This window comes from Urocampus carinirostris, chromosome 12 (genome assembly GCF_059441175.1).
Source record: "Urocampus carinirostris isolate Australia breed hairy pipefish chromosome 12, RoL_Ucar_1.0, whole genome shotgun sequence".
Classification (NCBI taxonomy): Eukaryota; Metazoa; Chordata; class Actinopteri; order Syngnathiformes; family Syngnathidae; genus Urocampus; species Urocampus carinirostris.
This window is the reverse complement of record NC_142360.1, coordinates 31,929,872-32,001,960: the sequence shown is the minus strand read 5'-3', so window position 1 is coordinate 32,001,960 and position 72,089 is coordinate 31,929,872. Positions and strand designations below refer to the sequence as shown.

Genomic DNA, 72,089 nt, shown 5'->3' with positions numbered 1-72,089 from the left:
TAGTACAGACTTTAAATCTTTTTCAAGTTGTTCTTCTTTGTCAAGTTAGACAAAAACATTGAGTCATGGTGTTGATCACAATTTTGATTTGATCCATCTATTCATTTTCTGAACCAGTTATTCTCACTAGGGTCTCTTGGGTGCTGGACCCCATCCCAGCTATCTTCGGGCAGTGGGCAGGGGACACTCTGAATTGGTTACCAGCCAGTCGCAGGGCACACAGACACAGGCATTTCACTCGCTCATTCACACCTTGAGACAATTTGGACCGGCATTTTTATTTCATTGCTAGAATGCCTTTGAATCTTAATTATTTTAATTATTTCTTCGGGGTGTTTTAATAATGGACTAAAAATCCTCAATAAATTTGAAAGAATAGTGTGATTTTGTTGTGGGTAGATCATTTTGACTTGCTTATTTTGTATGTATTTTTTGTATCTCTTAAATTTTTTCTACAACATTAATGCTACATAAGAAACTATTACTAAATCATGCTTGGCTTTTTAATGCTGCCTGGATAATCTTAACTTGCATATTGCTGAAAAATTGTGAGCACCTGTATATTAGTCAATCAAATCATTTTTCCTATAACAGTTAAACGGCACAATGAGCCATTATTAAATTATGCATGGCTGGAATAAAGGTTTTTTCATTTCCACGCTCCACCGTTAAAAATGATAAATACAATAAACTTCTTTTGTGTCAAGAATTAATGGGTTTTTCGCTAGGGCCAAATTGTTGTTATTTTCGCTTTGGGCATCTTTGGATGCGACCGTTCCCTTTTCCTGTATAATCACAGAGCCATTGCTCATCAGTAATTTTCTTCAAAGCAGAACTTTCCCGAAAAAGTACCACTGCGGTATTATAAAAGTCATAGAAGAACGATATGTACAATGTACTTCCAAATTCGTTCTGGATTTAATTATTTTGCTGCACACTGATATTTAATCAGTGGCGGTATTTGAAGTTGCATGTACAATATTATAGTTAAAAAAGTACTGACAAACCAAAGGAAATACGCGTGTCATTCATTTAACCCACAGACTGATGTCAAAACATCAAGAGGAACTCCCGTTAATGGTCTTCCTAACTAAAAAGATTCAATGCATACAGGAAGAAATTGCTAAAGACATTATTAATACCACACGTATTAAAGGGCTGAAATCTACAGATGCACGACATGGTGGCTGTCCAGGGAAATTGTCCAGTTTTATTGAACTGTCACTTGATGATCACAAACAGGTGGTGAATGCGGCCAAACCGACAACTTGCCAGTTCGACCCGCTCCCAGGTTCACTTATTAAAAGTCTTTTTGGCATCCTTGGACCTTCAGTTCTAAATATTATAAACATATCACTCTCCTCAGGTGTAGTTCCAGCAGCTTTTAAGTCCGCCGTTATCAAACCCACACTGAAACGACCCAACCTTGATCCAGAAATCTTATGTAATTATAGACCTGTGTCAAACCTACCTTTCCTTTCTAAAGTAGTTGAAAAAGTAGTGGCACAGGAGCTGAATGATTTCATATCCGAGAATAACCTTTTTGAATCTATGCAATCAGGATTCAGGGCTAACCACTCTACTGAGACAGCTGTGATCAAGGTAACAAATGATCTCCTACTGGCAATGGATTCTGGCGCTTCATCACTTTTGCTGCTGCTGGATCTTAGTGCTGCTTTTGACACAGTGCAGCACAATTTTCTACTAGAACGGTTGGAAAAATGGATTGGTCTCTCAGGAACCGTCCTCTCGTGGTTCAGATCCTACCTCTCAGATAGGACGCACTGTGTTAAATATGGCGAAATGACATCTGAGCCCTTTAATGTTACCTGTGGTGTTCCGCAGGGTTCAGTGCTTGGCCCCCTTCTTTTCAGCATTTACATGCTTCCATTAGGTGATATTATTCGCAAGTACAATATCAGCTTCCACTGCTACGCAGACGACACTCAACTATATCTTCCGTTGGAGGAATCTCCCACACTAAACTGTGGAAATTTGGAGGCCTGCCTCATTGAGATAAAAGAGTGGATGACACTCAATTTCTTGCGTCTTAACTCTGAAAAGACCGAAATGTTAGTCATTGGTCTATCTAAATGCCGTGACTTATTCTCAAAAACTGCTGTGAACATTGACAAATGTCACATCACACAGAGTGACTCAGTTAAAAATTTAGGTGTCATATTTGACCCTGATCTATTCTTTGAAACGCATGTAAAGAAAATTACTAGAACCGCTCTCGTCCATCTTCGTAATGTTGCTAAAATTCGTTCTATACTGTCTCAGTCGGATGCTGAAATTATAATTCATGCGTTTGTTACCTCCCGTCTCGATTACTGTAATGCACTACTCTCTGGTCTCCCGAAGTCTAGAATCAAGTTTCTTCAGCTGGTACAAAATGCCGCAGCGAGGCTTTTAACTAGGACAAAAAAGTCCGATCACATCACACCAATTTTGGCTAACCTGCATTGGCTGCCAGTTAGCCTTAGATGTGATTTCAAGGTTCTTTTAGTATTATACAAAATCATACATGGACTTGCTCCCTCTTATCTTTCAGATCTGATTTCCCCCTATGTCCCGGTCCGAAGCCTACGTTCTGAGAGTGCCGGTCTGCTGGTGATCCCAAGAGCAAAGAAATGTTCTGCTGGTTCGAGAGCATTCTCCATCCGGGCACCGGTGCTGTGGAATGCTCTTCCCCCTGAGATCCGATCTGCAACCTCAGTGGAAATGTTTAAATCCAAGCTTAAAACTCACTTCTACTCTATAGCATATGAATAACCTACTCTTTTCGTCGGCTCCAGAGCAGGGGAAAAATAGTCTGTGTGATATAGTGTAATGATCTGTGAAGCCCTTTGAGACTCTTCGTGATTTAGGGCTATACAAATAAAAATGACTTGACTTGACTTGATTTTCTGGATCTATTGTCTCCGGAGTCAGGTTTTACGTCATTTAGTGGTTCATGTTATTTAGCAGACTCTCGTGCTGTTTCTTTGAGGAGTTGGGTACGTCAAGATCAAAGAATCTTGTCCTACCTTGTGGGCAACTATAGGCCAGTGAAGCCATTAAAAAATAAAGGACTGAATTGAACACTGATATCTTGACCTAGGCTGATCACACTCAAGTAGCTCGGTTCTCCACCCTTCTTCTGTTCTGTCCTACTGAATTAACTCTCCTGATTTGCAGCAATTTTCTGGTTCTCTTGATGGCATGATTTTAAACGCTATACCTGGAAAAGACGCAATTGATTTTGATATATCAATCTGACTGATGACATTGCAATAGCCGTCCACCTGGCAAAATAACTCCGTCTCTGTAGCTTCTGTTTAATCAGACTCTGTCTCAGTCCGTTTTTAAGTATCAAGAATCTCCCGGTGAACCCCGGGGCCCAGAGTCTGCAAAACTCGCAGATGGTGATCACATGCATGGCGGGGTGCCGTGCCCGGAGCCACGATCTGAAATCAAACAGCACATGACGAGTCCACAACCAGTTAATGGCACACACATGAACCCACACACAAAAGCGAGACATAAGCTTTCTCAATAAACATTGTTTGTTTGTGGTCAAGCGCTCGGAAGGCAACAAGAAGGGGATTGTTACGGAGCTGAATGGAATGGGTAGAGATGGGTAAAAAAGAAAAACGGTTGTGTATGAGTACGAATTTAGTGGGGGGACCCTGAAAATAACATTCAGTTTATTCACTTGGTGTATGATTGGGAGTTGCTAGCAGCAATAGTTTGCGAAGTGTAGCACATTTCTTTCCCCTTTGGCCCACTAAGTCCACAGTTTCAAAGCTTGGACTGATCATACCATGGACCAGTTTCCCATTTGGCATCAGCCCGCCTCAGAGGAGCTTGCGGCGTTGGCGATAATTGGCTTTTGCTATGGGTTGTAGAGCTTTAGGTGGTATAGTACCAGCCTAAATGCTTTTAATTTTATGAACCATCATCTTCTCAATTACTGGGACAGACATTTTTGGTTCTTTGGACTGGATATCCTTCATAAATCCTTAGCAACTTCATAATTAATTCCATTGCATCAGATTTCTCCTTATTTGTAGCTAGAGCAGGTGACAGTTTTAGGTTACTGTCTGGAATGGAGAAGTGCCTGTTGAAAGAGTTCTGCCCAATACAGAACTATTAAGATATCTAGACGCCGGTTGGTCCTAGGCTGACGCGCTAGATGTTATCTGAAGTGACTTGAGGCTATTTATTGTCGATTTAAAGTGATCTGAAGTAATGACGGTTGGAACAGTCTGCAAGTTAAATAAAACTAACATATTTATGCGACTTGATTTCCATTAAGGGGCAGCACGGCGGCGCAGTGGTTAGCGCGTATGCAGGCACAGTTCTAAGGTCTTGGGAACCTCCTGTGTGGGTTCAAATCCAGCTACCGGACATCCTGTGTGGAATTTGTATGTTCTCCCTGTGCTTGCGTGGGTTTCCTCCGGGCACTCCGGTTTCCTCCCACATTCCAAAGACATGCATTTCAGGTGGACTGGCCGGTCCAAATTGTCCCCAGGCGTGAATGGGCGAGCGAGTTGTCTGTCCCTGTGTGCCCTGCGATTGGCTGGCAACCAGTTCAGGGTGTCCCCTACCCACTGCCCGATGATTGCTGGGATGGGCTCCAGCACCCCCGCGACCCTACTGAGGATAAGCGGTGCAGCTAATGTGATGCGATGAGATGAGATTTCCATTAAACGCAGTTTAAAACAGAAACATGGGCCAAAAGAGACATCAACAAACCAGTTTAGAATAGCGTAGCATAGCATAGAGGTCTAAACCTTATGTCCTATCGGGTCAGATACCTGTCCGACAACACAAACGGTCCCTTCTTTATACACATACAAATAAATGTTTGCCACCCCATGGAATAAACAAAAATAACAGTCAATGACAATAATACATTTTGGCTCCCACAGTGCTATAAAGCACGTTTCAATATCACATTTGCATGAAAATGGTAATGCAGAAACACCTAATACCGGTTCTGCATGAACCCGAATACATTTCAAATCTTCTCCAATTTATTTCCTGGAGACGTCTGAAGATTTTGTGCCAATATTGAAGGCTTTACTGTACCAATCCAATTTGACGTGAAACCAATATTTCACAGGTTGTTTGTCCAAGTGGTATTTATCCAAAACAGTTCTCGGAAATCAATTAGAAACATTTATTTCAGGAGGATATGGTTGTTTTTTTTAGAAGCCCTCTTACAAAATCCCCCCTATTTCTTTTTTGGGCTTTTTAACTATGAATTCATGGAACGAGTCAACAAGTATTTTCAATCTGAAGAATAAAAGGAGTGAGTCAAGTGTTGTTATGAGCACTCCCTCAGCCCGGAGCAACCTCATATGATTCCAAGTGCAAAGTCTGCGTAGTCATGAGTTTGCATGTTTTTCCTGGCCTGCAGGCAGCTTCCTGGCAACAACATCCAACTTTACGATTCGAATCATCACAATTGAGGCAAGTAACCTTAAGCATCAAAAGTCTTCAAATACGTGAGAATCGGTGCAAAACCAAATAGTCAGAGTGTACGCAAACAAATCCTTTATTTCTTATTAAGAAAATCTAGGTTAGAATTGACTAAACTTTGTTTTCATCAAGGCCCGAAATGAATCACAGTGGTCTGATTGTTTGGTATCTTCTAATATTGCTCCCACAAAGTATACATTTTTGGTACCTATATTGTAATAAGACCAAAAACAAGTGCTGAAGGAAAATGTTTTCATAGTCTATATGTTCACTACCATGTCAAAAGGTTAGAGATGACCAAACTTAGTTTATTGTCATGATCATCATTGTTTTGTATATTCCATTTCCAGTCCAACTCAATATATATTATTGGTACCGATATTGTATTTTCTCCAAAAAGATGTGAAATGTTTAATTATTTTCCAAAGTCTACATGTTCACTATAATTTTCAAGGTTAGAGTTGACCAAATTTGGTTTATTGTCAAAGACCAAATTTGATCTCGGAGTTGATTTTTGGTATCTTCCATTCCCACCCCGACTTACTATACATTTTGATACCAATATTGTAATAACACCAAAAACAAGTGCTAAACAAGAAATGTTCCAAAGTCCATACCTTCACTCCTATTTTTTAGTTTGGAGTTGACCAAATGTATTGAAAAGATCTAAAATGGGTCACAGTGGTTTTACTTTTTTTGTATTTCCCATTCCAACCCTAACTAAATATATATCATTTTTGGTACAAATATTGTAATAACATCTAAAACGATTGTTTGAAAAAGAACAATTCAAAATTTGACACATTCCCTCCCAGTCAAGGTCCAAAATGGACCAAGATGTTCTTACTTTTTGTATTTTCCATTCCAATTTTACCCATTTTCCATCCTAGCTCCATCTAAGTATAATTATTGGTACGGGTAATGTCATAACACCAAAAGAAAGAGCTGAACAAGACATTTTCCAAAATTGATAAGTTTACTACGATTTCCTAATTAGAAAAACTCCCAAAATGTATCACAATGCTCTTATGTTGTCCTGCATTTTCCATATCCCTCCAAACTAAATATAACAAGTGGATGTATTAATAATGTAATAACACCAAAAACAAGTGCTTAAGTAGACATTTTCAAAAATCTATACGTCTATACTATCACTCTTTTGTTTAGAGTTGACCAAAACTTCCAAACATCAATGCTCTCTTTTGTAGTTACCATTCATTTCGCAACTAAATGTTCATAAATGGGTGCTAAGGGAGAAATCTTTCAAAGTCTACACATTTATTGCCACTTTCCAGGTTAGAGGTGAACAAACTTGCTTTATTGTCAAGGCCCAAAATTCATCACAGTGCTCATATCGTTTTTTATCTTCCATTCTAGAACCATTTAAGTATACAAGATTGGCACCAAAATGTCAAAAACAAGAGATGAACAAGATATTTTTCAAAATCTATATGTTCACTTCCACTTTTCTAGATTAGAGTTGACAGTGCTCTTATTTTTTCGTATTTTGCTTTTCCAACGCAACTAAATGCCCAATATTTGGTACATATATTGTAGTAACACCTAAAAAAAAGTTCTGAAAGAGAATCTTTCTAAAATCTACATGTTCGATCCGACTCTCTGGGTTGCAGTTGACCAAACTTGGTTCAGTGTCAAGGCCAAAAAAGGATCAAAATGCTATTATTTATGTATTTGTCTATTTATTATTTTCTATTCCCACTCTAACTTAATATACATTTTTGACCCCAATATTTTGATAACACCAAAATAAAGTTGTTAAATATTTTCCATATTTCACTTATTCACTCCCAATCTCTTGATTAGATTTGATTAAACTTTGTTGAATGTCACGGCCCAAAATAGATGATGGTGCTCTTATTTTTTATTTTTCATTCCCACTTCTGTTTCATATACGTTTTTGGTATTGATATTGTGGAAACCCGAAAAACAAGTGCTGCTATCAATGATAATAAAGACTATTCTGATTCCAAAGAAGGATACGTTTTCCAAAGTCTTAACATTCACACCCACTCTCCAGGTTAGAGTTAACTGAAATTTGTTTTATTGTAAATACATCACTGTCACAGTGTTCTCATTTGCCCGCGTCCCTGCGTCCCAGATGCGTTATTTTTGCTGGGGACGCATCGTGTCAAATCGACGTGCATCCCCGGGACGCAACTTCTTTGACATGAAATTGTCATTATCATTTTTTATCAAATATTTACCGCACTCCAAACTTTTCGTGAGGCAGATCCGCCATTGTTGTTTTGGTCTCGCGGTTCGAGTTTTCGTCTGCACGCCGATCTCCAGTTCGAGTTGTGTAGTGAAAGTCTGTTTCTTTTTAGAGAACTGGCTTTTTTGGCTCAACTCATTAAAGAGAGCCGGCTCTCAAACGGCTCACTTGCTTTGATGCATTATATTATGAATGATTATGTTGTATAAAGAAGTTAAGATAAAAAGTAAGTATAAAAGGAGAAAATGAAAAAAGACAGGTTTGTGGTGATCCCTATTAATCAGTATATTAACAACAATAATTTAATGCAGAAAATGAATTAATAATTTGAATAAGAAAATGTATTATTCTACTTAAATATATTTGCATGTATTTTTTCCTTCAACAGTGAACGTCCAAGCGACTTTATTTTTGAACATTTTTTATAATAAACCTCATTTATGTCAAGCAACTCCGTGTCTCACAACAAAATGTTCATTAACAATATATATGATATAAGGAAACACATGTACAATATAACTACATAAAACATTTTTTTTGTATTTTGTAAGGGAAAATACCACAGTTTGTAAGGACATGGAGCACGCATAGATCTCTGTTGGGACCCATAGATTTTGGAGCATGCGAGTCCCAGGACCCATCACTTTTCAGAGGTAAAATGAACACTGCTGTCATCGTGATTTCATTGTCACTTTATTGTGAAAGTCATTTAGATGTAGGGTCACATCACAAGATCATCAGGACTTCTCCGGGGCACAGTCCAAGGGAGCAGGAGGAGAGGAAGACTGAAAAACGAACTGAGCCGACATTAAGGAATGGACTGGTGCCAACTTCGCCACGGCCCAAAAACAGGCCAGTAATCGTCAACAGAAGAGAAAGCTGTCCAGAGTTGCGTCCTCATTAGTGCCCCAATGACCCATGCGGTTAAGGGATCCGTAAACCGTGAAAAGGATCACAGTGCTCTTTTTTTGGGGTATTTTTCTTTTGATATACATTTTTGGTACGAATATTGTGATAACACCAAAAACAAGAAAACTCTCCAAAGTCTAAAACATGACTAAAATGAACTGCTATAAACATGTATGCCTCTTGCTAGGTATGGAAATCTAAGAAAAGCATGGCGAACTAGAGCACACAGAACCATCTTGGTCTGGATCCGACGTCCGAGACCTCAGAAGAGGCAACAAAGCGTCCGGTTTCAAGCGAGTAGTGATGTTACATATGAAACACTCCCAAGGAGACAGCAAATTCAATTGTCCCTCACTCACTCGGCCCAATCAAAACCCAAATCGGATTCCGCCTCACTCTGGCTGGGTAAAACATCACACAATTAAATTCTCCTCAATCGCTTTCACAACCGCCCGCCGCTTCTGTCTATAATGTCAAAAGGTCTTTATTTGTCATACTAAAGTCAATTGTCGGTTTTTGTTTGCTGCAAAATGTGGGGAACCATTTTTAAAAGCAACAAGCAATATTTGTAAGACGTCATAGGTTGATATAGACAATAACATTTTTGTAAACTACCCTAGAATTATTGTCAGTGTTCAATAGGACAGTTACAATCGAGCTCCACAAATACTGCCTAGTAAATATGACAAGAGCAAACAACCTAGGAAACAGTTGATCTTAGAGCTAAACTTTCAGCTTAAAAGATTAACTTTTTTCCTCCATTTTTACGAGATGGCAAATAAGAAAGCTTTATTTAGGCAATGGCAAAATGTCTCCCTTTTTTTTTAACTCAACTCAAACTTTATAAAACCGTTGAAAAGAGCTACAGCTGAAAACTAAAGCGATGTACAGAAATAAAACATATCTATTAAAAACCTTGACTGGATCATAAAATAATAAAAACACTTAAAAATATAAAAATAATAAAACAGCAAGAAAGTCTCATGTTGGGTCGAAAGCCAAAGAATCAAAATGGGTTTTAAGACTTGTTTTGAAAATGGAAAGTGAAAGAAAAATATCTGATGTGCAAGGGCAAACTGTTCCAAAGGTTGGGAGCAGCAACAGAAAAGGCTCTATCTCCTCTGAGCTTCCTTTTAGACATTGGTACATCCAGGAGCATGGCAGGGAAGCAGTTCACTGAGGTAAGGGGGGCAAGGCCATTAAAAGATTTAGAAACAAATAAAATAATTCTAAAATGCATGGGCAACCAGTAAAAGAAAGCCTGGGCCGTTGTAATATGTTCCTCCTTACATGTGCCAGTTAAAAGTCAAGCAGCAGCACGTTGAACCTGCTGTAGGCATAAGAGGGAAGACCTGCTGATTCCATTTCTCACGCTTGGGAAAGGGTTTCACTTTTGCTAACTGCCTTAGATGGAATAAGTTTGACTTCACTAATGCACTTATTAATTGATCTAGTTTAAAGTCAGTGACAATCCTAAAATCCAAGTTAAGAGCAGTTTGTTTACATGTAGTGCCAAGGGGCTCACGTCAATAAGTGGAGGTAGACCAGAGCCACTGGGACCAAAGACAATCACCTCAGTTTTCATGTCATTAGAGTTTAAAAAGTCGGGGGCCATCCATGCTTTAATGTCATTAAGACAGGGAAGTAGGTGTTTAATCAAAGGTGCATCGTTCTCTTTTAAAGGCACATATATCTTACTCTCATTAGCTTAACAGTGAGAAGAGATGCCATGCTTTCTTAGAATGGAGCCTAGTGGGAGTAAATACAATCAGAAGAGGAGTGGTCCTAGAATTGAGTCCTGTGAAAGCCCAAAAGACAGGGAAGCAGGGGAAGATTCAAAACCAGCAGGGGTTATGCCCATAGCCCTGCCCGTGAGATAAGACCGAAACCAACATAAAGCGCTACAACAAATGCCTTTAAGAGGCTGCAGTCTGGACAATAAAAATTGTGGTCCACCGTATCAAAAGCAGCATTATGGTCCAGGGGGTCGAGGATAACAAAATCTCCTGAATCTGAGCCAGGAGGGTATTGTTAAAAACCTTTAGGAGTCCTGACCCCGTGCTATGCAGGGACTTAAAATCTGACTGTTGTGGAGCTACTGAGTCCATTGTATTATGGTAGGAGGAGTGAAACCAGGATGTGAGCTCCTCCGTAACCGGAGAGGTTGAATCGGAGGGAGCATAGAGCTAGTCGAAGCTGCAGAAAATTTCCTGGCATTTAAAGGGTTAAAAATCTGATGGTGCCGATCAGGAACGCTGGATTCAAGTCTAGCACGGGAAAATCCACCATAGAATAAAACGGGCAAATGTTTTGAGAGCACATTATCACTGATTTCTAGGTTGCAGTCAGACAAACTATGAACGAGAACCAGGTCCAATGTGTGCCCATGTTTGTGCGGGAGAGCCGACACATACTGCACCGAGTTAAAACAGTGAATGAGGCTTAAAAAGTCTTGTATCAGAGCAAAGGAATAAACTTCCTGCAGATAAAGGCCTGGACGCTCTTGACCACCTGTGGGTCTTTAAGTCACAGGACTATCTATCTATCTATCCATCTATCCATCTATCCATCTATCCATCCATCCATCCATCCATCCATCCATCCATCCATCCATCCATCCATCCATCCATCCATCCATCCATCCATCCATCCATCCATCCATCCATCTATCTATCTATCTATCTATCTATCTATCTATCTATCTATCTATCTATCTATCTATCTATCTATCTATCTATCTATCTATCTATCTATCTATCTATCTATCTATCTATCTTCTTGACTTTCTGGAAGCGAACCTGGAAGTTCATCATCACCAGGTCGGCATCGCTTCCCGCGTCGGCTCCTGGATATGTGCGCGTGCTTGCGGTTTTGATTCCACTCTTGAAATGTTGTGGAATCATTATGAAGTCAACCCAACTGTGGTGAATTGCATACAAGTGGTGCCAACACCAAGTTATTGTTGCTAGCTAGTTCAAGAAACTGTTGTCCTCTATCATTGTTTTGTAGGTTAGAGCTTGTTCCAAATCTTTTATTCCAGTCTCAATAATGACCATTAACACCAATCAAGGCATTCCAGTTTCCTTGCAGGATGATATCTTTCTTTGGTGCTTTGTCTCTGGTGTCTTGAAACTAGGCCTAAAAAGTCCTGAGCTTCTTTGTCACTTGGTTGTAAGGTTAGTGCATAGGCCTGGATTTCTGTGATGTTGAAAGGCGAGGCACTGAGGCAAATGGTGATGAGACTGCTTGAGATTGGGCAACATCCTAATACAGAGGCCTTGATAGTTTAGTGCACCAAGAATACATGTGCTTGTTAGCTTCTCCACTATAGAAAAAAACTTCATCCATCATCAGGTGTCATCTCTGCTGTTTTCCATCTGGTCTCAATGCAAATTAAGAAAATAAAATCTCTTTTTTTTCCCGCCCAACCACTGGAAAGCCAAATACACAGACACAAACAATGGTTGAAAAAAACAAAAAACAAAAAAAAAGTAAATGATAAACTTTCAAAAAAAATCATAAAAAGTATGGAAAATCTTTCATAAAAGTAGCTTACTTTTTTAAAAATTGATTTTTATTTAACATTGCATCATTCCAAATAAAATTGGCACTAAACAGTCAAACACTACAAAAGTTAACAAGGGAACAGAAAGTGCTGCAGAAATACACACAAAAAAAAAGGAAAATAAATTAATTAGGGGTTCATTAGGGGTTCATTAGGGGTTCCGTGTCTCCACAAGGACACTCCGACATTTAACACAGACAAACCTGAAATCAAACATGCGACATCTTGGTCCTAAGATGGGCGCTCTACCTCACGAGATACTGTTGGCCCATTGTATTTATATTTTAAAACGTTGTTTTGTTATTCCAATTATTTACTTTATCGAAGAAAACCTCCCACTACTCAAAGCCAAAACCCCAAATCCTGACTAAATTGGACAGCGTTTTTCCTTCGGGATAGACCTTCGTGCACTCAATGGCTGCCAAAAAAAATAAATCCATTTGATGCACACAAGAGCCTGCCTTACGTTCGCGAAACCAGGACAATCCCGAGAAAGCGATGAGCGACAGAGTAACCCAATCATTTTTCCAAATAAACTCGTCTTTTCAGCACCGCTGATAATGCAACTCTTTGTTTTGCCGGCCTGGCTGAGAAAGCCCACCATATTTTCTCAATTTCTTGCTTTTTGAGGTTAGGAGGTTGTTTGCCTAGAGTTAAATTTTTTTGTCTCCTGGAGGTGCTTACGCAAAGTTTGCCTTACGGATAAACAAACGAGTTTAAAACCAACTTTCCCTCCCAAACTGTGAAGCGAGATGTTCTGTGAAATTACCCAGGGCCAAATGATCGAATTTTATTGAGGAAAATAATTTGTTGCAGGTTTATGGTTCCTGGGCGTTGACACATTTCTGTGACAACATATTCCAACAATTCATATTTCAAAACAGACTCTCCCCTACCAACGACCATTCGACTTACGTACAACGATAGATAGGAAGGAAATCGTGGGATGTCGGACATAGCTGTAAATTAGATTTTGTATTGTGTGTACAGGACATTGCTGTTGTCCTTCTTTCCGCCGCTAAGCGTGTGGCACTGTGAGAGGTCACCCAGCATCCACCCGGAAGTGTCACAAGCCAGAAACGGAGACAGGACCCAATAGCGTTCGTTTTTACTCAGTTTTATTGAGAAAGAGAGCAGTGCTTGCTTCCACGATCCGATGATCGTCGGACACGGGTAGCTGATGGCAGGAACGCTGAAGTGGCACTTCCGTGTCAAGCGAGGATAGTTGTAGGCAGCGGGAAAACTGGTCGTTAGCCGGGCCGGGAGAGCAAGGGCGGTAACGAGTCCAGAAAAGGGGTCGGCAACAGGTATCAGGCAGGAAACAGGGCAAAACAGGTCGATGGCCGGGACGGAAGAAAAGGGAAGAAACGGGTCCAGAAACAGGTCGGCAACAGGTATCAGGCAGGAAAAAAAAAGGGCAGGAGAATGTCGGAAGGTACAGAGCTTGCCTAGCTGAAAGCATAGGTTCAGAGAACGGTCTGACGCAGGGAGACGGGGGGTTTAAAAAGTGTCAGGGAGCCTATCAGCGACCAGGGCTGTTAGCGCCAACGGGGCAGCCGCAGGTGCCCCGAATCAGTAATCATGTCAGGAAGTGAAAAAATCAGCTTGCTCTTCCTAATTCGTGTGTAAACATCTCTCCTTCACCTGCTCGTAATCCCACCGCTGCCACCAATGCAGCGTGTTATTTTGTGTGGGTAATGTATTGCTCCTCCTTCATAAAAAAAATACTCAAAAAAGTTCTGTCCATAAAAGTTAGAAACAGAATCGGTGACAAAGGGCAGCCCTGGCGGAGTCCAACCCTCAACGGGAACAAATCCGACTTACTGCCGGCAATGCAGACCAGACTCTGGCACCAGGCGTACAGGGACCGCACAGCCCGGATAATACTGTGCGGTACTACATACTCCCGAAACACGCCCCACAGGGCCTCCCGAGGAACACGGTCGAATGCCTTCTCCAAGTCCACAAAACACAAGTAGACCGGAGAGGCAAACTCCCATGCACCCTCAAGGACCCTGCAGAGGCTATAGAGCTGGTCCAGTGTTCCACAGCCAGGACGAAAAGCGGCAAAGTATCACATTATGTTTTGTGAACCGTGTCCATACGGTAATATAGCTGTTCAATATTGCTTTGATCCTTATGAGGGAAACTTTTTGCTCATGATTTGGTGTTTTTCACTTTTCACATGTATATCTTTTTTCCACAGACCTTTGTTTTCAGTTTCAAACATTTTATTCACTTTTGGTTCTTTTTAATACATGTTTGGATCCTTTTTTCAGTTTCAAATCTGTTTTACACGTTTGATATTTTTGGCCCTCTTGTTATGAGGGGGCGTGGGTGTGAAATAATGACTGACAGCTTGATCAAAATGCTGGAAAAAGTACTCCAGCTGCAGTGTCTTCAATATCTACCTTTATATGAGGCAAAAATCTGATTGAAAACAGAATATTTGATTCCTATAGCAATCCAAATAAACAGTTTACATGCCTGCACACAAATTTTCATGATTTTACAAATACAGTGGAACCTCGGTTTTCGAAAGCCTCCCAGTTCCAACAAATCAGAGTCCGACAAAAAATTTCTAGCTTCGCTGTTCGGTCAAAAAATCGGAGTTTGAACGCCAGGGTGGATGTTTCACATCATATTTTTACTCCTTTTAATTTTCTCAGGTGCAATTGCACCTCCAATACACTAGGGGACGTCCGAGATTAAACAAATGTGAAGCAAATGGGCCGAGTTACAGTATTTCACCACACCGATGAAGCTGCAGCCACCAGTCATCATGACTTTAACGACACTGTCATGAACCACTTCCGAAAAGTGCTAAAAAGAAGGCAGAAGCAAGTGTCATTGGATAGATATTTTAAGAGAAAAGAACATCCTGTAGCCAGTCATTCGTAGCAAAGAGATTTGAACTTGTGAGCACCCCTCAGAAAGAAGAGCTCCCTGAAGTTTTTATGGAAGGGGACTGTCCTTCCAAACAATAATTTTCCTTCCTCCTCCATCCCTCTCACCGTCCATCTGCGCCTTCTGCTGACCACCACAAAGGTAAAAAATCCTATTCATAATTATTTTCTTCATCCTTTTTTTATTTTTACACGTTCATGTTAGCGTAATTTTTCATACGGAAGATTATGCTGACGCAAACGTACGATTAGCCTGGGTTACATTTATGTTATTTTTGTCTTAAAGGTAAACAAAGGTAAACATTCAGGGTGTTGGAACGGATTAAAACGATTTACATTATTTGTAATGGGAAAAATGATTTCTGTGTACAAACAAATCGCTTTTCGAACAGGGTTCTTGAACGGATTATAATAATAATAATAATAATAATTTCCTTTGTATTGTCATTCTTTGTAACAATGTACACAGAACGAAATGTCGATACACCTGACCCGTTGTAGCGAGCCGATGATTATGGTCGAGAACCGAGGTTCCACTGTATTCTGGTTACAAGGGCAAAGCTGGAGCGATTGTTTCCAAATTATTTTATTAAGATTAAACAAAGGACAATTTGGTTTGTCTCTCACCACAATCAATGAATTACTGTGCTGGTTTTTGCTCCTAGAATTATATAGAGGGTAGGAAGGAATTACAAACACCGGGCTGCAAGAATATTGTCAGACATTAAACCGGTCCGTGGTAGAGAAAAGGTTAAGGACCACTGTACAACAATATTCAACATGGCCTTCCAGGATAGACATGTCATACAAGCTTAAAAATAAAAAATAAGATACATCGGAACCTCGTTTTTCAAACGCCTCTCAGTTCGAACAAATCGGAGTCCGACCAAAAATTTAGAGAAATTCTTGCTTCGCTGTTCGGTCAAAAAATCGGAGTTGGAACGCCGGTAATGCGTGAGTGCGTACGCTAGGGTGCGATGCTGAGCGGCGCACGGGTGTAGATCGCTCTTTTCGTGACCAACTGTTATCGCGTGCGGACGTGCTTCGTTTTGCTTTCACTTTTAATTTAGGTGTACCGAGTGTTTTAGCCCCTAATTATGCCTCAGAAGAAAGTCAGTGCAAGCAGCAAAGTTGCTACAGGTGAAAAAAGAAAAGTAGTGCATACAACTATTGCATTTAAGAAAGGAATAATAGGAAAATATGAAGACGGTGTGCGAGTGTCTGATCTTGCTAGGGAATACCCCACCGTCGTCCTGCGCCTTCTGCTGACCATCACAAAGGTAAGAAATCCTACTAAATCATTCTTTTCTTTATCCTTTTTTATTTTTTTTATTATTACACGTTCGCGTGAGCGTAATCTTTCGTACGGAAGATTACGATAACGCGATTACGATTAGCCTGTGTTAGCTTTGTTTACGTTAAACATTCAAGTTAAACATTCAGGGTGTTGGAATGGAGCCCAACATTCAGGGTGCTGGAACGGAGCCCCCTTTCCAATGAACCGCTCACCACTTGTTGTGGGGACCCGGGTGCTAAATGACTTGTAAACGACCTGATTTTTTTATTTTTACACATTCATGTTAGCGTAATCTTTTGTACGGAAGATTACGATAACGCGAACGTACGATTAGCCTGGGTTAGCTTCATGTTTACGTTAAACATTCAAGGTAAACATTCAGGGTGTTGGAACGAATTAAAACGATTTACATTATCTTTAATGGGAAAAATTATTTCGGTGATCGAGCAAATCGAACAGGGTTCTGGAACGGATTATGGTCGAGAACTGAGGTTCCACTGTACAAATAATGTTATGATAAATAAATAAAAATATGTAAGCGAAAACGAAATAATCATTTGCCGTTTTATTTGAGCTTTATTTCTCAAAATTCTAGATCACCAGATGCATTTTCAGTTTGACATTGTATTGTTTTAAGCTGAAAACCTTAGGAGCCAATGTGGCGCCATTTTTGAGCCGTTATGTGGATGTTTAAAGAAGCTTGTTCCCGCTCAAACTCGCCCATCCGGATGAACTCCCCAACGTGTGTTTGTCATAAGACAAGACGCTCAACAAAGTTTCCCCTGTGAAAGGCAGTTTTTATTCCTCTTTGAGGTGGCTTCTTCTTTGAAGAATGGCCTTTGTTTGCTTGCTCGCAGGAGAACATCTGCCTTCAGGCTCCACACTTAGTTGGAACACACGCGAGTGTTATAAAAACACAACCTCAATGAAACGAAGAAAAAAAAAGTGGACATCACAGCAGTGTAAATAAGGCATTGAGATGACCTTACGTTATATGGTAATAACCTGAATGGATAAGCAAGGGCTTTGACATTAAAAGATGTGCATAGTGAATAATGCCAGGTGGTTTAAACTTAAGTTGCAGCAGCAAAAGCATTATTTACTAGGTTTTGTTGCTCTCTAGTGGTTTCAAGCTGCACAACACCTCCGTTCAATGACAACGTTTTGTTAAATTATTTTTCCCCTCGATTTTTACTCGTCCTTAGGTGACCAAAACCCCCAACTCTAACCCCTAATTCCAAGCACCATGCAGGGAGGCGATGGGTACCAATATTGTATAAGTCTTATGTATGACCCAGCCAAGGCCTGATCTTGTGACCTCCCAGTCCCGGGAGGGCGTAATGCCCACAAAGGTTTAAAAAGACAAATCGGATTACATTTACTGTACAGTATTTTGCTTTGTAGATTTTAGAATAGAATAGGATAAAATAGAATACATACATGTCAACATCCACGGCTCCCTGCCCTTAAGAATGTCGTATTTACCCTTACAAAATTCAAAATAATCTTACACCATATTTTTTTTCCAAACGTGTTTATTTATGTAGTTTAACATGCTATATTGTTCATGTGTTTCGTTATATCATATACATTGTTAATGAACATTTTGTTGTGAGATACTGAGTTGCTCGACATGAATGAGGTTTATTATAAAAACAGTTCAAAAATGAAGTCGCTTGGACGTTCACTGTAGAAGGAAAACATACATGCAAATATAGTCAAGTAGTATAATAGATTTTCTTATTCAAATTATGAATTCATTTTCTGCATTCAATTATTGTTGGTAATATACTGATTAAAGGGATAACCACAAACCTGTCTTTTTTCCTTTCATACTTTCTTTTTTTCTTAACTTCTTTATACAACAATAATGATTCGTAATATAATGCATCAAAGCAAGTGAGCCGTTTGAGAGCCGGCTCTCTTTGATGAGTTGAGCCGAAAAAGCCGGTTCTCTAAAAAGAGACGGACTTCCTTTCACTACACAACTACCACATGAAATCCAAGGCGGCAGATGCATGCGCACAGTAGCATCAAACTGCTCGCTTCGTTTGCAACGGAAAAAAACCCGATACTGAGATATAGGCTACCGCAGCTCACTCGTTTGACTTGATTGATTTGCCGTTTCGTCATAGTCAGTGTATCCCGGATGGTACCCATATTTGACAAATTTGCGTTTTTCCGTACAGATTTTCTTGTACGTCGTATACGTCTTAAAATGCATTATAAACGTACGTTGTACGGCAAAACGTACAGGTTGACAGGTATGAAAATAGAATAGAATAGAATAGACATCTACATTGTCATAGATATAGAGACATAGAGAACATCGTTTGCAACAATAATTGTGCAAAAGTATTTACAGGTGGTGCCTGGACACTGTTTAAGAACATTAAACTGTTTGTATGTATTTTTGTGTTATATTTGCTCCTATGTGGCTAAATTGCACACACCAGATGGGACAATATGTAATATATTCAATTGAAGAGAAATGTAACAAAGAAAGTGTTTTTATTTTTTTTTCATGTATCTGTCTTAACAGTTGTTTTTTTCTTTTTGTTTTTAATCAATTACATTTACTCCCTTCTGTCAAAATGTTTTTGTACACTAGCAGGACACCTTTGGTAAGCTCGGGGTTTGTACGTCTGCTTGAAATCTTTAAAAATGCTTTAATTTGAATGTTGTGTTTTCAAGGATTAAACGTGCTTGAATTTTGGGTGAAGTGCTTGTAAATGCTTGAAACCGTTGCCATGTTCTCAACATGTCTGCTTAAAAATGATGCCGACATTGCTCTCTGTTGGTGTCATGATTGCTGATTCGGGGCACCTGCGACTTCCCCAGCTCTAGATGCTGATTGACTCCCTGACTCTTTTTAAACGCCCGTCTTCCACGAGGAAGCTGTCAGACTGTCTGCGAACCTATGCTTTCAGCTAGGCAAGCTCTGTAGTATCCGACATTCTCCTGACGTTTTCTCCTGCCTGATACCTGTTGCTGACCTGTTTCTGGACCCGTTTCTGCCTTGCTCCTCCGTCCTGGCCATCGACCCGTTATGCCCTGTTTCCTGCCTGATACTTGTTGCCGACCTCTTTTCTGGACTCATTACTGCCCTTGCTCCCCGTCCCGGCCATCGACCTGCTTTTCCGCTGCCGAAGATTACCCTCGCTCGACACGGAAGTGCCACTTCCGCATTCCTGCCATCAGCTACCTGTGACCGACGATCATCGGCTCGTGGAAGCAAGCACTGCTCTTTTTCTCAATAAAACTTAGTAAAACGAACGCTATTGGGTCCTGTCCCCGTTTCTGGCTTGTGACAATTGGCTTCACTTTGTCATTGCAATTATTCTTCCCTCGTAAGGAAAGCTGACGTTAGTTTGCTTGGCATTGTCCTATGAAGCACCCAAGAGAACATGTGCATGCTGCACCTAAACAGGGCACTATGAAATGTGTATTAGTGTTAGGAATCTGTATTATTGACAATATTTATTATGGGCCTGCAAAAGATAAAGGTAGCATTTGCTGGTGGTAAATCTTAATAGGAAGAACTTCCTGCAAATGAAAATGCAATCTACATTTTTACCCAACACCTATATGGAAAGATATTTGTCCCCAAAACATGTTCACATGTATTGTTCAAATCCATTAACATAATCTCGATTTACTCAAGATCTTAAAACCATGTGTCTTAGGGACTAAAAATCGCATATGAAAATTGCAGAGATATTTGTGGATGTGCAATATACATGATTTGCACCAGATTTTTTATTTTAATGGTACTGGCGACATTGGAAAATTGGCTTTGGAATTTCTTAAAAGTGCTCGAATTTGGCCATGAAAATGCCTAAAACTAGTGAGGAAAAAGATGTTTTCAAATTTGAAATATCTTGGTCTGTTGGCAGATAACGTTCATTTAATATAATTGGTCCTAATTTACTAATTATGTATTCTTCCTATGATTAATCAATATGCAATCCTAGGAAGCCAGACTCAAAATATTTAAGAAATGTTAAAATAAAAAATAGAATACAATAATAACACAATCCTCCCAAAATTCTCCCCATTGACCAATACATTTTCAAATTTGAGGTATTTTGTTAACTTTTCTTTTAACTTGAAAAACAGGCTAAAATATAATAAAATATGAAAATATTGAAATAAACAATGATGCCTGATATGATAATGACAGCAATAAACAATCGTGCTCATTTTAGGTGATATTTTATAACTTTAATAAAAGATATGTTATATATTTCTTTGATATGATTCCATTAAATGTGACATTTCATAACTAATTTAGTAAAATAGGCAGAATAATATGTTATAGGAACACACATTTTATTTACGCCTGTGGCGCTTTTTTAATTACTAGGGTGTTGCATACTATTTCATGTGCAGGATCCTAGTATAAATTAATTTGTTCTCCCTTCTTCCTAGTATTTATACACACTAGCGGTACAAAACACAAAATGCTTTTTATCTTTTCCACATTATAAGTCATTTATTGCAATATATATTGTAAATCATTTGAATGTACAATACAGTAAAACATCTTATTTGGGCGATTAGCTGTTACAAATATGTTACAGGCGGCAAGCCTGAGTAAAAAAACAACAACATCTCCAACAATTTAAAGTGCAACATTTGATTGCAGATGTCACAGTTGACAAAGACAAGGCAGTGGTACAGCTTAAAATAGCGGGGAACAACTTGTTATCCTCCATCTTTATTTGGCTGTTTGTGGCTGGCATGATCCATACAGCACCACACGCAAGAATTCCTCTCACATAATCGGTCCAAACTTTTCTGTATTTTGGATACTGCTACCACACGATGGGAGCAAAGGAATACTTTTATCTAAAATCTCCCAAATTCTCTTTTTCATTGCTGTCCAGGAAGCTCAACATGTGCTAGGATTAAAGCTAATCTTCCCATTTTCTTTTTATATACATTTTTTTTAAAAACTCTTGTGATATTTACAGAACAATCACCCAATCCTTTCACGCTGACTAACTACTTGATATTCACAAATGATACATGTGTACATAATGGCGATGTAAAAAAATAAACACATTTTTATCCCTCACAATGTAATGATGCATGTGCACGGATTGTGATGCTTTAGTACTTCTGCTGCAGGGGTCACCAAATTTTTTGAACTTGAGAGCTACTTTTTTTGTTCCTGATAAGTACGAAGGGGTGTCTGATATGCATTTCTAAAATAACGTTTTTTTCACGTTATTACTACGGTATTACTATGTTATTAGCAGGTTATTATGATGAAAAGTAGGGTTCGAATAGGCTCAGTCAACCACATAAACATCTGCCTTGGATGAGGGCACTGAGTCATTATGTAGATAAATCATAGGCTAGTATCAAATTGAATTTTGGAAGAAAAGACCATGTATTTAAAGACTGATTATGTCAATAATTCCTCATGCCGGTTAGAAATCAAATTTTAGAGAAAATGATTATTGGTGAGGTGTTTTCAGAACCAGTCCCGGGGCTACTCAGGCTTCTTAGGGGGCCCCCGAGCACCAAGATGGAGACCCCTGTTCGACTGATTGTGCAAGCATCTTATGCTACAGTATCTGGAGGGGGAGGTCCAACTGCCATATTGGACCGGAATGGATAACGTAGTGGTTAAACATGTCCCCTTTGGATTAATACCACTCATCCTTTCCTTCTTGCAATAAAGGAATGTCTGATAAATAAAGCTCTTCTTGAAAAAGTAACTCGCTCCTCCAGCCCATCGGGGGGCAGCGTCCCAAAAGAGTTCAAGTCCGAGTGGTTTGTCCTTCAGGGGCGGGCTGGACAGCTCTGTGGGTTCGCTTGATTGATTGTGAGGTCCTATGTGGGCCGTCCTGCGTCCCCTCCACGTCTGTCCAGTGAGGGGGACATCACAGGAAGCTGTCCTCCCCCAAGTCGCTACAGTCCAGACACATCTCATCTAGGAGTGTGATGTCCTCCAGGGTTTCGCCTTCGCGCTTGGCGAATGTGGAGCTGCTGGAGCCCGTCTCGATGGCGCTCTCTTCGGACGTCTGTGAGCTGTGGAGCAAGGAAGACAACATTTTCAGGATAAAAACTCGCAAAAACATTCAGCTCCTCCCTACCTTTGCAATTAATTCTTAATCATGGCATTTACTGTACTTAAAAAAGCCTCCTGGTATTTGGAACTGTTATTTATTACGTACTTCTAGCTTTCATTTATGCAAAATATCACTGTCGTGCAAATAAAAATACATCTCAATTTTTTTATTTAAAACCTTTTGCCTAAAAGGGACACTGATATCTGATCAATACAAGTCCCTGTATTGCCTAGTGCGGCCAAAAAGAGTGCTTAAAAGCATAAAGAAGATTACAAACTACGGAACCAAAGAGACCAAACAACACTCTTTTTTTATCTCATGTTTTTGCCCAACTTTTCAGAAGGTTGTTGGGTCTTTAGGTACTTATCGCAGAAAGATGGCAGGCAATCTAGGTGAGACCATGTTATGTAAATCAAATACAGCCTTAGAGTATTAAAAAAAAGTTTGTACGATAGTTCATGTTTTTTGTATTGTTTTCAAAAAAACACTTGGAGGCGCTAAATAATACACTATTCATTTTATTTAAAACCACTGTGTGTAATATTTGACTGTGTTGCCAGGTACTGTATAAGCTAGGCTTTTGACTACTATTCCAATCTAAGTTTTTCAGATTCAGATCCAGATTCAGATCTACTTTATTGTCATTCTAGTACACGTGTATACAGAACGAAATGTCCATACATCTGACCCGCACAGTTTCCTTGAATGTACAGATATAAATAAAATGTTGTATTGAGTTGGAGTATTGAGTACTAATAATATACTAAATAATTATGGCTATGTATAGTATTTTACAGTAGCGCAAATAGTGCAAGAGGAGCAGCTAACCAGATGTGCAAAATGGGCAGTCAGGTAAACAAGTCAGGTAACAGTAACAATAACACTGTAACAATAACGCTGTAAGTACAATAGTGCAGAGAAACAGATGTGCAAGTGCATGTGTTTTTTTGACTAAATGAAAAATTTCTGTACCACCAAGGTGGCACGAAAAACTACGCACTGTCCTTTCAAGATAAACCGCCAAAATAGGTATAATAATTAAAGAAAACATCAAAATTATGTTGTAAACATTCCGAAAGGCAATTAAAAATTAAAAGATATAAAAATGGAGAAATGTTACATTTGCATGACAGCGACTGAAGCAACATTTACATTTGTTTTCCTAAATATTAACAAAAGTAAATAAAAAAGTTAATTCAAACAAACTTTGTGATGCATTTAATGAAATCCCACTATAGTTTTTGATTTTATGAAAAAATATTATATTTTCACATGAAAATAGTCTGACTTTTTTTTTTTTCAGCAAAAGTCCAAAATCATTGTCTCGGAATCCAAATGGAAGTATAAAAGTAAAACAAGAAAAATAAATTACATTTTTGGAATGGTCACATTTTAGAGAAAAAAAATGTTTTTTCAATATTAAATTCATCCTTGGGGCTTTGTGTTACTGTATATCAAAAATCAATGTTGTTAACTAATTTTAGGTAAAGTAAGTAAAACGAATTTTACCTAATAAACACATTTTACCGTACCGTTTTCTTGTTTCATTATTTCAAAACCCATACAAACACATATATATATTTAAATTCAATTACAGTTTTACATTTTTTAGACAAAAGTAGAATTTTGGTTTGCATTATAGCAGCTTGTGGTTCAAAACTTTTTTTTTCCGTCTGTCAGACTAACTTAAAACTACCATAACCATAATGTCTAATATTTGACCACTAGATGTCTGGTGCGAGCGAGGGCCAGTGATACAGAGCACAGCAGGATGCCGGACGGACATGGCGGCGACCTAAGTGAGGACTCTGCTGTGTATAAGAAAATACATTTCTTAACTTATTATTTTATTTTTTTATGAAAATTAACTTTGGTATGATAGATCATGTATTTTTGCCTTGTATTCAAATCAATGTTTTTTTTTTTTACTGAATTTTCGTACCAATCGGAGGCACTTAATATTACACACTGCCCTTTAAACTCATAACCTCCAGCCTGCTGTGTAGAGATGGACCAAAGAAGCTTCATGAAGTTTCATGAAGCACTGTGCTGTTTTACTCCACTAGATGACACTGCTGCTTCAATTGTCATTGAATTGGCCCTTATTTTTCAACATAGATTTGCATCTTGAGGACTAAAAAAAAGTACTACATGTTCTTTATTTTTCCACATCTATCGATGGGCCTTCCCCGTACCTGTGCCTGTTCCTTTTTCCGTACTCGTCGTCGGACGTGGGGTCGAGGTCGGGGAGGGGGATTATGTAGCCGCTGTCGGAGCTTAGCCGCTGCTCGTCGAAGCCACTTTCCCGGTCCTTGAGTTTGCCTTGATTCTTGTAAGCGATGCCGATGTAGGCGTCGTCGCTCTCGGTGCACACCCGTGTCACAGCCGGGTGGTCGCTCTTCAGGAAGTTGCGGCTGACTCGCTCGTAGTGCTGCACAGATAATGGTATTCCATCAACTAATAGAAAATGACTTTGTGTGCACTAAAGGTATTTCCAAACAGGCTTCCTATCAAATTAGGCAGACAATACGTGGTGTTACTCCCCTACAATTACACAAATATGTTGCAAACTATTTCACACACCAGGGAATTGAACAGATAAAAGCTTGGTTCACACTGCAGGGAAACTAAATTTCTTTGCACAGACGCCACCTGTATCCGATCTGTTAAATTCCGCCTGAATGGCACAAATTTGCTGTTTTTCACTAAAAACCAAGGCCATTTTCTTATATGGTCCTAAATCGGATACATATCTGATCTTCTTACAGAGCAGCCAACACTGCATCGCGTACAACTGGATACACAACATGTCGCTCGACGTAACTGCTGTAAATTGATAGTATCCTCTAGTGGTAGTCAACAATATTTACATTCAAATCAGACAACATGAAAACATTCAATAGGGGAAAAACAGTTTGGATTTAATCAATATTTAGGGGGACAACGCTCTGCTGTTATCATCCATGAATACATCCGCAAACAGGTGTCTATTGTGTGTGACGTCACGTGTCTTCTTCTGCGTACGCGGACCAGTTAAGGCGTTCACAAAGGAATGAAATTGCATACAAGTCGCGTTAAGTTGGAAATGTGAAAAATCTCACAAAAAAATCAGCTCTCCCAAAAGAAAATCAAAATCGAGCGCAAAGCTCTGCAGTGTGAACATAGCCTTAGTCTCCCAGTTGACGCATCCGACTAGTTTCCTGTAGAGCTGTGATGTCATTGAAGTAAAACAACACTTTCATAATGGCTATTCTTATTAACACAACGTGTGAGGCAAGCTCCGAAACAGAAAACAATCATAGCAAACAGTGATTGCATACTGCTCATTTCAGCTTGGAAGTAGGCAATTGTGACTTTTTCGTGTGAGTTTGTCGCAGTTGGTATCATTTTTATCGAATAGCATCTGGGCTGCTTAGGGCTTTGTTTTTTTGCCCATGGTTGACACTCATTGACTTCCCACTGCATCATTTTTGATCGGTTATCCTGGCATTAGAGCTGGTTTTGCCATGTCTCTTGATTTATTTGGCTTCGCGTTTTTAGCGTGCTAGTGTTCCATCGATCACATCGCAGTTCAGGAGGACAAAGACAAAACATGCTGCCTTCAAAATGCATTATCTCAAAAAATAATTGGAATATACCGATGAAATGTATCTAGATTGTATGCAAAAACATAGTATTTCTTCACATTGCACATGTTTAAGAATTTGAGAATACAGTGGTACCTTGCTAGTTCGCGGGTCTAAAAAATATACCTTACCTTCTCAATAAAAGCATTTACTGTATCGACTTGACGCCATTGAGTGCGGGCTTATGTCAACTGAGGACACGGTGTGGACACTCTTATTGTGAAGGGGAGGGGGAGGCCCTGACACAATGCTTAGTCATGGTGAGTTACCGCTTCGCCCACCCCCTCCTTGAACTCCTCCTACCTCACCCCCTTCTTATGTGGTGCTCAGTTTATCGAGGAGGAACTCAGCGTTTTTTTAAGCATTTTTGAAGGGGCGCCGCTACTTCGCGGATTTTCAGTTTTTGCGGGTGGTCTCGGTCCCCATTAACCGTGATAACCAAGGGATTACTGTACCATAAAACAGACAGCGAGATGGTGTTAAACGTGCATGTGAATTGGATAAACAAGAACCCTTCTCCCCGACCATTCTTAGCTGTTAAAGGTCTGTGACGGAGGAGGCCGTTTTGAAGTCGACTGTGCGGTTTGGACTTTAACGGGGTAATTACGGGCTTGGGTGGTTGCGGTAGGGACACAAGGTCTGTGGCGTGAGGCGGAGCGAGGCCCACCAACTATTGCGATTCCATGCTAATCACATGGAGGAGAGGAAGTGGAAGGGACTATTATGCATGCAAAGTGCTACTTTGCAAGAAGATTTAGGGAGCATTTCCATCAAGACGAGAGCCAAATATCCTGATGTATCATTTTCTCTGGTGGCTTATGAATGTGCAGGAATGGAAAGATACATTTAGTGACATTTTACACAGGATCTAATAGACTGTTGAGTTTTTATTGTTTTTTGAATAGTCAAACACCATTGTATTTTACTTGCTTTTATACAAGATTATCTCAATCGTTTATTAATGAAAGCGTAACAGCAGCCATCTATTTGTTTTCTATATACAAAGAAAAAAAAACAAGAAAAAAAACATCAATTCATATTTTTAGGAAAGAGCAACATCAGCAGTTTGTTCGATTTCTAGAAACACAGGAAAATGTCAATAAAAATACAATATAAATATATTAGTATTTTTATGAAAGTACAACATCAGCAGTTTGTTTTTATGGATACACAACAAATACGTTAAATAAAGTAAACTAAATAAATAAAACAACGGTATTATTTAAAGCATTATTCCTAGTTTACTCCTTTTAAAAAAGTGTTACTGGATTTTTTTGCAATGTGAACCTGCAAACGTAAATTAATAATTATCTTAAAATGTAAAACATATTCGGAACAAAAACAAAAAAAAAAAACTATTAAAAAAACAGCTAAATATGTATATGAAATTATTTTCTTAATGGTTTTATTTTTATTCTTTTTTTTAATTTTATTTTTTGCATTACAGAAGCGTAATCAGAGTTATTCGTGTGCAACTTTAATAAAAAACATTTTAGGAAACCACAACATTGTTATTGAGGCGCACAGCAATAAATTAAATACAATTACGGTAAATATAATTTGTAATACATTAATAGCGATTAGTTTATTTAAACTGATATTTCTTATTTGATTATTTTTTCACAAATTTTAACTAGAATATTTGCAAAGTGAACCTGCAACCATAGATGAAAAAATATAGAAAATAAGAAGGAGCAAAAGATAAAAAAAAAAACTGGTAAGATAATTATTTTTTTGTATATTTTACAGGTTTTTTTAGATGTCTCTTTTTTATTTTTTCTGCATTGCAGAAGCAACATCAATGTTTTTTTTGTGGAACATAAGTACTTCTATTTTTAGGAAAGTGCAACATCAGCAGTATGTTTTTCTAGATTTCTCTGAAAGTGAACGATTAAAGGTTTGATTCATGCATGGCCACAGGGGACGCTGCTTTCTGCATGTTTATTCTGCAGGTGCTATACTTTGTCACCGTACATTAAGAATGATATTGTTTTCCCAAAGTGAATGTTCCTCTTCACTCAAAATGATTGTATCATGTCTTTACATGAGCTGACAAGTCCGTTTTAAGCAGATCACGATGGGTCACTCACTCGCTTGTAATTAGAAGGCAGCAGAGAAGAGACAGTGTCACTCAGGCCCAAGAAGGAAGGCCTCTTTTCCGGCTCGCTGTTCCAGCATTTCATCATCAGCTCGTACCTATACAAAAACAAACAACAACAATAACCATATTACATGTCAGGTGAGCTTGCAGATTGGATGTTATATTATTGTATTCTGCTATACGTACACGTCGCTAGGTGCATGCTCCGGCTTGGACATCCTATATCCGCTCTTGATCTTGTTGTAAAAGCTTGAATCAACCACCATCCCAGGATATGGGGTTCCCCCTTCACGTGGAATTGAACAAAGAAAAGTATTTTATTATTATTATTTTTTTACTCGGAGTGTAATAAATGCAATAACATCATATTTAATAATTGTTTTCTCTTTTGCTAACACTTCTTTAATCTGATTCCCACACCCTCAACACTTGAGCAGTCGCCGATACTCAATACCGATACCCGTTTAATTGTCTACGGAGGTTGGCACTCTACAGATTTATGTGCATCCAGATAGAGAATTCAAGTAGATATGTAATATAACTGAACAATATATCCCGATCTATATAATAACACATGTTAGCTTTTACTGAGCAATTTCAACGTGCTATTTTTTAAATAAATGACAAATTTGTGCCGTATAGGGCAGTCATTATGATCGGGTTTGGCCCAGGCTTCACTGTCATGATTGCCAATTCAGGGCACCTGTGACTGCCCCATTGGCGCCAAGAGTCCTGAGAGCTGATTGGCTCAGAGACTCCTTTTAAACCAATTGCTTTCAAGAGGACGCCGTCAGATCGTTGCGAACCTATGCTCCCAACTAGGCAAGCTCATTCCGTCCGACATTTTTCCTGCCCTGTTTTCCTCTGCCTGATACCCGTTGCAGACCTGTTTCTGGACCTGATTCTGCCATGTTCTGCCATCCCGACATCCGACCTGTTTTGCCTCGCTACCTGCCTGACACCTGTTGCCGACCTCTTTTCCGAACTCAACACCGCCCTTGCTCTCCCGTCCCGGCTAACGACTAGTATTCCAGCAAATCTACGATCATCCTCGCTCGACACGGAAGTGCCACTTCCACGTTTCCAGCCACCTGCCACCCGTGTCCGTCAATCCTCGGATCGTGGAAGCAAGCCCTGCTCTCCCTCTTTATCAATAAAACTGAGTAAACGAACGCTACTGGGTCCTGTCTCCGTTTCTGGTTTGTGACATTCACCCTCTCAAACGAAGAGACGGGGACCGAATACATTATACAGATCCTCCTCCAAAGAGAAAAAAAAACTTAGAACAGTGACATGTGGATAATTTAAAAAAAATGCAAGAGAGGAGCCTTCCTCCACCCGAGTCCTCACAAAAAAACAAAAAAAAATTGGTTATGCCTTGGGCTTGGTCCCTCAAATTATGTAAATTGGTTGACCTAGGGCTGGTTCGGGCTTTAATACCCGTGGGTTGGGTTGGGTCTGGCAGTCTTAATTAGGCCAAATCTTACCTTTGTAACAAAGAGACTGTTGGATTGCTAGCATCTTAGCATTAGCATCTAAATTTGACTCACCGAGTGAGAAGATCTCCCAGAGGAGAATCCCGTAAGACCAGACATCACTCAACGTGGTGTATATGTTGTCGAAAATGCTCTCCGGTGCCATCCATTTGACAGGCAGGAAGGTCTGCACAAAAAAATTACCTTAAAAAGAAAATTCATCATAGAATACGAGCGTATAAATCGTGTTACTTACGCTTCCTTTGGACACATAGTTGTTGTCGTGCATGATATCCCTGGCTAGCCCGAAGTCGCAGATCTTCACGATTTTTCCCTGAGAGAGCAGAACGTTCCTGGCGGCAAGGTCTCGGTGCACGCACTAGGAAAAACATAAGAACAAACCAAATAAGCCATCTTTGCTTCCCAGGATTTCTATTTCTGCATTAAAACCCAACTGGTGCTTAATGATAATACATATTGCTTCAACTAGCATAATTCTTGTCTAAACATGCCAGTGGTATGGACGGATGTGACCACTTATTTTATTTAGGGATAATAACTATGAAGCTGGGAGGCCGGCACGGTAATTCTAGCCTGGCTGCGTTTCTGCTATATACAGAATCAGGGCCTCACTTTTTGAGTTTTCTTTCGACTGCTTATCGTCTCGGGCTATTATCACTCAAACTTTAACATGATGATTCAAACAAATTGAGCATAAAATACAAAATCTAAAAATTTGTAGATATACCAAGTGTTGGTATCAGATTGAGACTGGACTTTTACCAGTGGCAACAGCTACCAGTATCGCATGAACAAAGTTGTTTCACAACTTATTTCATCTGGGACATTTGGGTGAATGTACTGTTGTTTGGCTTATTTACCTGAATTTGTTATATTGTGTGTTAAATGGAAAAATGTTTTCTCACAGCTGACATGTGAAATTCTAGGTTGTTTTTTTTTGTGTATTATTTAAAAAGTCACTCAGTTAGTTGTTGATTAAAAAGTAATTTAAAGGAAAATCTTATGTATTTAATTTGTTATTAATTAATTCATTGCTGCTTTCATGTTGAAAAAAAACTTAAAACTGCTAAAAAATATAAATTGCATATTTCTAGAAATGAATAAAATGCAGACACACTAATAACTTAAAACGTTCGCTTTTCAGAAGCATAAAAAACACTATTACTTCCCCCAAAATGAATTTTGGACATATTATTATTATTGTTATTATTATTATTATTATCATTATTATTATTGGACATGAAAGCAACAATAAATTTGATATTGATAGATTTAGAAAACAATGACTCTCAAATAGCTCTATAAATAAACCATAGACTTATGTGTTTAATAATAGAAAAACAGAAGTAAACAACAATTCTGGAGATACGTTTTTTCTTGAGTGAGACAGAAAAAAATAATAAAATAAGGTAAATTCCGAATTGTGCTAAAGAAAAGTGCATCAATTATAAATTGAAGTGAAAAACATCTTTTAAAAACTTGCAAAATAGAAGGATAATGCTTTTGAATTGACGTTTTCTTTAAGTGAAATGGAAAAAAGTTAATGGTTTTGTGAATTGCTGTTGGATTATCAGTTTGGAATACAGTATTCTTTTATTTTTAAGGGGGTTACGTTTCAAAAAGAACCAAATATATGCAAAATTCAAGAAGTTGTAACCTTGATTTTATACTAACGATGAAATACTCTACAATGCATTGAAATCAGACAACAAAACCTTTTGACTGGCCCAAGCATTCCTTTAACAAATACAAGTACCGTAAATTCCGGACTATAAGCCGCTACTTTTTTCCCAAACGTTCAACCCTGTGGCTTATTCAGTGATGCGGCCAATTTATGTAATTTTTCTAACGGCCGCCAGCGGCGCTCGAGTACAAAAGGTAAGATTTAGACCGGTGGAATATGTGCGCCGAGGAAGACAGCAACTTCTTAGCTTGTGCACAATTTAAATTAGCGTAGACATATCCTCACCATGTAAATTGCAATAAGAAAGGCACATGACGCAGCTTTCAAGCTAAAAGCAATCGAGCAGTCCGATAAAGAAGGAAAAAGAGCTACTGCACGTAAACTTTACGTTGCGAGTGTGTTGCTAGAGTGTTTTTGAATAAGGGAGCGTGGGACGACGTCTATATGACATAGTCTCTTTCCCATACTGGGGAAGATGACTTTGATGACATCAGTTATAAGAAGGGAGATGAGGACGGTTTACCGTGATTTTTACAACTACCGTATAATTTATTTGACAGATCCGGTTACTGTGTTGCGAGCGTGTTCCTAGTAGCGTTTTGCTACCCTTCACAGGCACGGTTTGGGATGAAAGTTATATTATTATTAAAGCTTTGAAAACTCTTTCGGTGTACCGTCTTCCTTTTAAATATGTGTAACCATGTATAATATGTATTTGCAACTGTATATTTTTGTAATGTATTTATTTTAGAGACTTATTCTGATATGTTTTCCACGGGCGAATCAAAAAGAAGGGGCGAAAACAACGGGGGCTGATGGGAAGTGGAGTAAAGGTGAGTTGTGTTTGTGGACTCAGCGGACAATAGTGGATATATATTTTTCCCACCTTTACCTTTGGAAATATACATTTTCTTTCCTTGGATTATTCTCAAAGGGACCCGGACTCTGCAGGTCTGCATCAAACCTTAAGTACCGGTATCATTTTCCGTTCATTTTGCCGGCTGTGGTTTTTGGACTGCGTACTTTGTATTCAGTTACAATCGTGGGACTCAAAGGCGAGTTTGGGTTAATTTTGTGTTTGTCTTACACTTTTTTATTGTGGGCGCATGCGGCTTATCCCCTTAAAATGTGGTGGATGCGGCTTATAATCAGGTGCGCTCTATAGTCCGGAATTTACGGTAATGTATACTACACCTGTAAACATGTATTTTTATTTTTTTCTAACCAATAAATTCTCTTGTAGGGAATGCAGAACGCAATGCATGACGAAAAACCGTGAAGCAGTGAGACCGTGAAATAGATGTAAGACAAGGTATTACAGCCTGACCATGCCCGAGCCCGACCATTTAACTTGATTTGCAAGACAGAGGCGTTTTTGTTAGTAGTCTACCGGAATGGACTCACTTACATTTTTGGAAGCCAGGAATTCCATGCCCTTGGCCACCTGGTAAGTGAAGCTGAGCAGGTCGGTGGTACTGAGACCCTCGTCTATGTCACCCGGCAAAAGGCTGTCCCCTTCCAGTCCTGCACAACAAAACCGCCTGCTGTAAATATAGCCCCAGCCGACCCGACTTTGGTTAATGGCAGGGAGAGACTGGGCAATAATACGCCAGTGCTGCAATTATCCTCTCTCCTCTCCGTAATTACAGGGCAGTACCCATCCTGAATTTCAACAAGGGTGTACCCTCGGACCAACGGGCCAAGCGGATTTGTACTGACAACAGTCGGCAAAACTCACCGTCGCTCGTTTCTTTCTGGGAGGGCGGATGGTCGTAGTTGGATTGCTGGATGCCCGAATATTTGGAGGTGTTGGGCATCTCCAGCATTGGCACGTACTGCTGAGTGCTACCGTTCTGCTTCATATCCATGTAGTCGCCTTTGCTCTCGAAGGACAGGATCACATAGCTGTGGGTGAAGGACAAGTTTACCAGTCAGCTCCGACCATAAAATATTGCTGCCTTTCCCAAAAACAGGGTGGGAATTTCCTGGGTAAAATCTTAGAACGCAGGCGTCAAAGAGTGTTTTTTTGGGGGGTATTAAATTGGATGGACTAGAGATGGGGTACGTGGGATATGTATGTAAAGGCTTTTAGAACAGGTTCAAATTTCTTATTTTAGGATTGCTCCTGTTCTCCCTGCAAGTTCAACATCTGTGTATATTTTGAGTGTCTACGACACTATAATATTCATTATGGACCAATGATGCACTGGTGTTATTCTCTTTTATGCTCCACTAGGTGCCACTGTTGGTTTAGAGTTGCACGGGAAACTCAATCAGGATCCGTTGCATTGATCATTATTTTTTAACCAAGATCACGATAGAGTAAATGGATAATATAAAGCACAGGTGTCAAACAGGCGGCCAGCAGGCAAGATCAGGCCAGCTAGGGGATTGAATCCGGCCCGTGAGACACTCAGTGAAGCGCAAGAGAAAAACAAGCTGCAGGTTGAAATATGTCAACTTGATGTTGCCAAAGAAAGGCGCCTCGAACAAAGACACTGTACTTGTATTTCCTTTTCTCTCTGTCTCTCTCTGTTCCACCCCTTTTCTCCCACTCTCTGTCTGTCTCTTTCACTCTCCGTGTCTCTCTTTTTCTCTTCCTTTGTTGCTCTTTGTCTCTTTTCCTCTCTCTGTGTCTTTTTAACTTCTTTTGCAGGGCAGTACCTGCACTTTCCTGATGTTTTGCTCAAACTTCCTTTTTTCCTTTTCTCCCTTTTCTCTCTTCCTACCCTTCGTGCTTTTTTTTCTCTTCTCTCTCCGTCTGTCTTTCTATATCTCTTTGGATTTCTTTCTTCCGCTTCCTTTCTTTAAAATTGCACACGAGTGCCCGGAGGAAACCCACGCAAGCACGGGGAGAACTAGTAAACTCCGCACAGGAAGGTTGGTAGCTGGATTTGAACCCATGACCTCAGAACTGTGCTGCACACGCGCTAACCTTCGCGCCGCCGTGCTGACTTAAAGGAACGTTGTTTATTTTAAATATAACCACTCTACGGTCAAATAATAATTGTAGTCATCAATGTGAATTGACTATTTAGCCAATCAGAATACAGAACATAATGCACGATGCAAACCAGTGAGGAAGCAAGACCATGAAAAGTAAACCATGTGTAAGCGAGGGTATTCCACAGGTCACTGGAATTGATTTCAGGAGCTTCTTAGAAAATGTAAGGCACTTTTAAACAAAAGGTAGGGAATTCAATGGTCAAAAGCACATGTGTCGAATTCATGACCTGTGGGCCAAATGTGGCCGGCAAAATTATTTTGTTTCACCTGGAGACAATGCTGAGAGAAGCACAAGAGAAAAAAGAACTGCATGCATACAATGATTAATAGACTTTTTTTTCCTTCCCTCTGGAAGGCGCTACAGGTGCATCAAAGCAAAAACGAACAGGATGAGAAACAGCTTCTTTCCAAAAGCCAGTGGCACCCTGAACTCTCATCAAACATGTTTATGGGCAAAATACATATGTAAAATTGTTCTATACTACTGCCACTGTTAATGGTGCTACTTGTACTCTTTAAAGACTCTCACATATCTATTAGAAATAATATATAGATCATTAACGCATAGTTTTGTTTTTCCCTTTTTACATGGTTTTATGCATTTTTAATCTATCTGAAAAGAAAAGCCCTCCAATCCAATCTCATTGTACCTCTGAATAATGTCAATAAAAGCCGTTCATTCATTCATTCTGGAAAACAACACAGACAAGACTAACCATCCATTTTTTTACCAAAATTCGAACAAACTGTTTTTTGAGTGTACTGCGCCGTGAACCAAAATATGTTCTGACTCATCTGCTGAAAACTAAACGGAAAGGGCCCTTTCAGATTTGTGAGCTTACAATCATGTTAAAGTCCTCCACAATCTAATAACTTCAGAATGCTGACCCAAATTTAAGACTACAAAGTCTACCTAGACCCATTTAAACTGTGAATGAGTTAATTTGATGAACAAATATGTGATTGATATGTCGGGGGGGTGCCTTGTTTTCTGTCATCTGCCCTTACCATTCTGAAATAGCAATTTCAGGGGGAAGGTTCCAAACTAGCATTGACTCTTGTATTACTGAGTTACTTTATACTTAAGTTTAAGCAGCTTCCGTACCACTGTGTATAGTAATCCAATTGATTCAACTCCAATTTTACACTGTGGCATCGTTTTTATGTCTCTATTCCCTGATGTTGGCATGCGCCGGCAGCAGAGTAAAGTGCAGATTGCGGTTGAGGCTAAAGCAGGCGCCGCATTTAGAAATCCACGGCGGTCACAGCTAGAAACGGTTGCCGTGAGTCATTCTTCAGACAGGAGAGATGGCTAACAATTGACCGTGTTACGATTGACAGCTATACCATAGCCATGTTACAATCGAGTTAGCGATGAAATCAGAGAGCACTTCAGTTCTGCGATTCGATTTGGTCAAGACTCCAGACTATGTCTTGAACCAATGGGGGAACAATGAAGATAACGTTACCAATGGCTGCTTTGAGGGAATGTGCATAAGAAAATGGAACAAATCAATGTTACGTGGTTTTTTTTCGAGCGTCTGAGTCGATTCTGATAGAAAAATAAATGACACCCAAGTAACATGACCAGGCGCTACCTTCTACTGCTCTCGTCTGCTGGGTTGATTCCAAAGATGTCCAAGTCTTTCTTCTGTTTCTCTGGGCTTAGGCTCAGGAAGTTCTCTCTGTTCTTGTGTAGATAGTTGACCAGATCACCATAGAAGCAATATTCAGTGATAATGTAGATCGGGCCTGGGAAGGAAATGAAAGATAAAAAAGTCAGCCTGCAAACTAATCTTATCAGAGGGCTGTTGAAAACAGGCACGGTCAAGATGAAGAGCTTTAAATTTCCCATGTTAAGATTCCTCTCCAGCCAATGTTCTGAAAAGGTTTGATTGAAATGCTAATCTTTAGGTCCCTACCTGACTTTGTGCAGGCTCCCAGGAGGTTGACAATGTTCAGATGAGGTCCGAGGTGAGTCATGATCTTCAGTTCTGACATGAGAGCTTGTTTCTCACTGGATCTGGCCGTGGCTGCAAAAAATTACCGGGAAAAAAAACAGAAAACAAACTTCAGGGCTTTCATTTCTTTAGCTTAGGTTTTCTTGCAACTAGATTCACTCACGTTTTAGCATCTTCACTGCTACTTTCATGACAGGCTGGGAGCGACTGAGTCCATAGGCTGTGCCTTCTACAACCTTCCCGAAGGCTCCCGAACCAAGAATGCGACCTGAAGGGAAAGTCACAAGGTCAACAATTGAGCTAGTCTGGACTTCTCCACCTTGTTATATGTTGTCCTGCCCCGGATCATAAAACACAAAGCTCTTGGAAACATGTCTTACTTCTACGTAATTCTGCACTGTAGTTCTAACTTCATAGAAAGTACCTTTTCGGGTCTGCCAGGGTGTCGTTCAAAATTATTTATCCTATTTGGAATTAATAAATATTTTATATGCATATATTGCCTTTATAAAAAAGAAATATGAAAATCTTGACCATCTTCCTATGGGGTTGACTCTACCTATTTTCTTACATCACACTATTTGTTGAATCACATCCCTCTGCCTCAGAGCTCACCCAGCACAAGCCTGTCCCGTGGGAACTCCCATCTGGAATCATAGGGCAGCTGCATTGGATCCACATAGATGTACTCGTGGCCATCAGGGCTGACTGACTCAATCACCCTCCAGCGAATCTCATAACGTGGTTTCTGAAAACAAATTGTTAGACTGTCATGGGGTGGAGTGATAGGATTTTATGGAGAGAGCTGCGAGCTATTAGACGGCGGGGGGAAAACACGAGATAAATGGATGAATGAACTCAGTACCTGTTTCCAGATAACAACCAAGACAATGAGTGAGATGATGACAATGACCAGCAGAACCAGCACAGCAGCAGCTACAGTCAGCTCCCGATGGGGGCCTGTTTGGGAGGACAGTCAGGGGTAAAAAGCATGATCTGATGGTGTTTATGATTACTTTGATGAGATGTTAACATAAAAACAATCGACCAAGCTTTAAGACAATCTTAAACAGTTTAAGGTGAGTGACATAGTCTTTTGACAACAAAATAGCCCTGTGTTTGTGGTTTATGTCAAAGAATCACGGGCAATGAAGGACTGCTAGCTTTTTGCTGGAGTCGTGAGTGTGGTATATTGTTTAGTGCTTTTGAACTTTCAACTAAAATTGGCAATCTGAAGTAGTAACGCGAACATCATTTAATATAGCATTTAGCATTAGCTTTGGTAGTTACATAACCAACAGCTAACAAATTTTTGTATTCATAGGTAGTTATTATGCAAGTATTAAGATGAAAATCTGGTCACTCTAGTTAGATAAATATTGTGGGAGCAAAGAAGTTGACTGATTAAAGGTGACTATGGGTTATTAAGTTCTGGAAGGATCACATAGCTTACTGTCCTGACAACTTTGACACTGACCAAACCAGGAAAAGACTTAACAATATCAGAAGATAGAAGGTATGGGAATGCAGTCTGCAGTTATTCTTACCATTGGAAACAAGCTTCACTTCCCGGCTGACTGTGGCTATTTCGTTGTGAGCAGAGCAGCGCACCGCTAATGTGCTCTCCAGATGACCAAACATGACCTGGCTCTCTACGTTGTTGTCCTCATCCATGTGCGACTCCACTTCCACCTCGGTAGAGTTGGCGGGGAGCGGCACCCAATAGGACGAGTCATTGGCACAGCTGAATAATAGAAAACCAGCTGAAACAACCGGAATGATTTTTGGGTCCAATTCCAAAGTGAGCACGGGCTTACTGTTTAATGTTTTTACAGATGAACCACTCCACTTCCGGAGTAGGCTGCCCCCCTGCGATACACACAACAGACTGGCCCGAGGCTGACCCGTGGTGGATGTCCATTAGGTCCACGATGACCGCGGGGACTGGAAGAGTCGCAAATATGCGAGATAACGCCGTTAAAAGCCCGCCGGTGCAGGAAAGAGATAGCGTTGAAATCACAGTGAGATGAGTTCGGCATTCCTTTGGCTGACCTTTGACTTGGAGGTGAAAGCTGACGCTATGAGTTTGGTTTCCATTCTCCACCCTCATGGTATAGTTCCCACTGTCTTCTTCCTTTGCACGGATAAGGGTGAGGGCACCTGTGTACCTAAACATAAAATCAAAAGGATGGATATTTTGGTTTCCTCTCAAGACCTCAGTGCTGTAATTCTGAGTGGAGTTGGATTAAGACTCCCACCTGGTCTCGCTGACCTGACGCAAACTGGTTAAGATCTCGGCAGTAACATCGCTCAGCGGGAATCCGTCTTTGAGCCAGGTGACGCGAGCGTCAGGAAATGAGTCAATCTCGACTGTAAATACACGGACCTCATCCAGATCAGCCGATTCTTGGCTGCTAAACTCCGGCCTCAGCAACAGAAATTCGTGCTCTGTTCAAAAGCAGAGGCTGGCCTTTCATGGAATGTTTTTTTATCAGCGTTAAACAATACCTGATAACACGACATGTTAAAATACCGTAAACTGTGATGGTCAGTTCTTTGGTTTGGCTCTCGTTGCTCATGATGTCAGTGATGGAGCAGGCATAGTTGCCGCTGTCTTTGGCCGATGCATGCGGAATGGTCAGTGTATAAAGAATTTCCTGATCTTGCTTATTGTCCTGCACTGTCTTTGTTGCGCGGTCCGCCTGCCGCATACAAAGTACTCACATCAGATTTGCCGTGACACCCGCTAACATGACTTTAAACTTTTTATCCACCACTTACTATTTTGCCAGGGTACTTCCAGTGGTCCTCCAGTATTTCCGATCCACGAGCCAAACAGGTGACCGTTATCGGGTCTCCGACCAGGAGAGCGGTTCGTTTGGCTGCCAGCTCAACTTTCAGTTGGCCACCGCCTGACATGCAGCAATTAAGAAAGTCAAGTGTTGAAGCTGAATGGCTGATGTGCTCTTTGTTTTTGGTGGATACGCACCGGCCCAACCATGAACGATGTACTGCTCACTGTAGTGGACTTGTCCGTTGACAACAGCCTTACAGACGTATGTGCCAGCAGTGAACACACCTAAGGCACCTCTCTTGCTGTCATAAAAGCACGGGATAGGCTGTTGGGTGTCTTCGTTTATGAGGGTCACGTTAGCACTTGGATTAGACACCCGACACTGAATTTCCATCTCCTCGTGGCCAGACAGGACGTGATTTCCGAAAGGCACAGGTGACGGCACGAAAGGGACATCTGGATCTGAGCAAAAACAAAGAACCTGCTCAGCCAAGGAGTGAAACGGTATGCCCTAAATACCTATGAAGCACCATTTGAAGCAGACCTGGTACATAGACATAGATGCTGCTCTCCTTTGCATCATCTGTGGAGTTGTGGCTGTAGAAGCAAGTGTAGAAGCCAGTATGCATGGCTGTGGCCCTGTCAACTGTGATGGTGGTGACAAATAGACTGCTGTTGTCCTCCTGCGTCTGCTCGGGAACGTCGAGTGGTGTGTCCCAGGCCAGCTGGGCTTCTCCTCTGCAGGTGAGTGTGAAGGGAGTATGAAGTGCCACCACCATTTCCTCTGTCTGCGGCAATAACACCGGACCCGAGGACAGCGGGAAGGTCAAGGAAGCGGAAGCTGAAAGCAACATGTAAGAAATTTAATTGGACTGTCCACAGTCATTACATTTGCATTTTGTCCTCTGTGCTTCAAATAACTCATGGACTGCCATCCCTATGAATCTTGATAAGCCTTGCTTAGGCGGTTTTCCTCACATAGTTCCTCTTTGCCTCACTTTTGTCATCATAGTCAAGAATGTTTGCTTTGTAAATATTACGTTGAAAGGGGCCAGATAGAGTTTTTCACCAGCAGAGTGAGGACAATATCTGTGTATTTTTTGTAATTGAAAAAACAGCAGCCTGGTCATCCTGGAAGGGGAATTACCTCATGTGCGGTCCCCTTCTCTAGGTTTCTTGATTTTCCTCATTATGAGGTTTTTGAATTTTTCCTTGCCCTCATGTAGGTTTTAGATCAGGGGATGGTGTAATAATAGTCTGTAGTTTGCAATAGTCTGTAGTCTGTGCAGCCCTTTGAGACTTCTTGTGATTAAGAGCTATACAAATAAACATGACTCGACTTGACAATATTCAAAGGGGAGGACCTAACAATTTCAGACCTCATTTTGAGGGTAAAATCTTGGTGTAAAGCATTAGGTTTGAACTTGATTTTACTGTAAAAATACAGTGGAAAATGTATTGAATCATAATCTTTCTTCATTGCAGCATCGCTATTCCCATTCCATTTTGCACTATATGTTTCAATTAAAGTTGCAACTGTATAAGAAGTCGAGTGGGATGTATCGTGCAATTTTGACTACTTCCAATTATAAACATGAAACTAATGTGGGTTTTTTGGGGGAATTCAGCCAGAACAGAAAACTAAGACAGAACCCATTGTTCTTGTCCTGAACCTCAAAACTGTAAGAGCGCTGGCTCAAGAAGAGTCTTCCTTTCCATTTTAGTTTTTGTTGTTATTAATCAAACTCTAACTTTTGCTTGAAGTTCTTACCTTTGACTCTGAGGGTGAATGAGAACTGGGCGTTACGAGAGCCACTCACGGCTGTGATAGTATACATCCCACTATCTTTTTCCAGTGGCTGCCGGAAGATCAGAATACTCTGGTACCTGCCACGAGAAAGGGCATGTTTGTAAAATATATCAAAACAAATTCTCCGGATGCGCTCATCTTTTGGGTATTCATGTAATGAATTTTAAGTACTTGGTCTTTATATTTGCAGTGGATCCAGGTGTTAGTTATTTTAGCTCTGAATAAAGCCTAAAACAGATGTGCTCTCCCCCATCCAAGCATAACAACACACACCAGCCCGGAGCTCTTAGAGTGCTCAGGTGGTTTATTTGATCTACACAAAGAAAAAAAAAGAAACATGCAAAATCAACAATGTATTTCTGCAGGTGGTTAAGTACTTGGCCGGAGCCAAGGAAGCGGGATCGTGGCCCAGAACTTTTCAGAGTTTATTTTGAGGTACTGCATAAAGAATTGCCCCAATTTTGCTCGCTAAGAATACATCAAGTGCATTGGTTGGTATCTTTGGGATATTTCTGCTTCATTTTCCGCCCCCCCACCGTGAACATACAGTCCATATATATTGAATGCAACAGTTATATCCCTCCATATGGGGTATAAGTCCATGATTCTGGCACTCCTTGTTAACAGACAGGTCGCAGATATGGGGCAAACAGGGGTGGTACTTGGTTGATTTTGTTGCGTGAAATGGATGAAATCATCCATTAATGTCAAAAGTTAAATGTGGAAACAGCATCTATTTTCTTAATGTTGCCCATGCTTGCCTCCATGTTCGTACTGCAAACAAACATGTACAAGTGGTTATTCGTTTGTCTCTAGACTTGAAATCGATTCATTACATTTGTTCCAGTCTGCGCCAAAGGAAACAATTGGTTTAGGTGTAGTGGCGCTCTTAAACTGACGGTAAAATTTCAGCGCATACGCAAACATTCACGGAACTAAATAATAGAAAAAAAATCTGGGATGCACAAATGACTCAAAATTCGAACCATAATTTGGCGAGGGAACACTGTATTGTGACATAATTGAAAGTAGCCTTTTGAACCCTTTTCACATTCAAATCCAATGTCTTACTTGTTGCCATGGAGATGGGTCGTTTTGGCGTGGATGTAGTAATTGTTCAGTATATCTTTGCCGTCTCGCTGCCAGGTCACCGTGGGTGAAGGAGACGCATTGATGGAGATAGTGAACTCGGTCTCTTCCAGGAGGCTGACGAACTCGGTTGCCAGGATCCCGCTGTGGTCCAGTACCACGAAGGAATTTTCTTCTGCAGAGAATGGGAAATAAGGCGGTCTTAGAGGAGGAATTTGTAGGTGAGTGTAAGGAGACAGTCTGGTCCGGCATACATCTGTCATAGCCATCATGTGAAGTCTGATGTTTAAAGCAGAGGAGAAGCTCGGCGGTATACCGCTCGGAGGGTCTTACCGAAGACGGTGACAGCTGCTGAGCTCACCCGGACTTTTCCAATGGATTGGTGGGTGACAGAGCATTCGTAGGTGCCGCTGTCCTGAGGGCTGGCTTGCTCGATTATGAGGGTGTAGAGTACATGGTCATGGAAAGTCTCTTTCTTCTGAACTGCATTGACAGCCTATAAGAACAAGAAGAGGGATTGTGGAGATGTATTCAGAGTATTTACAGTAGCAGTTAATGGTTAAAACACTGTATGGTGGGCAAGCAATGAATCACAAGAGAGTCCAAAAAACTCAGCTTCAGCTCACTGAAAAAACGCTCAGGGGAACCCCTAAGATCATGATCTGAAAATGTGCTGTAGAGATTAAACCAAGAATAACACCAAGCACTCGCTGTCGTGTGCAAGGCTGCATCTACATGTCTGGCGGCTGGTGCAAGGGGTCAGAACGCTTTGAACTTTTTGGTTACGGACTGTCGGTCCTGCACATGGACTTTCCCAAGACTGTTAAGCATAAACATTGGATGACGGATGTCTTGGTCGTAAACAAACGAGAGCCATCCGTTGGTCAGGCTTTGTTTTTCCAAAGGCGTTTGCTCTGAGCCTGCTGAAAGGAAGGCTAAAAATCGGAGCTTTGGCTAATTTGAGACCGAGGACAACAACGTGGAGGCATGGCCGGCGGTTGCAAGGGAATTAGAGCACGAGGAGGAAAGGGAAAGTTTTGATGTTTTTGAGTCTATGAAACTGAAACTTACAAGTGGTGTAACAACTATAAAAAATAACACATTTCAAATTGGTTGCCTATTTCAAATTTCCCCTTTTTCAGTCTTTGATAACGTGTTTTTCTTGTTTATCTTGGAGTTCACTACGTTATCAATGACAAAATGACTATTCTATTCTATTCTATTCTATTCTATTCTTTTAAATCCATTTTGAATTAGAAATTATCAAAAACCTTTACAATTTCTACTTTTCAACACATTCTTATTGATTTTCATTCTCAAAGACTGATTATTTAGTGAAATCAAAATGAACACAATGCATATCTGTTAATTTGACACAGTGCCCTTAATAGCAACACAGAAATCTTACTAGTTTGATATGACCATTTTCGTGGTATAAAGTGGCAAGCCTACATTTAAAAATTTGCTCTCCTTTTGGAAAATCGTCATTAACATTTTACACATTTCATAACATGTTATGGTCCATAAAAGTCACCAAATTGTATTACATTTATTTTTACTAGAAGATTAATTTGAAATACTGATTCAAAGACAAAATACTTGATTAAAGGTGCTGTCTGGAATTCGGAAATGTTCTACTCGTTGACACTACCTTCTGGCTTAAGTCATTAATGCAGTCTCTGTCGAGCTGCTTGTGTGGCGCGTGAAAGTATATGCATTTCTTAGACACTCATGTACTATCTCTTCTTTTTTCATCTTTTTGGGGGTTTGGGTTTGCTTTAAGGTTGTACTTGAAACAGTCTTCTTCTGACTTTCACCATTTTCATGCTAACAGAAAACCACGAGGATGAGCACGAATCTGATTTAAATCACCTCTCCATCCTTTTCTGCTTCCTAAAGTGTTGTGAGTCCGGAACAGCTCTGATAGGAGTAAGATAAAAGCAGATAGGCGCAGTGGGAAAAAATACAAAGGCTCTTTGACCTCAGTTGGGCACTGTTAACACATGTATACTTTTAACTTTTCAAGGACACCTCAAACAACGCACCTTACTGTTAAATATTGAGTTGATGGTTTATTGCAGCCCATTAATAAAAAGGAATGCAGCTCACCTGTGTTTTTGGGTGGAGCCACTGCTGCTGAAAGGCGGAACCTGCAGGGGCCACGCAGGTGATGTTGAGGGGCTGCCCCGCCTTCAAGTTCTCCAAGCTAACTTTGACGTCCACATTGAAGTCCTCGGGCTCTGTTTCCACTGGGAATTAAAAATAATAACCAAATATGGGCAGGGTTAGATCATCATCTGACCACTTGATCACTAATTTGTCATGGAGCGCTGACACAGACATGCACTTCTGAGGAAAACAGGGCCTGTTAGATCATTTCCAAACCAGCAACATGACCTAATTTGTGAGATTTAAGATGTTCATCATAAATCGCGTCCGCTGGATGAGTTAAGTGCATTATTGAGCATTTTCCCTTTTAATTCTAGAAACTGCCCTCGTTGTGCACCCATGATGTCATTGTGAAACATGTTTGACATTTATAACTACCACTTATGCTAACTTAAATCAAGTCTTATTTCAACATACAATTAAAAATAGCCAGATTTCAATGTGAGTACATGTAATATTTGTATTTTGGCTCTTTAGGCGATGACAGTTGACTAGATTTCTCGGATAGATGAACTTTATGTAAGGATTTTTCCAGAAAACGCGTTACTTTTAAATATTTATTTTGTCCATGAAGTATTTTAAACTTTATGTATAAAAGTGCAAGTGCACTACAAAAAAGTCTTGCCCTATTCGCAATTTAATTTTGCTCGTTTTAGTTTAGTATTTCTAATGTTGTGAGATTTTTTACATACTTCGCCAGTAAAAAAAAAAAAAAATCCTGGAAATTCACAATGACTAACAATTTTAATAGCAATTTGAGGGATTTTTTTTTCCTTATCATTTTGGCAAACATTTTTTTCTCTTTTGATTTTTCTGACCACCTCGCAATCATTTTAAGGGTTTTTTTTTAATTAAAAAAAATCAAGAAAACAAGAAGAAGAATACATAAAATGAGCACATTAATCAACCTTTTTTGTGGCTCGACCGTGAAATAATTTTTAGAAATATATATATTTTTTGTTTTAGTATTAAAAAATGTCAATATGGTAAAAAAAATACAATAATCATTTTAGTGATGATTTTTTTCGTTCTGGACCCCTAAAAAGTATGAAAAGTATCTAAAGAATAGACAAATAAAAACCATAAATAAGAAAAAAATATATATATTTTTTTGGGGTGGTACCAAGTAACAGTTATTGTATTGTCTTTATTGACAACTACTCAGAATTTGTATTTAAACCAATCACAATATAAAAAGTAATTGACCATCCCTAATTACAATACGCATAAAAGTCTCCTTACCATTTTCCTTGACAGTGTAGACATCACTGGTAAGCACCAGGCCACCGAGGTTGGTCTCACACTGGTACTGACCCGGTGAGAGGTTACCAAAAAAGCCTAGCTTGTTATCATAGAAGGCAAACATCTTTTCTCCATTGGAAACACTTCTCAGGGTGACGTGGGAGTTGGGGTCCGAAACGCGGCATGAAATTGTCACTCCCATAGCGTCCATGGGGACCACCAGATTGTGGAGAGTCTCTGGGACGAAGGGAACCTGCGGATCTAGAATGGGTGAATAAAGGACAGATTTTAAGACCTTGTGTTTTTTAGGAACACGGAAACGGTCGTATGAGAAGTAGAGGGTGTTCCAAAAGTATTGGGCACATTTTGATTTTGAATATTTTGAAAACTTGTACGGATAATAAAACATATCTGATAAATTCAGAAAGCTTCTAATCTTGATTTTTACATGAAATGTTCAAATATCTTCAATGTGAGCGCCACACATCAAGCCAAGAGTCAAATTATTGCCAAACGCGCTGCGTTGTCAACAGCTTCTGTTATCCAGTCCTTCAGCTCATCCACGCTAACACGCTCAAGCCTCAGGGTTAAACAGTTTTGTGAACATAACCCTGCCAGACAGACGGATTGAACGGTCTGGGCAGAATGATCTCAATCTTATGTCCTGGCCACTCAGATCTCCGGATCTCACAACATGGGATTTCTTTTTGAAGAGCTTTGTGGAAGGATTGTGCCTGCTATTCCAAGAGATGTGGATGAGTTGAAGGCAAGACTAACAGAAGGTGTTTGAAGCATTGACAATGCAATGCTGGGGCACATTTGAAAAATAAGGTGGCTATTTTATCGTGTGACCAATGGCAATGTTCCCTGTAATTTTCCACGGGTCTGAGCGTTTACACAAAGTCGGTGAGCAACGCTTGAAACAACAGTGAGCAACCATAATCCCAAGTGTGGCAAGATAATTAATTATCAAACATGTCCAAAACTTGACATCAAGTTACATTTTGCTGAGTTTCCGGCAATGCAAAATTATTTTTCACTTTTGAATGAATTGACTCATGTACTATTGCAAAGGTTGCACGGTCTATAAACGTCGTTTGTTCTTACACTTCTTTAACAAGATATCCATTTCTTTTTATTTCCTGATATATTTTATCGCATAATATTAACATTTTGGGGGGCTTATTTAGTCGGTTGTAAGATACAGAACTGTACTTAATCACATTTTTTTGTGGAAGTACAATGTTGGCAACAAGATTCACTTGATATAATGGGAAATTATTTGAATGCAACACAAACTTTTTCTTCTTTTTTCTGTGTTTTTTTTCTCTACTTTTTTTTTTAATTCCTTTAAAATAAATCTCCTTGTGTTTATTTTTTCCGAGCTGTTACTTTTTTCTTTTTGTTCACTATTTACTTTTTTCCTACATTTCTTTCTTTTGTTTTTTCCTAAATGTTTCTTTCTTTTTTTCTCTTCCTTTTGTTTTTTTTTTCTCAGCTTTTCACTACTTTTTCATTTTGGTATTTTTTTCTTTTTTGTTCTATTCCCCCCTTTATTTAAGTCATTTTGTGCATAATTTTACATACTATTTTTAAAGAAGCAAAAACAACCTGAAGAGTCGTTTAGGACCCGAAAGAGCCGGTTCCTTTTAGTGAACCGAGCCGAAGAAGCCGGTTCTCGACAAACTCTACTAACTTTACTCAACTTCGCTCTACTTCGACTCGATTTCAAAATACCGCATTTAGGACACAACGTCAGGGGAACCCGTGTATTTTTACCTTCATGCACTGTAACTTTGACTTAAGTCGCTTCTTAATTAGTAATTTTGAGCCCTCAATTTTGTGCGCTGGCTAGATTTTCCTGTGCGCTGAGAATGTGCGAGCAGTGCGCAATTGCGCACGCGCGCAGCTTAGAGGGAACACTGACCAATGGTGCTTTTATTGAACATCTTTGAGCATTCCATGTAAAAATTGAGATTACAAGCTTTCTGAATTCATCAATCAGATGGACATGCATCCCCCTAAACCCCCTTGCCCGCTTACGTTTTGTTCCCCAGCAAAAATGAGCTGGAAGGTGTAGATTTGGCATGGACCGAGGTGACATGTTACCACCAATATCAAGCAATCAAGGTTTTGTCTCCACTAATATTATATCTCATCTCATCTCTCATCTCTTTAGCTGCACCGCTTTATCCTCAGTAGGGTCGCGGGGTGCTGGAGCCCATCCCAGCAATCATCGGGCAGTGGGCAGTGGGCAGTGGGCAGTGGACACCCTGAACTGGTTGCCAGCCAATCGCAGGGCACACAGGGACAGACAACTCGCTCGCTCATTCACACCTAGGGATAATTTGGACCGGCCAATCCACCTGAAATGCATGTCTTTGGAATGTGGGAGGAAACCGGAGTGCCCGGAGGAAACCCACGCAAGCACGGGGAGAACATACAAACTCCGCACAGGAAGTCCGGTAGCTGGATTTAAACCCACACAGGAGGTTCCCAAGACCTTAGAACTGTGCCTGCACACGCGCTAACCACTGCGTCACTGTGCTGCCCACCCAATATTATGTGATCACTCAAAAGTAAATAGAAAAGATCCACCTTCCGAGGAAGGGTGTGACAGATAATAATTGGGAAGCACTGCTGTAACATATAAACATACCTGGGACAAAAACATATATTTCCGCTTCATGCTCCCCTTCCGGGTTTGCAGCCAAATCCTCATCCACGCAAACATAGTAGCCGGTGTTTGCCGCCGTAGCGTTGTAGATGAAGAGAGTTGAGGTCATATAACCCGGCAGCACAAACGTGTTCCTGGGCAAAGGCTCGGCCCAGGTGACGCTTCCAGAACCGGTGCAGCTCACGTTGAACACCGAGTCTGGCCTCAAAATAAATTCCTTCTGGTCTGAGATGATGATGGGTGGGTTCGGGTCACACTTGGCTGTCACATAAACATTAGAGTACATTAACAAAGCACTTCCACTTTAAAGCGTGAATAAAAAATATATTTTCCGTACCTGTGATGGCCAGCATCATGATGGACCCAAAGAACATGAGGAACATTCTTGAACCATCCATGTTGATGGACGTTCTGGCTTGGAAGGGATAAATAATATATTGAGAAACGTTACAATCTACCCTTCAATTGACATTTTACTCGATTATGCGTGCATGTATGAATATATATTTAGCATTCTGTAGGAAACAAATCAGAAAAATATATTTACTTTTAAATTACAATAACACACAACATTAAAATTCTACTCAAACCAAAGCCCCGATGACCAAATTGTCAGATGTTTTCTGTCACTACATTTTAATGAAAAAGGAAACAAATATCCTTAAAGCACAGAAAAAAAAAGAAGATTTAGAGTTAACCTGAAAGAATGGTTAGAACTTTAGTGTTAATATATTTAAAAATATTGTATTTGATATGTAATAAAATAACCTTTTCCAATGTTTGCCTAGTAAACCGTTGACTTAAATACATGAAAGGAAAATGTTCACTTGCATATTGACTCAGTTCACTTTTACCGGGATAAAATATGCAAATGTCTGAGCTGGCAAGTCAAATAAAAAATGTGAAATCAAAAGAAAGTCACAGCGTCCAAAAACAGCACAAAAGGACGTTTTTTTCCTCGTTTTTCAAATGTCAGAATAAAATACTCTGGAAGCCAAAGGTAAAAAAAACGCTCGCTTCCACGTATTTAATTCGATGATTATTTTGAGTGCCGCTAGAGGGCGTCAAAGTACAAAGTAACAAACTTGTGAAATGCACGCCCGTGAGCTGTGTTTGTCTTCTTTGTTTTTTTATTTGGAACAAGAAACTATTACAATATTCACTGTTTTTTCTTATCTTTGAAGACAAGAGTGGAACAAATGACACGCTCCATGAATATGAATATTTGTGTATTTCTATAATCTAAGTACTGATGACGTTTGTTCTACACCAATAAATTGAAGTCCTTTTAACATGATAGCATTGTATTGTTTGATGATTTTTTTGTTGTACTTCATGTGAAAACTGAACATCTTTGGCTTTTCAAAGGATGATGACGATTTTTTTTGTAATACTCTAACAATACCTTATCTAATTTTAATCTTGCCCGAACTGAACTTTGATTATTATTACTCTGTTATAATGGTTGTTGTTGTTTCTAGGCGGTCTAGGCTGAACCCATTGTTTATTTAGATATTTATTCTGAATCCGTCGAGTATTAGGTGATAGTAAATATCATTTAGCATTTATTGTTGTAATAAATCGAATAAACTAATGTATATTGTTTGATAAAATGCATGGACGTATCTATACCTGAACACTTATATTATATCTTATTTTCATACACAGTAAGTTTTAATATATTCCACATTACGTTCAATAAATTGCTCATTTGGAAGGAAATTATTTTCATTGCAGCACAGAATCCATAATAACCACGTTTTGATTTTTGCTTGTAGTTCTCTAATGAAACCGCTAGAGGGAAACACAGTCCACCTTTTCAAACTTCCCCGTTTGTCGCTGTTTTTCTCCTTTCCCCCCAGTTAAGAGTTAATTGTTTCTTCATTTTTTCTCTTTTTAATGTGTCTCATTGGTATTTATCGAAAATACCTGAGGGAACACGTGTTTTTTCTTGTGTTTTTTCTTTTAAAACTATAGTTTCATTTTGTTTTGTCTGGTGTCTCTTTTGCGCCTTCGGTAAAAATATTACTTTTTGACCTTTGAAATGTTTCTTAAGGCCTCCATCCTTTTACTTATTTTTTTTTTCTAGTGTCTCTGTTGCATCTTTGGTAAAAAGGGAGCGTTTATATCCTTTAAATTGCCTTTTTAAAGTAATTTTACTTAGTTATGTTTAGTGGTTCACTTGCACTTTGGTTAAAAAATGGAATCTTTTGACTTTTGAATTGCTTTTTTTTTTTTTGCATAATTTTAGTTAGTTTATTTTAGTGTCTCTTTTGCACCTTTGGTAAAAAGGAGACTGTATTGACCTCTGATTTTAGTTATTTTTATTACATAATTTACCATTTCTTTGGTGTACTGTCTCTTTTACACCAAGAAAGAGACTTTTTTTGATCTTTGAATTGCTTTTCTTTTTCCCTTTTCTTCTTTTACTTAGTTGTGTTTAGTGTCTTTTTTGCCCCTTAGTTAAAAAATGACTTTTTTGACCTTTGAATTGCTTTTTGCACATAATTTTAGTTTTTTTTTGTGTGTCTCTTATGCACCTATTGTAAAAAATAAATACTTTTTGACCTATCAATTGTTTATTGTTTTTTACGTATATTAAGTTAGGTTCGTTCAGTGTCTCTTTTGCACTTTTGGTAAAACATGACAAAAACCTTTTGACTTTTGAAATTACTTTTTTACATAAATGTAGTTAATTTTGTTCGGTGCATCTTTTGTGCTTTTGGCAAAAAGAAGAAACAAAATCAAATACTTTTGTTTTGCAAGAATGATCAAATCATTTTAAGAAATGTAATACTGAACCCTAAATCAAGTGGTTTGTGTTAAATATAAGAATCGAGGTTCATTTTTCTATGCAGGGATCTGCGCGCAATTGTGCAACTTGTTACTGGCGCTCAATTGCGTCCAATTTCTTCTAAATGTGTGCTTCTTTTAACCAGGAATATGTTTAAACGAAATAAAGAATAAAAAAGTTGGCTGAAAATAAATAATTAGAACCGTCTGGCTCTCCTCGAACGAGCCTTTCTTTTAATTACATCCACGGATTCCCCAGAAAACAAAAACAAGCCTTAGAGAAATTCCAAAGTCGGTGGGGGAAAAAAACAAGAATCCTTGCACCGGTAGACTTCCAGGACTTTGGTGGTGATACCTCCAGCTGTGCATCGCTCCTCTTCAGTCGGGTGTTCCTCACCTCCAGCAGGAGGGGGGAAAGAGGTGAGGAGAGTGACCAGATGGCGCGCAACGGGGGTGACGCAAATGCACCAAACTTGCAAAGCATAACTCGTTTGGAACGCTTTTGATTCAAAGGAAACACTTTTGGAACATTCCTTCAATTTACCTTGTGCAATCCTCTCGTTACAATCCTTCAGGGTGAGTAAATCCACAGAAAAGGGAGGGGAGAAAAAAATAGTTGATTCCAAAAAAAAAAGCGCTTGATAATCCACGGAGCGCACCCGTAGACGTGTTTCGTGTGAGTGCGTGTCCACGTCCACGGAGTGACTGAACGAAGATGACCTGCAAGTGGGTCTAACTTACAGTCCTGCCTCCTCCTTCCCTCCTGCTTTTCTCCCTCCCCTCCACAAAGTCATCATCTGGCTCTAAGTAAGTCACTCTCAGGAAATGACTCCCCCCTTTCTCCCAACTCCTCCCCATTCTGCCCATCCCCCTTCAGTACTCACGCCGTAAAGTTTCTTATAAATCCGCGAAAGCACCTCGTTTTATGTTTTAAACACATGCTATCGCTGTTCAGACTCTGAATGCTTTTGCAACCTGCAGTGGAGATAACTTGTGTGGTGAGAAGGGGAGGGGCCTGTGTGAAACTGCCTCCTTTCAATTCAGTTTTAGATGGTTAGAAAATGTTAACCCAAAATTATTAGAGACATATCTAGATGAGGATAAAGTTTACATGCCTGGGAATAAATCACTTTTAAAATCATCCATGTCTTTAACTTGAATCACTCAAAGCTGGTGATGATTTAGAATTTTTTTTTCACAAATTGCAAAATTCTGGTTTCAAAAATGTGTTCTATTAAATATTATAATGCACCGTTTACCAACTTGTTCGAATTAGTTATCCAACTCCATTAACCTACATTCACCTAACAATGCACGCTTGTTTCTTGATGGAAAAATGAACAAAAGACCGGCATTTCCGCACAAGGGCAGATTTAATTTCTTAAATAATTTAGCTAAGTGAACTTCATCAAAAATATGGCCGAATTAGCTGAATTAGTGTCGCTCAAGTCTTCTTCTGCTTCTTTCTCTCGGCCCACTTTTTTTCAGCAAGCTGGTGTGCCGGCTCCTCCTATAGGCGTGCCAGGCAAGCCCCCACGTGGGGTCCACACCCTCGCCTCGATGTCTGGAGAAACTCAAAACAGCAGAGCGTTTATCAAAACAATGCCTGACGTCCTTCGTCAGAGTCCTGTTATCAAAATTAAATGTAACTTGTATTTAACTGTGTAAAATCCTTTATAGTAAAATGCATAAAATCCTTCAGTGTTCACACTGAATGTTATGTTTTTATGTTAAAAGTGGCGTGAATTGTTTGAGATATCCTTAAAAAAGGTCTCTGACCTTTTAAAAGTTGAGAGCAATTTCTTTTAATGATAAGAGCGAAGGGCTCAACCAGTTTGATATGAATTTTTCAAATATCAACATATCATGTTATTCCAATTACTGTGTTAATATTACGTTAGTACCCGGTTAGTTATTAGAAGTAAAGCTAACCACTTAAACAGTGGCCTGGTGAGTGATTTACATACATAAATTAATCTTATTTATAAAATACACTTATTTATAAGAGAACTATGGAAGTGATCACGTATTTAAAGGTGAGGTGCATTGTTTGAGGTGTCCTTAAAGTTAAAAAGTCAAATATTTTGTTCTATTAAGCATATGTTAGCAATACCCAACTGAGTTTAAAGAGCCCTTATGCTTTTTTCCCCCACCGTACCTATCTGTTGTCTTATTTTTAGCTTTTGGAACACAGGAAGAAGGAAGAAGGGTTGGAGTGCTTTAGGTTGACTTGATGTTCGTCCCCGCAATTGTTTTTGTTAGTGGAGCATGAACATGGTGAAAGTAAGAAAAGGTCTGCTTCAAGTAGAGTATAAATGCCAACCCAAACCCCAAGAAAGATAATAACAAAGACTTAATTCAAGCGCACCTAAGAAATGCACGTACTTGCACGCACATCATGAATGGGTAGACTGAAGCTGCAATGATAACACAAGCCAGGAGATGCCGGCAGTGAGTAAGCATATTCCAAAGTCTGTACAGCTCCTTTAAGCACAAGCTATGGAGACAAACAACTAATGGAACCTAGTTAAGAACAGTTTTTTTCCATCACAGCGTTTTGCACATGATATACTTTTGTTATTTTTCGTGCATACATTTTACTGTGAAGTAGCATTGTCTGTTCAGGGGTTTTGCTCCACCATTTTTTGCTTTCACTTGCATGAATGAAAAAAATTCAGCAGTCTACTGAGCTTTTGCGTTACAATCAATACTGGCCACATTTTTTGTGATTAGCACAAGCTATGTAAAGTTTTTTCTATTTATTTTTCACAGTTGAGTTTAAGCTAATATCGAGCTTGAATTGTTTTTTGAAAGTTTTACACATGATATTTTCCATCTTTTTTTGAAGGCATACCCTTTTTCACTGTCAACTTTTATTTTCTGTCTGGGAGTGTTGCTGCACAATTTCTATACCATCTCTTGCATTTTTTACAGTAGTTCACAGCACATGGTTATATTAGGCTGTTTATCATTGTGGTATGGGGAAAACTGAAGATTGAACAATTTTGTGTATTTTGCTGCAAAAATGTCTGATGGTGTTTTTTAAACTAAGGAAAAAATGAAAAGGAAAAAAATAGCAGCCTGTGCGTCAAGCATTTCAGAACAAGCCCTTATCCACAAAAGTAAAAAAAAAGGGAAAAGAGGCAAATAACTTTCACTCTCTAAACAAAGCCAATATAGTTATTAAATGAAACCAAGAATGTCTATAAAATAGTATTCTACCCAGGGAACGTTTTCCCGAATGGAGTTTAATTTATTTTATTGCAAACGTTTTTACAAAAATCCCTTAAGCTGGGAAAAAAAAATCTTTGTGGAAAGACTGATATTAATAATTGTCATGTCAAGTGACGATGAATGAAACTGAAATATTATTTTTGGAGAGCCAACAATCAAGTGCCTCGCATCCTTTTTTTGCAGGGTGCAATAGCGCAGTGCGATCAGAGAGGACGCTCTTACACCATCTTAATCCTCAAAGCAAACAAGTGGCAAGCATGCGTCACATTCTGAACACACGGATAGGGTTTGGCACTCTTCCCACACCCCCCATCGACCCAAGGCTCTCTGTGAGGTGAAGAAATGAGGGTGCTCACGCAGCATCCTCAGGCTCACCGACACCCTCTTATATCTCTCACCTTTTAAACTCCCTCCCCCTCCACGGCAGGGCGCAATGACTTCCATATGTTGTCTGAAAGAACACTGTCCTTGTTCTCCAAACAAAAGGATCCTGGAAGTTTTCCACCACAAAAATGGTCGGGCATTGCACTTATGTGGGGTTTTACACCGAGCAGATTTTTATTTGTTTAAATGTTTTTGTTGAAAGGGGTGGGAAAGTGGTACTCTTAAAATAACAATATGGTATATGCAGATTAAGTTTGGAAAGCTCTTGTGACATGTATTAAATTATGCTACTCGTTGCAAAATATTTGCTTTTGAAATCAATGCTCACGTTTTCTTGAGAAGGCTAAAACCTTTTTTATTCATTTTTTTTTGAACAATTTTATTGGCAAATAAACAATGTGAGGTTTGAACAATTTTCTCGACAAATTTAACAGCAATTAAGCATATTCACAATTTCGTTATATCTGACAATATGACGTTTTAACTATTTTTTCCGACATTTTTAACAGCAATTAAACACACAATTTCATTATATCATATCCCAACAATATGAGTTTTCATCGACACTTTTAACAGCAATTAAATACATTCACAATTTCATTATATCATATTCTAACAATATGAGGTTTGAACTATTTTTATCGACACTTTTAACAGCAGTAAACCAATGTGTAAAGGGCAATACTATTGTGCAAGGGCATAGCTCTGTCTTCTCAAGTGGGATTCCATCCCACCCTCGTTGACTACCTTTCATTAATTGTCCACTAGAGTTCGCTGCTGTAGGTTAGGGTTTAATTGATGGAAGATGCCAGCGTATTTCACTTTTACAATTTTTCTATGCGTGCCATTAACTTTCCCCCTGCAGGGTTTATTTCCTCAAAACACGTTCTTAATTGATTGAAAACTTAATATAAACTCGATTAATACAGTTGTATTTTACATCGAGTAACACAAAAAAACATCTGACATAAATACAAGTATAAAAAGTAAAAAAGATAATAACATAAAATAAAGAATAACTGATCCATTCAAATTACAGAATACCTATCCAAGATCGATTATATCCAAATTCAAGAAACTCAGCTCATACCTGTGAACCTCGGCCAATTGCTCCCCTTAATAACGATTGTAAATCCCCTTATTAAGAGATAATAAACCTTACAAACATAATGCAGTACGTACGTACGTATACACACACACTTATTGAAAATAATCAAAAATTTTCATTTCAATCAAAAATAAACCCCCCAAAAAACCTTTGTGTTTAAGAATGTTCCCTAACAAAATAGAAGCACAAAAAAATGGCCTGGATTTCATTCTTTTAACAAAAAAGCAAAAAAAAAAAAAAATTGACAACAGCAACTGATTGTCTTGGAGGTTGGGGAATGACGTCATGACACAAACTGCATCTATTTCCGAGTCTTGTCCTTTTGGCGTGAGTGCTGTCCAGCGTGCTGAAACATCTTGACGTACGTCAATGACGTCATGTACCTGATAACAACACAACTATCGACTTTCATTATGAGGAAGTAGCTTTCTGGCTGGTAAAAATTTAGAATCAATTGACGCCGATAGCTCAAAGATATTAATGAAACAATGTCGAGAACAATCGTGTACCGTGTTATCCTGAAGTTCTGATGTTACCTTAGAATTGATTGCCCTCGTAGTATGCAATGATGTAAAGCTGCAATGTGTGAAATGCCATCCAGATGGTGCAAGAACATTTACAGGATAAAATACCACTGTTAAAAAAAGTTGAGAATGGAAATAATACCATAATCAATATTCTCTTAATTTCCTCCACGTAGTTTGGCATACATTCAACATCTCTTGCATTTTTCTCCCTTTTCTTGTCAAATGGCAGCTGCACTTGCGACTCAAAAGACCCTCACATTAACTGTCCTTTGTCATGCATAATTGGCCACTTTGTTTTTTCCCCCTCAACGGCACAAGAGGGGGAACATGGTAATACAGATTTGATGGACATGACTTGAGGGCAGGGACATGTTTTACCAGTGGTGGGAAGTGTGCATTACTGGAAAAAAATTGTAAGTAGTTTACCGTACAAGTTATTTCATTTAAAAAGTAACTTCGTTAGCCCGCAGATTACTGACAGCCAAAAGTAAGCGTTACTCTGAAAGTAATTTTACAGTTACAAATAACCAAATATACCTGGATTGGAGCAGTCCTCCCTTAAACTGCTTAAAAATAGCCACATAATAATAATTAAAAAAAAACATATATTTCTGGTGTAATCTCGAGAGCTTGAAAACATACACATAACTGAGACACCCCATATTCATTTTGGTCTATGGGCTTTAAACCAATCGAAGATTACCTCCTTGTCAGTGGTCCCTTGAGTGGTTCAGAAGCACAGTGCAGAATCACAGATGAGTGCAGCAATGGATACTTTTATTTGGACAGGATTCAGTGCGGCAGCACGGCGGCGCAGTGGTTAGCGCGTGTGCGGCACAGTTCTGAGGTCGTGGGAACCTCCTGATTGGGTTCAAATCCAGCTACCGGCCTTGCTGTGCGGAGTTTGTATGTTCTCCCCGTGCTTGCGTGGGTTTCCTCCGGGCACTCCGGTATCCTCCCACATTCCAAAAACATGCATTTCAGGTGAATTGGCCGGTCCAAATTGTCCCTAGGTGTGACTGAGCGAGTGAGTTGTCTGTCCCTGTGTGCCCTGTGATTGGCTGGCAACCAGTCCAGGGTGTCCCCTGCCCTCTGCCCGATGATTGCTGGGATGGGCTCCAGCATCCCCGCGACCCTACTGAGGATAAGCGGTGCAGCTGACGAGATGAGATGAGGATTCAGTGCACAGGAAGTCAGGGGCAAGGAAACAATCGGAGTCCGAGAGGCAGGCAAGGTGTTGGTGGTTCGGTAAACTCACGTCAACGAAGGTGAAATAAAGAAAGAAGGCAAGGATTCGGTACACTGGTAACAAACAAGGCTGTTACATGAAGGCTTGGAAAGCGATGAAAGAAGTAACGAACTAGCACAGAACCTAAAAACAGGAGTGCGTAAATAGTGAGCAGGAGAGGTGATTAGTGAGCAACAGGGGCAAGTGACACCAGGTGTGAGTGGAAATCAGAACCAAGGACTAAGTACCCCATTGATTTCCCGTTAGTTTGTTGTTCCTCTATAGGCCACGGCCCCCCTCCCCACGTGCTGCCTACCATTTGTTACTTGTTATACTTTGTTATTTACCCTGTGCTTCAGACAGAGCCACCATAACTGTATTCTGTCGGGCCATGTAAACATGCTAACCCTACTTTGATGAGGTAATTAGAGGTGTGATGCTGGCGGACTAAGGTTTAAGGCAGGGGTGTCAAACTCATTTTAACTCGGGGGCCACACGATAGAACAAACATTCTGTCAGGGGCCGGACTAGTAGATTAAAGAGAAATCCAAAGAGAAAAGGAAAAAAGGAAGTTAGAGCAAAAGAGGTTAAAAGACACACACACACACAGAGAGAGAGAGAGAGAGACAGAGAGAGAGAGAGAGAGAGAGAGAGAGAGAGAGAGAGAGAAATTCAAGTACAGTGTCTTTGTGAGAGGCACCTGGCTTTGGCAACATCAAGTTGACATATTTCAACCTGCAGCTTGTTTTTCTCTTGCGCTTCTCTGAGTGTTGTCTGCGGGCCGGATTCAATCCCTTAGCGGGCCTAATCTGGCCCGCGGGCCGCCTCCTTGACACTTGTGGTTTAAGGTTTCATTAGGCTGTCATAATCGAGGGGGGCACAAGTAGTTATCAGATGGAATTGCGATTTGTGAACTGTTTAGTTCAGTAACGCACCATGTTGTACAGCGTTTGAGTTACAATTTGTATTGATAACGCGTTATATTACTCCTTACTGAGACAAATGATTTTGTTTGAGGAACTTGTTACTTTTAAATACCTTACTCCCAAAACTGGGGGTGGGATAGTGATAACTATGATGATAATCCTAAACATCCCTTATAAAGTGATCATGGAGTTCCCCCAAATATTCCCCCACCCCCCAAAGACACACATCCTTGTTCCAACACCTGCAAGGCAAAACTAATTCACTTCATAAGAACTTTAGTATATATTCATTATATGCCCCCTCCTTTACCACCCAATAATAATATATGATCAGCCGCAGTGTGAAAAGGGGGCCATTTATTCCTGCCTTGAATGGGAACCCCGAAAAGTTCACCTGCTTCCCCTCTCAATTAGGAATGTATCCCAAACTCCGAGAGAAACGAGTTAAATTAGGCGTCAGCTAATTTTTAAGCACCTCTACCCCCCTCCTAAGCCCCCAACCTAATCCCCCTTCTCAGAGGTCTCTTCCCATTCGTCCCCTCAGGTTGAAAGGTTCAAATGGGCCCTAATGAAACAGTGACTAAACTCGCCTTGTGTGGGTCCCCGCATGGAACCCTGTCGATATAGCCCCCTTCGCCCTCAAAAGCGGTGTGACCACGCAGTCTCCCCCCCCCATAGCCACCCCAATACCCTCCCCACATCAGGGGGTCTCCCCCTCGGGACAATCTAACCTGTCAAAGCCTTTGGCCATTTCTATATATCCTGTCCCTCAGTCGCACTGCTTCCAATGGCAGGATACAATCAAGCGACGTGGGACCCCAAACGCAATTAAACTTGCTTTTTAACAACCTTCCCCAAAAAAAGAGGAAAATGGTTATTTTTTTCCCTCTCAAAAGGGGGACCATTATCGCAATCGTTTGTCAGCTCCTCTCGGAATTAACAAGAGCTTATATCATGTAAATTGCCTTCTGATGAATAACATATACACAAATGATTGAAGCTAAGAAAAATGTTTAAAAAATGCTCACAATACGTGTGTTGTCCAAACACACACACACACACTCGCACACACTCGCACTCACACACACACACACACACATATATATATATATATATATATATATATATATATATATATATATATATATATATATATATATATATATATATATATATATATATATATATATATATATATATATATATATATATATATATATATATATTCATTATATATAAATATTTCATTCATTCTGCATTTTTTTTGTTTATGTGTATCAAAGTAATTGAATTGTATGTATTTGACAAAAAAAATCTAAAACAAACCTTCCTAAAATAAGTAATTTGGTTGAAAAAGTTCTAATAAGATATGTAGAGTATTTGAAAAAAATATATATATTTTGAAACACAGACACTAACAATTTAGTTTCTATCTTTCTAAAAAAATGGGTCATGTTGTAGCTTAAAAAAACCCTCAAAAATAGGTTTTGTTCAAAACAACCTCTCATTGTTTTAGATAGATAGATAGATAGATAGATAGATAGATAGATACTTTGTTCATCCCCGAAGGGAAATTCACATTTCCAGCAGCATCCCTGAGCTGAGAACAATCGAGAACAATCGAAAATAACACGGGAGCTGCTGGAGTGTTTTAACCCCCCCAGTAATTTTTTTTGCATTTCGTAATAATTTATTGTTTATTTAGAGCCTAAATAATTAAAATTAATGAAAATGACACCCCAAATAATCACGTTGTCCATCTATAGCACCTAGAATAACATTTATTTGTCATAAAGAATAGCTTAGGTATTATATACCAACACAAAGTATTTATAAAAATGTATTGTATGTAGCTTATATAAATTAAAAGAACACAGAAATGATAGTTTTGCTAATTATTTCCAGATGTTTTTGGTTTAAAGGGAAAGTCAAGTCCATTTTAAATGTTATTTGATCAATGTGTGTCCTATGTGCCACTGTTAGTGTAAACGTGTGTCTTAATTTAAGTATTTGTGTCCTCATTTTTAATAATAAGACGGATATAACTTGTAAATCAAGATACGACACGCTCTAATTTTCATGCATCTCAGGGGCGGCCATTTTGCCTTAACTAATTGCGGCTCACCATGCAACTTTTGCTAAGCTGAGCCCTTCGATGTTGTGATCTAATTTTAGAATTGTAACACTGCGTTATATATTACACAACAGATTTGAAAAAAATGTAAAAACAATCAAACAGTAAATGAGAAACTCATTGTTGAATTCAATGTAAATTGTTTATTGCAATAAATACACATCATATACACATATCTTGCAAAAACATTGCTTACAGATTTCACACACAGGTTTTCCTATATGCTATTTTTGAAATTTGATTCTAAAGGTTTATCATCATTAACTCATTCATACATTTTCTCCCACATATTCTCTCACAGTGAAAGGTCAAAGTGGAAGACTTCCAAGCTGCAAAGGTCACAAGAGTTCTCAAACTTTTTAAGGTCCTTTTACAACTACATGGAACTGAAGAGCTTTTTTCAGGTGGGAAGAGACAAAAGTAGTGCTTTGACACTGTGTTTTGGGATCTCAGTGCACAGGGAAGTAGATGAGTGTTTCGTGTTTTAGAAAGTAGTGCCATCCTGCCATTTTGTGGCAATTTAGTGCCAAGGGAGTGAATTGAGGAGTTTTGTCTAGAAAAAAGGAGTGCTTTGGCACCATGCTGAGATATCACCCTGGAAAGTAGTTGTGTCTTTCTGAATTCTGAAAAGTAGTGCTTTGCTGCCTTTTTGTGGCATCTTCGTGCCAACCAAATAAGTTGGGGAGTTTTGATTGGACAAAAGTAGTGCTTCGCTGCTATATTTTTCATATTTAATTGGGTTTCAAGGTGGATACTGATCTTTTTTTTTGTATACTCGAAGGCAGGGGTGGGCAAAGTTAGGCTTCTTAATCTGGCCCGCCAAAAGTTAAAAATAGTATTACAATTTGTATACAATGGTTTGGAAAAAGTACTACCAACACATATATAGTGATTTGCTGCCACTCTTGTTCCTAGCGCCCCCTACGTTCAAATTACTCGCAAAATCTTCTTTACTTGCTGCTTTTTTTTATCAGGTGGCGGAAAACGTATCTCATCCATCAAGATAAATGTGAAATTTATCGAATCACACTTCTGAGCAATTTGTATTATCATTTTGAGTTTTTTATGCATATTATCAAATATGGTGCTTAAAAAAGTGACATCATGTATTACCTTGGTTTAATTCTGTGTTTCAAAATCATTTTGATTAAATGGTCTATTGATAGAGTTAAAAAATGAATTGTACATATGTATGTCTGCATGTTTATCGATGCTATTCTAAAAATGACATAGTTGCATTTTTATTTATTTATTATTTTTTCCTAAAATAAAATGTTTACAAAAAAAGGCGAAATGAGATACGTCTTTTTTAAATAACACTGATGATATAGAAAAAGAGGGGTAAGTCTACATTTTCTTGTTTTCATGTATTACCGAGGAACCAGATTGCAAACTGTATAGGCAAAATTATGAAGTCAATATTCTTTACCGGCCCTTCTGGCATTTTTTTTAACCCAATGTTGCCCTTCAATCAAAATGTCTACCCACCCCTGCTTCGAGTTATGGCTCATGGATCCCCAATTTGGGAATCCCACTTAAGGAAAGGCATTACAAGAACATTTCCATCAAAACGTGCATTTACAATATCAATAAAGTCTTCTTCTTCAACAGTCCTTCCTCAGGTCGAGGTTTAAAGTCCTAAGATTTGTTCCAGAACCCTCACATGATAAGCACCCCATCCTTCTCCTCTGAGGTTGAGGCGGGGGACAAAGACTCTTCGTCTTCGGAGCGATGGTAATGCGAGCCGGAACACTTGCAGTTGCCAACTGCGCCGACGAGGGAACTTCTTTGTGCCGCCTTGCCTTCCTTCTTGTGCTTGACGCGGCGATTCTGGAACCAGATCTTGACCTGCTTTTCTGACAGACTGAGGTAGGTAGCGATCTCGATGCGGCGCAGGCGGGACAGGTACATGTTGCTGGAGAACTCCCGTTCCAGTTCCAGAAGTTGTGTGCTGGTGAAGGCCGTGCGCATGCGCTTGCCGTTCTGGATGTGGCTCCCCTCGGAGGAACCTGTTGGCGGGATGGAGAGAGGGCAAGTCTTAAGAAAAACATTCTATATTCGGTTCACGACTGTGATTCGTAAATTCATTCACTTTCTGAATTGCTCATTCTCACCGAAGAGACAGGCAGTGGTCACCCTGGATTAATTGTCAGCCAATCAAAAACAAAGCTAGAATTGAACCCAGGACTTCTGAATTCCGAGGCAGCCATCTTAACCATCCACAATGCCTCCGCTAATTGGTTTATTTTTTTATCCAATCTTGGGTTGTTTCGGACAAAGCTTTTTTGAATAGTTTCAAAATGAATAGCCCACATTTTTAGTTATCCTTGGCGCGGGGGTCAAATATATATATACAGAATAAATCTAAATTAATGTTACCCTCTTTTTGGTTCAGGTAAACAAATGATAAGATTTTATTTCATTTTCAAACAAAAGTCATCTTTTTATTTTTTTATTTTGTGGAATTCTGCCTTCTTTTGGTTGCCAGTAAACAAATATTATTGATTTGTGTTAGTTTTTATTCAAGCAAAATTAAAATAGAAATAAATATATACATTTTTTTATGAATTTATGAATTTCAACCATTTTTGGTTGCAATAGAACAAATTACAGTTTTTTTTTGAGAAGCGAAGAGGGGTTAATTTTTTTAGAACAAAGTTGCCTGAGAAGTTTTTTTCCGTTTTTAAACTAAATGACCTTCTTTTCGAGGGTTTTTTTTCCTACGTCATGGTCCGAATAAACAATTGACCCAGTTGGGGGCAAGGGAGGTGGTCGTTTTTTGTTTTGTTTTGTGCAAGACTATTTTTTTTTCTTTTTAAGTCAAGTCAAGTCATGTTTATTTTTATAGCCCTTAATTTAAGGAATTCAAAGAAAATAACCAAAATTTGGGGGGATTGCGCAAACAATCGACACACATTTTTGTTTGTTTTCTTTTTATTGGGCAAGACTACATTTTGGACGGGAGAAATTTGGCGACATTTAGAACCCCTAATAAAACCCCCAAAACTGGTTGAAGTTTTGTACTGGTCCATTCTCGATCCATACATCCATTTATCCATCCATCCATTATCTGCACCACTTATCCTCAGTAGGGTCGCGGGGGTGCTGGAGCCCATCCCGGCTATCTTAGGGCAGTGGGCAGGGGACACCCTGAACTGGTTGCCAGCCAATCGCAGGGCACACAATGACGTACAACCCACTCGCTCATTCACACTTAGGGGCAATTTGGACCGGCCAATGAACCTGACATGCATGTTTTTGGAACGTGGGAGGAAACCGGAGTGCCCGGAGGAAACCCCCGCAAGCACGGTGAGAACATACGAACTCCACACAGGAAGGATTCATCCCACACGTGCTAACCACTGTGCTGCCGTGCTGCCCATTTTTGATCCAAATTAGTTTTTTTTTTACCCAATGTTTTTGTAATTTAATAATTAAATACAACGGCCAATTTAACCCTCAGCATGACAGGTGATTTAAAGGGGTAAATTAGACCCATTGTCCAAATGAGTTGGAGTGGTAGGAACCCTCATACTCATTTTAACCACATTGTCTCAAGAACATCATATTAAAATCAATATTTGTCGTTGATTACAGTCATTAAACTTGTTTTTAATTTGGGAAGCGGAAGATCAAGTGGATTAAGCAGTCGTTGTGGTGATCTGAGTGTGCAACCAACGTTTCATATTTGATTCATTTTGGAGCTTGTGAATGATAGGTCAAATTGAGTCATTGTATGTTTATTGACAGAATATCATCATTGAAATGCATCAATAGACCTAATAACGTTTATTGGAAAAATTAAAACTCCACATTAAATGTAGCAGTGAAGTGTAAGCAGGTATTATTACTGCATTATATTGTGAGTGATTAGATAAGTAAAAAAAAATGTTTATTAGGATTCCTCATCAAAAATTGTCTTGGGAAATGCGTCAAGATCATAGCAATCAGTAAGAAATGGACCGAACGATAAATCAAATTACTATGATGCAGAAATAATGACATAGGTGAGAACTATCAATTGATCGTGAAAGGCCAGTTTCTTTTTATTGTACACGTTTTCAATCGTTTTGTTTTCAACGTACTGCACTGTTTTTGACACCGAGTCCACATTTTGAGAACACTACTTCTAGAGTCAACCATGATTTGATTTTGTTATTATAATTTATTTTAGTTTTATTTCTATTTTTAATTATATCATATTTTTATTCCATTATTAATGTATTTTATTTGCATTATGTTTTTATTTTATAATTATTTCATTTCATTCTTATATGTATTTTTATTGTCACTTTAATGTTATTATTATTAATGTATTATGTATCAATGTTATTTTTATTAATCGATGTATTCATTTACTTATGTATGTGTTCATTTATTTATCTGTGTGTTTATCTTTTTGCTCGCATACTTAAGATGTAGGCTAAGTCACGGAGAGCTATATATTTTTTAAATGCCCCATCATAATAATAATACAAAGGCATATAGAAATGTTTAAATTGTTGTCATGATCACTTCATTTTATAATGGTGTTCATTTTTTTTCACTGTATGTGTATGATATTTCTTACCATAAATAATAATTATGTTAAGGAAAAGCACTTATACATTATGTACAAGATTTGAAATGTTTATTTGTCTTACGATATGTGGTTTTTTCTTAAACTTTTGTAGTTTTGAACTTTACTTGTTGCATTCGAATGAGTTGTTTAGCAGGCCAAGCTTTGTTTTATTTAGTTGTTAACAGGGTTGGGTAGGGTTACTTTAACTGGATTACTTTAAATTACTTTTGGATTACTCCAATACCAAATATGCTAATAAAAGACAAAAGAAACTAAATATGAATAAAATGACTAAATTTTGTGCAGGCTTGGGGAGTAACGGAATACATGGAACAGCAAAAATGATGTTGGTAAGCTGTTTGGATTTATTTTCATTTTGTTTCTTTCGCATTTTATGTTCGTTTTGCCGGAGATCAAAGAGATCAAAGCCAGGAGAGAAAGCTTACCACGTGTTGTGAGTCATAATTTTATTCATATTTAGTTTATTTTGTCTTTTATTAGCATATTTGGTATTGGAGTTATCCAAAAGTAATTGAAAGTAATCAAGTTAAAGTAACCCTACCCAACCCTGTAATTAAGCAACTAAAGCTAAATTGACAGAACATTTACACAGCTTCTACGTATCAAAAATATTTGTGTGCACCCAAAAAGCGCGGACACGGTGTGCCAAAAATCTTACCCATCGAGATGCAGTGGTACCTCCGTGGGTCGCTGAAAACAGAGGCCGTGCAAACAGGTGCGTGTCCCGGGTGCGCCAAGGCGGCGGCCGGGTGCTGCTGGTGCGCCAGCCTGTGGCAATATTGGGCCGCAGCGGCCGCAGCAGCCGCCGCTTCGGCGCCGTTGCGGGACGTATGGAGGTGCGCACTGACGCACAACGGGCACACGCACAAGGCGCCGCCACTCTTCCTGGAGGGGCATGCGGGCACCACACCCGGCGCGTGCACGCTGATGGGAAGCAAGAAGTCGTGCGGGGCCGCTGGCGGGTGTTCGGGCGGCCGTGCGTCTTTGACGATGAGCGAATCCACGTAGAAGGATCTGGACATGCTTGGAGAAGTTCCTCAGGGTGTGTAATGCCCCGAGGGAGCTTGCAAAGGTGCTTATGTTTGATGGCGCAACAAAAGGGAGCACGAGGGGGGAGTGAGGGTTGTGCATGGGGGTGTGGGTGGGCCCTCGTGGGCAAAGCGTCACTCACCACTACTGCATGTAAACAGTACTCTTCATTGCCAGACATCACTAACACTATTAAAAAAGTGCACTATTTTGTTTGAAAACGGTGATTTATTTCATAGGCGATTTTGCGCTGAGCACCCCAATTGTCTGGCTGGTAAAACATGGTTTTTTTTTTCAAATCACTTTAAGTGAGGTACAGTTCTGAGGTCATGGGTTCAGATCCAGCTACCAACCATCGTTTGCGCAGTTTGCATGTTCCCCCCGTGCTTGCGTGGGCATTCCATTTCCTCCCACATTCTAAAAACATGCATGTCAGGTTAGTTGGGCGGTCCAAATTGTCCCCTGTGAATGAGCGAGCGAATTGTCTGTCCCTGTGTGCCCTGCGACTGGCTGGCAACCAGTTCAGGGTTTCCCCTGCCCACTGCCTGAAGATGGCTGGGATGGGCTCCAGCACCCCCACGACCCTACTGAGGATAAGCGGTGCAGATAATGGATGGATGGAATTTAAGTGATCTGGGCGGCAGTAGCTCAGGAGGTAGAGTGCTTGTCTTGGGATCAAGGGATCCCAGTTCGAATCCCTGTCCGTGTTACATGTTGAAGTGTCCTTGGGTAAGACAATGCTGTGCTGTTCACATTTTTGTTATGATTTATTACCTGTCGTTTTTCAACATATTTAAGCCCATCCTGTCTTTTATTAAGGAAAAGGAAGTTTTTAAAACGTGCCCCGCGACTGGCTGGCAACCAGTTCAGGTTGTCCCCTGCCCACTGCCCGAAGACAGCTGGGATGGGCTCCAGCCCCCTCGCGACCCTACTGAGGATAAGCGGTGCAGATAATGGATGGATGGATGGAAGTTTTTAAAATGCTTTGATTAAAAACGGGCTGGTTACGCCCATGACTTATTTGATCCAAAACATTGGTTGGCAACCACGGAATAGTTTTCTTAAATTCCTTCCTATACCAATCAAGATGTACTATCATTAGCCAGTAGGCAATGTACTCAATGCGGATATCGATTGTGCAAGTTTTCGTCCTACCCATCGTGCCTTTGAAAGCAATGATACATTCAGTTAAAAGCGGTGAGTACTTACGTTTTTTTTCTTGTTTGTTAATTTACTCTTATTTGACTCTTTCAGTGCTTCAAAACATTATTTTCTGACGTAGCATTAAAGCTGGCATGTTTTTCTGTGGTAGTGTTTTAGTGTGGGTTGAATACGATAATCACGTAGTGGATATGCATGCCAACCCTTTGATTTATATAATCAATTTAAATTTCAGCGGTACGGGGTTTTATTCGATTATAGATGATACAAAGTTGCTGTCAGACCTGCCTACAGTACGACATATCAACAGGGTTGGACGTTTCAGCGGAACAGCAGTTCATTGTTTGACAATATTTTCACTCCTGGTATTAAACATGTTTGACATTTCTAAAAAAAATATAATAAGGAGCATAAATCCATTGTGTAGTGACATGGGAAATGTATATGTCCTCGTAACATCACACAAAAAAAAAACATTTATTAATTTTCTGAAACGCTTACCCTAACGCGGGCTGCTGCTGTGCTTGGGCTATCCCAACCACTCTTTTGGAATATAGGAGCAAACTAAGGTACCTGAGGGCACAGGGAGAACATGCATATTCCCCTATAAGCAATATTTTATGCCCCTCCCCGAGCTCAGGCCAGACCCAAGATTTGAGACTTAAATATTAATCATTAAGTTCAGGTTCAGGCTGGGCCGGGCTTTTTTTTTTTTATTCTGTTGGGCAGATATCTAATCATAATTGCGTTATTATTTTTTTAACGGGAAAAAAAGCTCACTATAGAATCTTAACATGTTTTTACTGGTTACAAGTTAGAAGTGTTTTATTTTTTAAAAGAACAGGAAATATGAGCAATAGCAGACCATCGAGCAATTTGTGTTTGGAAATGTCTCGTATACCTTTAGCTTCAAATAGTACAAAATGTATATTATTGTTTTTAAATACAGGGTTTTACATTACATACAGTACATACTGTGAATAGACTATAGGAAAAACATGTTTTACCTTTTTTTTAATGCAACCAGAGGCCCAAACAACACACTTAAATCTAAATTAGGACCTCTGAATCAAATGCTGAGACAGATCCGAATGAATGATGTAATGGATCCACACTTATGAGTGAGCATTCGCTTTGAATACAAATGCTTGTGATCCAAAGCATAGATAGCATTATTACTCAAACAATTATCATGTATTGAAGATTTTTTTCTCCTTTGTTGGCTTACAAGAGGGGTGCAAAATCATCCTGACATGCGTTGTCGAAATTAAGTTAGATACTATCCATAAAAAGTTAACCATGACTATGGTTCTCTTTCAATTTTAATTCATGATCTATTGCTTCACAGGTGATTATTAGAACTGCAGGAACTGCTTTGCCGAATATTTTTGTGTGTGCATCATTTGGTCACTTGCAGCGATGCTGGCTGTGTGGCTTGGTGCCCAGTGCGTTTGCAAGGGGCTATTGGATGGCGATTAGGACTCAATTAGAAAGTGTTTATAAAGGTGGGCTGGCAGCGGGGGTAAACAGGCAGTTATTCCAGAAATGCGCTAATCCCTCATCTTGTGACGATAATTAGCGGGTTTGATCCCCTCCATACACCTACCCTGCCCCCTACTCCTTGCAGCAGGCAGGCCCGGCAAGCAGGTCACTCGCTGACTTTGGCTTCTGCTTTTTTCTGCCGAGTAGACCCTTGCTAAAAGCAAAATCAATTGAACTGTTAGTGTGGAAATTGGAGTGGACATGATTATGTCCAGGGTTGGGTAGGGTTACTTTAACTTGATTACTTTCAATTATTTTTGGATTACTCCGATACCAAATATGCTAATAAAAGACAAAAGAAACTAAATAGGAATAAAATTACTAAATTTTGTGCAGGCTTGGGGAGTAACGGGATACATGGAACCACAAAAATGATGTTGGCAAGCTGTTTGGATTTATTTTTATTTTGCTCCTGTCGCATTTTATGTTGGTTTTGTTGGAGATCAAAGAAATCAAAGCCAGGAGAGAAAGCTTACCACGTGTTGTGAGTCATAATTTTATTCATATTTAGTTTCTTTTGTCTTTTATTAGCATATTTGGTATTGGAGTAATCCAAAAGTAATTGAAAGTAATCAAGTTAAAGTAACCCTACCCAACCCTGATTATGTCTCAAGGAGTCTTTTGTCAAACTGAACAGAGTCACCCATTTTCTTATGAATCAACTGCTTCTTCCTGGTTTGTGCAACTTAAAAGTAAGAAAAAGTCCATACTTTTATTAATTAACATGAAATAAGGTCAAGACAATCACCATGCCACATGCAAAAGTGTCAAGGGGTTATTAAAAGAACTGAAGATGAAATTAGCCATTCGGATTTGAACCAGCCTTTTCTCACTTGATGACCTTCAAATGAGAAGAATAATAGATACACAGTACCCTTCACAAATTTGGGGTTGTTCACAGAAGTCAATTATTTGAAAAATAGAAGTTTGAAGGATCTTTTTTTGTTTCTTGTTTTCAAATAAAAAATCATTATTTCTAAGGTTCTCAGAGTTTCCACTATACTTTCTATTTATTTTGAGCCTCATTTGATTAGAATAAAGGTGTGACATTTCATGGAAAATACACTGTTGTCTGCCTGACCCCAAACTTTTGAACTGTCGTGCATGTCTTGAGCAAAGCTTTCACAGGATGCTCGAAGTAGTCTCACGGAACCAAAATCTGCCATGTTGGTCTGAATCAGTTTTTCCTCACTAGATTGCACCAACTGAAAATAATGCAAAAAAAAAAAGCCCAAGTCCAATTAAATTCCCTGAAATTGGGTGTCTTAACAAGATGCATGAAACAGTCTCAAGTGGCCGTACACAGAATTCAACAGAAAATTTGCCAGCATCATTCCTTCTCATTTGGTTGCGCTGCCCCAAAATAAAAATAAAAATAATAATTACATCTATAAATACAATACAGAAATATCTACACAAGTTGTATGAAAACGACATTAAGAAACATGCAAGTAATCATTCATTTTGGTTTGAAATGTTTTGATTAGGTTGACGGTAAGGTCACAAACGAACAAGGGCCAGTTCCGAGGACTTGTTGATTTACATTTTTTGATTAACTTTTTTTTGCCTCCATCATCAAAACACAAGGATACGCTGAATTAATAATTGACAACTACATAATACAATTGTGGAAAAAAAGAAAGAAAAATACTGTTGACAGGAAAAAAACTGAGCTTATTTTGGTCTTATCCCCTTGACCGTCTAAACCACGGCTCTCTAACCTTTCTCAAGGTGAGAGCTACTTTTTGTTACTTACTTGAAAAAAAAGGCACCCAGTTTGCATTTCTAACATAACAACTTATCATGTTATTACTATGTTGTTACTATGTTATCACGATACTATTACCAGGTTGATTATTGGAAGTAGTGGACTCAGTCAACCACTGAAAAATCATTTTAGTAGAAAATCACAATGACCCAGCGCTGCTGAGCAATTTTCAGTTCCTCCAGCACCTCCGTTTTTATTAATGGGCACCCTTGTTCTTGTGGGCAGCGTTAGAGACCCTCTGTCTAAACGCTTTGCACAACATATTATTATATGAAATTAAAAAAAAAGATCATTATTGTTAAATATACTTACATTGGATTTACCTTAACATAGGAATGCAAAATATGTTTGTGAAAACCTTGGTTCTCAGACTTTCACAATAACATCTTGTATATCCTGGGTCAATGTGACTAAGCGCATCTCGTTTGATTAATTTGTGTCACCAAGATAAAATTTGCGTATTAAAAGATTTTCACAAAGGAACATGCAAGAAATCATTCAAGTCCTCAATAAATTTTGCCTACCACAATAAGAGCTGGGCTGATTAACTTGAGCTGTGACGTCATTGAAGAAATGTCTCCCTTCTAATATGACTAATCCCATTAACACAACATATGATACAGCTCCAAAAACACAGTGATTGTAGTGAACTGCCATTGCATACAGCTCATTTCTGCTTGGAAAAATCGTAACTTTGCACACCCTGTTGCTGGGGACCTTATGAGTGTTTTGTCTCAGTTCCATGCTTCCAACGGCTAAAACTGCATGGAGTAAGTTTACCTGACGCCGTTAAGGCACGCATTCCTTTTTGCCTTTGCCTCATCAAACCAATTTTTGTCGTCAAACCAATGTTAATATCAAACAGAGACAACCCAAGAAAATACAAAAAAGAGTTTTGAAATGTTGACACCATTTATTAAGGCACAAAAAATCAAAACCTATCTGTCCCTATTTGAAAAAATAATTGCCCCCTGAACCTAGTAAGCGGGTTGGGCCAATTTTGGAAGCAATTATAGAAATCAAACATTTACGATAATTGATAGAGTCTTTCACAACACAGAAGGGAAATTTTGGACCACTCTTCTTTGCAAAACGTAGGTTTTGGGGGCACGGATTGATGGTCGGACATTCTTTTTCAGGATCTTCTGGTAAACACTTGAATTTATTATTCTGTCAAACACAGCGAGATGTCCTGGTCATGAGGCAGCAAAGCGGGAGACTCAAACGTGAATAAAGATAGTGTTTATGGTAACGTTTTGTACAAAATGACATACTTTTGTTTGAATTGTTGCTAAATGATACACAATACGGCAACTATTTTGCCTTTGAGAAACATATAGACGGGTTATCGAGTTACCTCTTGTGGTTTAATGGTAATAATGTGTTTCTAAATTTGATTATAGTGGTGACTCTAGATGTCATAATGATAATTTATCTTAATTGAAATAAATCATTTCAATTTGAAAGTATTTTTCTGTTTCTATGCAAGCCTAATACGCACTGTAGTTTAAATTCCGTGCACCTTATAGTCTAGTGCAGGGATTTTTTAACCACTG

The 72,089-nt window shown here is 39.3% G+C and overlaps 2 protein-coding genes across 4 annotated transcripts; both read right to left on the bottom strand.

Moving 5' to 3' along the window:
- Positions 1–20,737: 20,737 nt before the first annotated feature.
- pdgfra (platelet-derived growth factor receptor, alpha polypeptide) lies at positions 20,738–51,666 on the bottom strand. 3 transcript variants are annotated; one of them, XM_088349731.1, is made up of 29 exons: positions 51,455–51,666; positions 48,455–48,528; positions 48,100–48,378; positions 45,441–45,701; positions 44,139–44,278; positions 42,363–42,525; positions 42,012–42,204; positions 40,902–41,017; positions 39,675–39,971; positions 39,326–39,592; positions 39,118–39,248; positions 38,870–39,038; positions 38,595–38,784; positions 38,389–38,504; positions 38,154–38,280; positions 37,884–38,080; positions 37,202–37,296; positions 36,952–37,084; positions 36,500–36,604; positions 36,298–36,408; positions 35,974–36,127; positions 33,108–33,274; positions 32,778–32,893; positions 29,921–30,043; positions 29,740–29,851; positions 28,376–28,475; positions 28,179–28,284; positions 24,658–24,893; positions 20,738–22,421 (listed from the first exon to the last, which is right to left on the bottom strand). In XM_088349731.1, exons 2-29 carry the CDS (start codon positions 48,513–48,515, stop codon positions 22,274–22,276), a joined length of 4,413 nt encoding a protein of 1,470 aa, XP_088205857.1. In that variant the 5' UTR covers positions 48,516–48,528; positions 51,455–51,666; the 3' UTR covers positions 20,738–22,273. The 3 variants fall into 3 exon arrangements, with proteins under 3 accessions (XP_088205857.1, XP_088205856.1, XP_088205855.1); XM_088349730.1 differs by lacking the exon at positions 51,455–51,666 and adding an exon at positions 51,266–51,307 and having other exon boundaries at positions 48,455–48,532; XM_088349729.1 differs by having other exon boundaries at positions 20,739–22,421; positions 48,455–48,532.
- Positions 51,667–60,635: 8,969 nt separating this feature from the next.
- On the bottom strand, positions 60,636–66,061 carry gsx2 (GS homeobox 2). The gene is made up of 2 exons (XM_088349600.1): positions 65,692–66,061; positions 60,636–62,460 (listed from the first exon to the last, which is right to left on the bottom strand). The coding sequence occupies exons 1-2, from the start codon at positions 66,053–66,055 to the stop codon at positions 62,111–62,113; spliced, it is 714 nt and encodes a 237-aa protein (XP_088205726.1). The 5' UTR covers positions 66,056–66,061; the 3' UTR covers positions 60,636–62,110.
- Between the last annotated feature and the right edge of the window lie 6,028 nt (positions 66,062–72,089).

Excerpts from the sequence above, each read along its gene's own strand:
- pdgfra (XM_088349731.1), bottom strand. The coding sequence starts at position 48,515 with ATGGATGGTTCAAGAATGTTCCTCATGTTCTTTGGGTCCATCATGATG. Across the intron at positions 36,409-36,499 it reads AGCAGTGAAGATGCTAAAAC|CCACGGCCAGATCCAGTGAG; the intron begins GTGAGTGAATCT and ends AATTTTTTGCAG. Across the intron at positions 22,422-24,657 it reads GGAAAAAGGAACAGGCACAG|CTCACAGACGTCCGAAGAGA; the intron begins GTACGGGGAAGG and ends CTTGCTCCACAG.
- gsx2 (XM_088349600.1), bottom strand. The coding sequence starts at position 66,055 with ATGTCCAGATCCTTCTACGTGGATTCGCTCATCGTCAAAGACGCACGG. Across the intron at positions 62,461-65,691 it reads GTACCACTGCATCTCGATGG|GTTCCTCCGAGGGGAGCCAC; the intron begins GTAAGATTTTTG and ends TCCCGCCAACAG.